Below are 70335 nucleotides of genomic sequence, written 5' to 3'. Positions count from 1 at the left end.
AAGTTTGATAAAAGTCAAATGTATGATCTGACAATCACCTGGCCATGTTCATCACGTTTAGAGTTCTCCATAGTATCATTAAAAGGATTCATTGTATTTGCTCTGCATTCTCCAAAACCCCCAGAATTGTGTAATATCCCAGTCATTTACTTGTGCAACTTAAACCTTCAGAAAGGAAATGTTTGTTGGTTAACCGGTTTTTGGTACTTCCTTGTATCAACTGACAAAGAAATGGAAGAACTGTTACCTGAACGTCCGGACAATGAGGAAACTGAAGATGTGATTCTGTTTCCCTTAACAAAGATGCTTTTGATTTTTGACATCCACCACTCAACACCTGTTGTCATTATTTTATTGATATGGAACATTAAACACGAGTATCTGATTGCTTTGATAACGGCTTTTATGAATTTACTTAAGTCTATTTCTCGGCAGGTTATCACTCAACAAAAGGAAATTGGGTAAACAGAGCACTGGGTTTTTGATTGTGAAATATAACAACGAACATCATGTGTGTTCGATCAAGATAACCGTGTGTTCCAGCATGAACAAAATGGCATTTGTGATTTAACCCACTTAGGGAAGTAACTATGCTTTTGAGAATTGTGGGATTTCTAAACATGTCCCTTACAATACTTGAACCACTATGCTGCAACTAACAGTTTCACAAATGTGCTTTATTTTTATTTTTATAATTGCACTAGAGTGTGAAAATATATATATAAGTGATATCATGTTAAGAGATTAACATTATATTTTCATGCGTGGTTCTAATACCAAAATATGTGAGGTTTTGAACATTTGTAAATAATTGCTTGTTAAATGTATCCATTTGAATGCCTTTTCAGAAATGACCGTTAATGTCAAACTAAAACCAAGTGTGCGGTTTCCTGAATGTAGCAACACATGCATGTGCACGATTTGGGATCTAAATAATCGTATTTTTCCTGTGATGTTTTATTTAAAGTACATATATTCTCCTCTCCCCAGGCACCCCACATCCTGCTGCAGTGCAGCAGAGCTCATGTCTGTGCTCTTCTTCAACACCATGCGCTATAAAGCCGAAGACCCTCGTAACCAGTGCAACGACCGCTTTGTGCTCTCAAAGGTTGGTTATTTTTTCTTCTTATGAGTGACTGATATTCTTAACTTGGTCAGAACAAATTATCTTTGGTATTGCTATTGTCTTCACAGACTATCCTCTCCGTTTCTAGGGCCATGCTGCACCCATCCTGTACGCTGCCTGGGCCGAGGCCGGCTACTTGAAGGAGTCTGATCTGCTCAACCTGCGCAAGATCGACTCTGACCTGGAGGGCCACCCCACCCCAGTAAGTCACCAATCCGGTTATTTTATAGTATTCATGTTTAATTGGGGAAACAGAATATAGTCTAGAAGTTAATTTTATATATAAAGTATAACTTTCTCCCCCTTTACTATTCACCAGAAACTGGCCTTTGTGGACGTGGCTACAGGATCTCTGGGACAGGGTCTCGGGGCTTCCTGCGGGATGGCCTACACTGGCAAATACTTTGACAAATCAAGGTATATATTTATTAACATCAAAGGTTTAAACGACTTGCAATAATTCTTATCCTGCTTTTTAAACTGGTTTATAGGGATCTGAAACAGTCAGTCTTCAGCATTAGTCAAACTGCATCCTTTTTATTACCGTAAAGGTGGGGTAGGTAATTTGAGAAACCAGCTCGAGTGCGCTAGAAGTTTAAAATACACAACCGAAAAAAATCTGCCCCTTCTTACAGAGCCCCTCCTCCAACACACATGAACGCGCACATGACCAATGAGGGCACGAGATAAGTTTGTGCACGAGATGGAAGGCTGACACAAATATTTGTATATATTTATTGTCAAAGCATTTCATTTATTCATTGCTATCGGGATGTTAAGAGAATTCCATGGAATATAACAAAGTGTTTCTGAAGAGAATTACCTACCCTACCTTTAAGTTCGAGGTGGATGTGCAGGGGTTCTCTAGTACTTTATACTGCAACTAGACTCTTTCTGGAATTTTTTAAATGCCATACATGTGCCAAGACTTGCAGGCAGGTATCGTTTCCTTTTAAGTTGTGCCTGTGCTGCTCTGAAATCAGGTTAACAGAGCAAACCTGCAGTAGTGACAGGAGCCTGCAGTTAAGCCATCAGTATTATACTCTAAATTAGCAAGCAATTGTGTGATTTATGTCTCTGAGACTAATGCCTTATTTATCTTATTTGCTCCAAATGTAAGGGCTCCAGTTCAATAGTTTCTTATTTTAATTCATTGGTGAAAATCAAGATTCAAGATTGTCTGGGTTTTGGTAGATAATAGGATGCAACTGTTACTTTTCAACTTTAGTGTAAAGATGGTATGAATTGCTTCTTCCATTTAAGTTTGTCTGACTTGTATCTTATGTAATATCACTCACTCAAGGCCACTTTTATTCTGAACTGGGTTAGAACTTCTGCAGCCCTGTGTTCTGTCATTTAACTTCCCTTTGGTAATCTAACTCGACAGACCTTTTCAGTAGCTTCCGTGTTATGGGTAACTGTTACATTTGTTAAATCACACTAATATTCCGGTTTATACATTGTGTTGCAGTTACCGCGTATACTGCATGATGGGAGATGGAGAGTGCTCAGAGGGCTCAGTGTGGGAGGCCATGGCCTTCGCCTCATACTACAAGCTGGACAACCTGGTGGCCATCATGGATGTCAACCGTCTCGGTCAGAGCGAGGCCGCTCCCCTGAAGCACGACATGGAGGTCTACCGCAAGCGCTGCGAAGCCTTCGGGTCAGTGCCAAAACTCCACTTTATCTAAGTTCATAGGAAACATTATGATATGAAAGCCTTTATTTAAAAATGCCTCTTAATATACTATCAAATGTAACCGTTGTCATATTTGTATAGTGTATCCATCTGTGTGGAAGTTGTTTTTTTTTATATTGATTTGTGAAACTTCTATATCTCTGAAATTGCGTTTTCACATGCTTGCTGGATTTTCTACACCCTCCTTTGTCCTCTACGCCTCTTTTTTATGTGTCCATTTTAAATCTCTGCTTACCAGTTAATAAGCACTCAACAAGCATGTTCCAAAGTTCATACATCCCTGTTTTTTGGGTTAATAATTGCTAGGGTGATTTTAAAGCTATGCCCTGTTTTTGCAGATGGAACACGTATGTTGTGGATGGACACGATGTGGAGGAGCTGTGCAAAGCTTTCTGGCAGGCTAAGCAGGTCAAAGACAAACCTACCTGCATTGTTGCCAAAACATTCAAGGGCAAAGGACTCAAAAGTAAGTGTGGCTTTCATATGAGAATTATTTTACTATTTTATTTTAGTCTCCGACATACATTTGAGGCTTGTTCATTCCTTTGCTGTAGATATTGAGGATCTTGACAACTGGCATGGAAAGCCCATCCCTAAGGACAAGGTGGACGGCCTCCTGAAGGAGCTGAAGGCTCAGATCCAGGTCCCCAACAAGACCCTGTGCCCTGAGCTGCCCAAAGAAGACACTGAACCCGCAGACCTCAGCCCCATCGCCCTGCTTTCACCCCCGGCATACAAGAAGGGAGAAAAGGTACCTAAACACTGGTCAATTGTGTTCCTTTTTGTTAAGCTGGCTAGTGTGAGCAGACTAGATTGTTTCTGAAACACCTGAAGTGCATATGGTAATGGTTTTTGTCTATCTGTCTTTGTTTCCACTCATTTCCTTCCTTCTCCGTCAGATGGCAACAAGGCGTGCATATGGCGTGGCACTTGCCAAACTGGGCGAGGCAAGCAAGAGAGTGGTGGCCCTGGATGGAGACACTAAAAACTCCACCTTCTCAGAAACCTTCAAGAAGGCCTTCCCTGACCGCTACATTGAGTGCTTCATCGCTGAGCAGAACATGGTACGCAATGTTTACGTCTTCACGGGGGATTTTTAAAGGCGTTTTTGCATTTGATTAACTCCAATTATGAAAAAGGATAAATATAGTTCAGATTTAACTCTTCACTCCCATACTCTGCTAAACTAGTCTAATCTGTTTCTATTCATTCTCTAGCATGATAATCCCATCCTCTCACTTCCGTTATCAAGTGTAACGCTAACTGATGTCTTAACTTGCTGCTGCAGGTGGGAGTGGCCATTGGCTGCGCCACCCGGGACCGCACGGTTGCATTTGCCAGCACGTTTGCCGCCTTCTTCTCCAGAGGCTATGACCAGATCCGTATGGGAGCCATCTCCCAGTCCAATGTGAACCTGGTCGGCTCCCACTGCGGAGTCTCCATCGGTAAGCTGAAGAGTCATTTGATTTGTCACAGGGCAAAGTGAGTGTTCCCTGTACCTGACTGATCTTCTCTGCCTTCAGGGGAGGACGGTCCTTCCCAGATGGCCCTGGAGGACTTGGCCATTTTCCGTGCTATCCCAACATGCACTGTGTTTTACCCCAGTGATGCAGTTTCCACAGAGAGAGCTGTTGAGCTCTCAGCCAACACAAAGGTGGGTAGGCCACCTTGTGGAAGAACATGGTGTCCAATATGTTGTCTTAACATTGCTGGAGTATCATTCTTATCATCTCTCTACATTTCCAGGGTATCTGTTTCATCCGTACCAGCAGACCAGACAATGAAGTCATCTACTCTCCAGATGAGAAGTTTGAAGTGGGCATAGCCAAGGTGATGATCAATACAATTATTTTTTATTATTATATGTAGCTTTTAGCAACAAAAAAGCAATTGGAATGGACACCAGAGCATTAATGTATATGTTTAAATGTTTGCCTAACAGGTGGTGCGCCAGTCTGACAGTGATTGCGTTACTGTGATTGGAGCTGGTGTGACTCTGCATGAGGCCCTTGTTGCTGCAGACATGCTGGCCAGTGAAGGTGAACACACACTGCCCTCTGATGGATAGATGTAGACATTAAGCCTGACATTTATAAGCACCACACCTAACTGTCATGTTTATTATACTATACCAGCTAACCACACAGCTGATGTCCTGCATCCCCTTAATAACAAAGTATCGATTTGCTCATCAACTTTTTAGGGAAGAACATCCGTGTGATCGACCCGTTCACCATTAAGCCTCTGGATGCCGCTACTATTGTGGCAAGTGCCAGAGCAACAAAGGGACAGATCATCACTGTGGAGGACCACTACAAGGAGGGTGGGTTGATTTCTGTTTCTATAGGCCCTTTTTACATTGAAATAATTCAATATAATATGTATCAGTGATGGTGTTTTGTGCAAAGTTATTCCTCAATCTACCAGGGTCCATTAGTAGTTGTCCCTTGTTGTGATGGTATGTCTCCTCTGTCCAGGTGGTCTTGGTGAAGCCGTTCTGTCAGCTGTGGGCGGGGAGCCCGGCATTGTTGTGACCCGGCTTGCAGTTTCCGGTGTTCCCCGCAGCGGGAAGTCCACAGAGCTGCTCGACATGTTCGGCATCAGCGCCAAGCACATTGCTAACGCCGTGCGTCAGACCTTTGCTAACTAAGGACTGCACCTCGTCTCCTGCACTGTAACCTCACAACAAAACGTATGCCTCATCTTGCAGCTACCCAAGTGCTATCGTTGTGGCTTGAGCGAAGTGTGTGCTAAAGCTGTATTGTTATTACCGTCACAGATGGAGAGTAATGGGAATAGGAGGGCAGTGTTATCGAAGCCTGTAGTGTAATATTACTCCCTCTTAAGCATCATCTAAAACCCCTTTCTCCCATTAGCTCTCGCAACATTCCTTTTAGTTGTATTATGTTTTCAAAACGGTGTCTTCACTGTAGCTCTGACATCACTTAATACTGTAAACCCGGTATCGTTACAGATTTAAAAACCTGATCCATTGTGAACCGTCATGGCTTCTGTTCTGTGTTACCATTCACATTCCTTACAACCATGCATCATGTCTTTTCTCTTGACTGGCCTCCTTTTTTCTTAAGAAGCACTGTTACTGTTTGTCTTAAATCTAATGTTCTAGACCAGTTTTGCGGTTGTTTTCGTTGACAGCTTTTGAAGCTTAGCTGTGTTGGAGAACACTTCTTTCAGATCCAGTGTGAAATTGTTAAACAATTTTTAGTTTTGAACCGTTTGAGCATTCCTCTAAAGATTCCTGGCTTCATGGGCCCACACAAAGTTACTGGCGTTACAGGTCACTGGTGTCATTCTGTTATACATGTGTTGTGCTGAATAAAAAATAATTAACCCAATGCCATTGTGTTAGTATTTTTTACCGCCCTCTAGCGAAGTGGTTCAATGGGTGGCGAAGTGAAAGTCCACCACATTGGGCCAGACTCGTGTATCAACTATTGCAGTGCAATTTTGCACAGATATTCCATTAGTTTGGAGAATATCACTTAAAGGTCCATCAATGTTATAGGTCTCGGATATATACAAAATATAATGTATTTTATTTCTATAGCGCTTTTCTTGAACCCAAAGACGCTTTACATTTGGGCAAAAACAAAGCCAAAAAGAAACAAAACAAAAGCAGTCAGGAGGAAGTTGGTTGAGAGGGGGGGGGGGCTTATGGATACAGAGTTGAAGAGGTGGGTTTTGAGGCGGGACTGGAACAGGGTGAGGGACTCAGACTCACGGAGGTATTGGGGGAGGGAGTTCCATAGCTTCGGGGCTGCCACAGAGAAGGCTCTTTTCCCGAAGCTCCGGAGTTTGGCCTTGGGGATGGAAAGCAAACCGGCTGAGGTGGATCTGAGGGACCGGGGTGTCTCTATATACGTCATATATATCTATATATGTCACATATCATATGTGTTTGGCTCCAAATACCAAACAGATCATCAATCATTGTAGCATCCCATAAACCCCTCCGTTTCAGCCCTGTTTCAAAAGTGCTGATTCTGTGTCTGTTACTTTAGATGAAAATAAGGAGCCACTCCCCATGCCCCTGAGATATTTGGTTAAAAAGAACACAATGGTGCTCTAGGAGGAGATTCAGGTGATAAGGTGGGGGAAGGGGGGTTACCTTGGTTGGTTATTGGCTAATGGTTACACAAGCCAAAGAATCATGACCTCAAGTGGCCTAAATCTGATCGGCTCATTTTCAGATAGGTTTTTATATAAATGGATCAGGACGAAAAGTGAGCGAATCTTTTTTCCTGAAACTTTCAGAATCTCTTTACACAGAAGGGACATATGTGAAAAAGGGGATTTTGCATAAGAGGTCCCCTTTAAGTGATCAGTTGACTTTGCAGGTTGTATCGTTCACGTATACTGTGAAATATGTCAAACTACTGGATTGGCACCGCATCTTGTAACCAGATCATCTATTCATATGATATTCTGCTAACAAATGTTAGCATGCTAAGGTGCTGAACTTTTATGTTGACCATCGTTAATTAACCTGTTAGGCCCCAAGCCTGTTTTTCAGGTTTCAGCCTCGAAAATGACATTCCCAGAACAAATGACCATATCTTCCCTTCTAAAAGGGTTAAATTAATAATCTTTTTTCTCAAAGTAATGATAAACCTGTGAGTTGGATGTAGACAAGTCAGAATCAATATAGATGTTTTTTATTTTAAAGAAAATTCAGATTGAACATGGTAAAAAACTGTAAATTATAGTGTCCGTCCAAAAAACATGTTGTACTTATTATAGTGAAAACTAACCTTGGATGATGGGTTAGTAGACTAAAAGCTTTAGGAATCCAAAGTACAACATATAAGTACCCTGTATCAAGATTGATGCAAAACAAGTGATATTTGACCTTTTTAGACAGATTTAGCAAAAAAAACCTCTTCTGGGGCCATTTGGGTGGATTTTTCATATCTCTGGCCCCCCTTGTTCGATTTTGACATGTGACATCTCTTTCTAACCGTTAGAGGTGGGGAACCTCCGGCCCCCGGGCCGTATACGGCCCGCGAGACCATTTGGGCCCTCGAGGTAATTTAAAAAAAAAAAAATTAAAGAAATCTAGACCGCAAAATAATTAAACAAGCGAGTGCCTGTTTTTCCTGGCAACGGTCATGGTCCTTGAACACAACACGAGCCTAACGTGGTCATCACGTGGTATATGTCTCGTCTGACAGGGTTGTAGTTCTGCCGGAGAGCACCAGAACGCGGCTCCGGCACTTCACAAATTGCAGTAACCATAAGGAGCCGTACACATGCCGCAGTTTTTGCATGGCTGTGTCTTTAGTTGAAAGCCCAGTGGTGATCTGTTCATCTTTCATACTGATCATACAGTCAATAACTTTGTTGTTATTAGCATCTGGTTAGCTAGCTATGCTAACGAATATAAGAAGCTTCTTCTCCAACCAGTGAGGTAAAGGCACATCTTTATATGATCATTTTAGTTATCAAAAACAAGAGAATAAAGTAAACGGGTATAAAATACTAAATGACAGTAAAAAAAGGTTGTGATTAATAAACAAGAATACAGTTTAAAAGGAGAGTGATTTGTAAAATATCGATAAAGAAAAAGTAAATCTGCTTACAGTTCTGTTTCATATGCAGTGTTGGAATTGGGCCGGTGTTGTGTCACATTATGCCTCCCCGTCATGAAATGCCCCCCTTGTCACGGGAACGCGCATTTCTAAATGACACGTTTCACCTCTAAATGACACGTTAACACCATAGGTTTACACCTTAAAACGATGTTTAAAACGAAAAGTAAACGTTCAGGGTTTTTATTAATGGTAATTTTCAGACTGTGAGTTGTTTAGTGGTAGCTCATAGTCTTGATTCTTCTGGTTTAACTTTTCGCTCCGTATTTGAGGTGTCGAAATTCGTTCGTCACTTCCTTTTCAGTTTGTTTTTTTAAATGTTTTTTTTTTTATCATTATTGTTACGTCCTGTCTGTATAAACGTGCTTTAAAATGTATTGTTTAATTTTACATAGTTGTCATCTAATAATCAAAATATGTTTACAAATGTTACATAGTCTTTGTCAGCATATATGCTATGCGTACAAAATAAAAGTGTGACATTCATGAAACTTGCTCCATTTATTGGTACCAGTCCTAGAACCATACCCTGAAAAATGCTTGAGGGTGGGATTCATAGAAACCTCTTTTGGTGGGGGGGGGGCATTATATGACAGGCCTGGCCATCACAATATGCCCCCCCTTGCTATCTTACAAAATAAAAGTGTCACATTCATGAAACTTGCTCCATTTATTGGTACCAGTCCTAGAACCATACCCTGAAAAATGCTTGAGGGTGGGATTCATAGAAACCTCTTTTGGTGGGGGGGGGAATTATATGACAGGCCTGGCCATCACAATATGCCCCCCCTTGCTATCTTACAAAATAAAAGTGTCACATTCATGAAACTTGCTCCATTTATTGGTACCAGTCCTAGAACCATACCCTGAAAAATGCTTGAGGGTGGGATTCACAGAAACCTCTTTTGGTGGGGGGGGGCATTTTATGACAGGCCTGGCCATCACAATATGCCCCCCCTTGCTATCTTACAAAAATAAAAGTGTCACATTCATGAAACTTGCTCCATTTATTGGTACCAGTCCTAGAACCATACCCTGAAAAATGCTTGACGGTGGGATTCATAGAAACCTCTTTTGGTGGGGGGGCATTTTATGACAGGCCTGGCCATCACAATATGCCCCCCCCTTGCTATCTTACAACATAAAAGTGTCACATTCATGAAACTTGCTCCATTTATTGGTACCAGTCCTAGAACCATACCCTGAAAAATGCTTGAGGGTGGGATTCATAGAAACCTCTTTTGGTGGGGGGGAATTTTATGACAGGCCTGGCCATCACAATATGCCCCCCCTTGCTATCTTACAAAATAAAAGTGTCACATTCATGAAACTTGCTCCATTTATTGGTACCAGTCCTAGAACCATACCCTGAAAAATGCTTGAGGGTGGGATTCATAGAAACCTCTTTTGGTGGGGGGGCATTTTATGACAGGCCTGGCCATCACAATATGCCCCCCCTTGCTATCTTACAACATAAAAGTGTCACATTCATGAAACTTGCTCCATTTATTGGTACCAGTCCTAGAACCATACCCTGAAAAATGCTTGACGGTGGGATTCATAGAAACCTCTTTTGGGGTGGGGTGCATTTTATGACAGGCCAAACAATAGTTGCATTGGTTGAAATGACAGTGGACAGTTAATGATGGTTCCTTCGGGGCATTATGTGCATCCAGGGCACAAGTACGGTTGATCAACTGGCGGCCTTTGTACACATTGGTGGTGGTACCACTGCTGACAAATGTCACAGCAAATCTGAGAAAACAATAAATACTTGTTATGTAAGGTATGCATTATGGGATTTTGTTATGATAATAGAATATCTCTAATGTATTTCCCACTAACATTCTAACCATTCCTTCAATAATCGAAATCTTTCAAAAACATAAATGTTGTGTTATGAGAAAGAAATACATTTTCAACAAAAATGTATGGAAAAACAAGCAAAACATTAATCCTTTATCAGTTAATGCTGAAGATGCCAAATATAGTAGCAATTACCAACGCAAATGTTATGTTGATAAAGTCTGGAAACATATTTCTGCTAATTTTCTTTATTTGTAATGTGCAATAGGAAATTACCCAATGTTCTTCATCCTGCTCCTCCATCCCGCAGTAAAAGCAAAGCCTGCTTAGATCATCTGTTGAGACAAAACGTAATCAATATCTTCAGATAAACCACATTACAGATTTGGGGTCAAGGTGACCCATTCCAATTTTTGACTAAAAGGTCAATTATATAAGGACACATTTGTTGTGGTCTTTTATTATTTTGTGTGAAGAAAAGGCAAAACACACACATAGATGTTCTAAATGATTAAATCTGAGCACAGAGGAGCCATCTGCTCCTTCTTTCACTCTCTCCGTACCCTCTGTAGAATGGGAACCTGCACAATGTCATTACAAAACATCCAAAAACTTCTTTCGCACTGTACGCATCAATTTAAGTTTGGTTCTCATGGTTCTTTTGTTGTTCATCACATTAGCTTTACAGCTTAGATTATAATAAATTCAAGGTAAAAATTAACTGAGGATATCAGTTAAAAGTAATACACACCAATGAGCACATTGAAAGGAGGAAGATGGGGAAATCTCACATCTTAAATAAACCGCAGAATTGAAAGGGTGTGTTAGAGTGTGACGTGTGTAGCCTATATGAAATTGCAGTTGAAGATGCCTGCCTGCGATGCTTCATATGTTATCTGTTTGGAGTTGAGATACACAATATACTGTATGTAGTGACTATTTACCCTAATCTATACTTAAGCCACTGTGTTGCTTTTAAAACCCTGATAATGTCCCTGGTCAACAGTACCAATGGTCCAAGCAGTGATACAATACAACAATTTGCATGGCACATTATTAATATACTAGGTTATTGATGCATACTTATGAGATACAATTAATAAAAGTAACTACATGAAGTCATTGACAATGTTGAGAAAAGGTAACAAACCAGATTCTCTGAGGAGAGAAGTAGCAATGTCCAGCCTCAGCTCGTGCACTGCCTTCTGTGAGCTTTCAAACTCAATTGACTCCCCCAGTAAAATCTTCTCTGCAAACTGAAGAGAACCTTGATTAGTATATGGACTGCATGGTCTATGATTTTACCCTCAAATGGAATACAGACAAATTACCCAACAGATTTAAAGAATGACATGTTGTATATGTGTAGTTTGACACAATTCAATACATCTTTGATCAAGATCTATAAAAGCAAGTCAAGATATTCAGTCTAATTGCTACTGAATTTGAGTTTGAGAGTAATGTTTGGCTAAATGCATTTCACACTCACTTTTAAGGCCAGGACACCACAGGATGTGCTGTCTTGTTGGCGATTATGGGGGAGGGTGCTGCATGTCCATCTTGACACCTTGCAGCCTTTCATCCTCATAAAGGCTCTACAGTATGTATACATGTGTCAAGATGCAGCACATCATTGTCAAAATACTCATAAAACACCGGAACTAGTACACTGTATCAAATGTACCTTGTAGACTGCAGGCACACCTTCGTTTTGCCTTTCCCTTCTCCAAGTGGATCCAAGAAGAGGGTTTTCTTCTCATGGGGGTACATTACCTTTTATTATTCACATGGAAACACAACATGCATTAGGCAGGAACCATACATTACGCAGGTACGATGTAGGGTATTGTTTAGATTTGATCAATAATAAGTGACAGCATGTATGTGTGGCCCGGTTATCTTGCAAATCACTAATTATATATGGTGTATACAGCACTATAGATACAGATTGGAGCTTAAAATATGCTCCTATTCTCACCACCAACATCCAATGATGGTTCTCGTTCACAATTCCCACGATGACTGTGTGCCATTGGATCAACCTGAGAGTAGTTGCACAAGTATTACATTCCTGTTGAAAAATGCACATTTGCAACATTTACAAAAGCAAAGTTATTCCAATCATGTACATACCCGGATTCTTCCAAATGTGTGTTTCCAGATGGCGGTCATAGCGTAGCTGTCAATAACAGCTGCTTGACCGTCATTGCGCTGGTTGATTTTTCTGGGTATGGTTCTAGGACTGGTACCAATAAATGGAGCAAGTTTCATGAATGTGACACTTTTATTTTGTAAGATAGCAAGGGGGGGGCATATTGTGATGGCCAGGCCTGTCATATAATGCCCCCCCCCACCAAAAGAGGTTTCTATGAATCCCACCCTCAAGCATTTTTCAGGGTATGGTTCTAGGACTGGTACCAATAAATGGAGCAAGTTTCATGAATGTGACACTTTTATTTTGTAAGATAGCAAGGGGGGGCATATTGTGATGGCCAGGCCTGTCATAAAATGCCCCCCCCCCCCCCACCAAAAGAGGTTTTTATGAATCCCACCCTCAAGCATTTTTCAGGGTATGGTTCTAGGACTGGTACCAATAAATGGAGCAAGTTTCATGAATGTGACACTTTTATTTTGTAAGATAGCAAGGGGGGGCATATTGTGATGGCCAGGCCTGTCATAAAATGCCCCCCCCCCCCCCCCCAAAAGAGGTTTTTATGAATCCCACCCTCAAGCATTTTTCAGGGTATGGTTCTAGGACTGGTACCAATAAATGGAGCAAGTTTCATGAATGTGACACTTTTATTTTGTAAGATAGCAAGGGGGGGAATATTGTGATGGCTAGGCCTGTCATATAATGCCCCCCCCCCCACCAAAAGAGGTTTATATGAATCCCACCCTCAAGCATTTTTCAGGGTATGGTTCTAGACTGGTACCAATAAATGGAGCAAGTTTCATGAATGTGACACTTTTATTTTGTAAGATAGCAAGGGGGGGAATATTGTGATGGCTAGGCCTGTCATAAAATGCCCCCCCCCCAAAAAAAGAGGTTTCTATGAATCCCACCCTCAAGCATTTTTCAGGGTATGGTTCTAGGACTGGTACCAATAAATGGAGCAAGTTTCATGAATGTGACACTTTTATTTTGTAAGATAGCAAGGGGGGGCATATTGTGATGGCCAGGCCTGTCATATAATTCCCCCCCCCCACCAAAAGAGGTTTCTATGAATCCCACCCTCAAGCATTTTTCAGGGTATGGTTCTAGGACTGGTACCAATAAATGGAGCAAGTTTCATGAATGTGACACTTTTATTTTGTAAGATAGCAAGGGGGGGCATATTGTGATGGCCAGGCCTGTCATATAATTCCCCCCCCCCACCAAAAGAGGTTTCTATGAATCCCACCCTCAAGCATTTTTCAGGGTATGGTTCTAGGACTGGTACCAATAAATGGAGCAAGTTTCATGAATGTGACACTTTTATTTTGTAAGATAGCAAGGGGGGGGGCATATTGTGATGGCCAGGCCTGTCATATAATGCCCCCCCCCACCAAAAGAGGTTTCTATGAATCCCACCCTCAAGCATTTTTCAGGGTATGGTTCTAGGACTGATACCAATAAATGGAGCAAGTTTCATGAATGTCACACTTTTATTTTGTACGCATAGCATATATGCTGACAAAGACTATGTAACATTTGTAAACATATTTAGATTATTAGATGACAACTATGTAAAATTAAACAATACATTTTAAAGCACGTTTATACAGACAGGACGTAACAATAATGATAAAAAAAACCATTTAAAAAAACAAACTGAAAAGGAAGTGACGAACGAATTTCGACACCTCAAATACGGAGCGAAAAGTTAAACCAGAAGAATCAAGACTATGAGCTACCACTAAACAACTCACAGTCTGAAAATTACCATTAATAAAAACCCTGAACGTTTACTTTTCGTTTTAAACATCGTTTTAAGGTGTAAACCTATGGTGTTAACGTGTCATTTAGAGGTGTAAACGTGTCATTTAGAAATGCGCGTTCCCGTGACAAGGGGGGCATTTCATGACGGGGAGGCATAATGTGACACAACACCGGCTCTACCCCACAGTTTGCCGCTTGGTGCAAATGTATTTAGTTTCCTATCCATGTGGACATGATTTAAGTGGGGGGGGACCTAACCTCCTCTAGGGGGGTCCGGGGGGGCATGCTCCGGGAAGTTGAAAGCATCAATCTGGTGCACTTTGAGAGCAAAATTAATAGATCTATGGATACATCTCTCAACATCCATATGAACAGTGCTTGAATTGGAATGAAAAAGGTGCCAGTACTCTAAAATCAGCAACTTTTTCAAGTCAATTTTATATATACAGCCCACAAACAAGAATTTGGCTACTATAATGCTGGTGGGTTTGTCTCTTTACTACTGTATATTTTAGAAAGGTTCACTGTACTTAACATTTTTTATGATTGGCAGCGGATATGGCTAAAGCTCAGTAAGGTCAATATTAACTGAAAATATAGCAATCAAAGTCTAGATCTTCTGCTGAAGACACATGAAGCAGAGACCTTTCAGGTGAGAGCCCCTCTGGTGGTGTTCAACATTAATGACAAGGAAACAAAGCTCTGGTCAGAAGCATTTTTTATAAAAAGCTTTAACAAAATTAAGTATTTCTGTACATTTTGAATGCAATCTAACTTTCCAACTCAGAAAACGAAAAAGGAAAAAGTGCCAAAAGTCTTCTCACATGGCTGAGCTGCTTTGCAATATACTTCACCACTGAAGAATACAAATATGTATAAAGTAAACTATGATGCAATCTAACTTTCCAACTCAGAAAAATTATAAAGAGCATGAACAAAGAACATGTAAAAACAAATGCAAAATTTGCACAATCTAAAATGAGAAACTGTAACTGCAAGTAACAAAGTCTGAGCTATGGTAAAGAGTTACATTGAACACCAAGCTGATCAGATAACTCCCTGGTTGGTCTGAAGTCCTTCTATCTCCAGGATCTGTACAAATCGGCACATTATGCCAAAAGTCTTCTCACTGGGTGAGCTGCTTTGCAATATACTTCACATTGTTAGAAAAGGCTCCAGAAGGCCTTGGGGACATCAGTATCAGGGGCTGGAGCTGGACAGGCTCTTTCATCAGCACTTCTCCTTCCCTTTGCCAGCCAGGACCTCACATACTGTTCCGGATTGAACTGTCCTAGTGATGGTCCATTACATTTAATGAAAACCAGGCTGGACAGTCGGCTGACAGAGAGAGCATTCCTTTTTGCAGTAAGGATATCGTTCATGCAGCTGAATGCCCGCTCACACTCACTAGTGGAGACAGCGATGGTTCGGACTGCTTTCAGTAGAGGCTCCATGGCAGCAGGTGTACGGGATGCCCTGGTTTCCTTGTATTCGCGAAAGCCCTGAACAGTCTCTCTTCTGTCCACTTTCAGCACTTCGCACAAACGTAGCACCTCTACGTCCCCATACTGTACGTCTAACTCCTCTTCAGGCCAACTTCCAGGATGGATAACTTTCATGTCCTGGATTAGCTGATTGTCCCGGGCCTCCCGGCCATGTAATGGGATTTCTCTTGTGCTGACATGAGAGGAGGTTGTGGAAGTCATTCTGTGTCTCAGATTCTCTACCATACTGCGGAAAAACTGACCTAAAAAGTCCTCGTTAAAATCTCTTCCAAGACACTCCATTAACGCCTTTGTGATGTCATCAGCCGTTGTTCCATCCAACTCGATCAGCTCCCAAAAAAACGTTTCGGGCTCAGCATCAGCTAATGCTGAGCGTAGACACACAACAAGCACCGTTTTACCAATAATAGTGGTAGATTCATCGACCAAAACACAGAGTTTTCTTTGCTTTTCTGTAATGTCTTTTGCCATTTTTTTCTTCAGCTCATGAGCTATGTGGTCGATGATTTCGCCACAGGTTTTATTGGAGTGCAAAACCCTGCCCACGTTCAGCCCATTCAGTTTCTGTACATTCAAATCAATTGGCATGTCTGTGAATGGCCGGCTATGTTTGCCAATTTTATATGCCGTTCGAAAAACTCTGATAGTGGTGTCTAATTCAGATTTATGCATAGACTGCACTTGATGTTGAATAGTTTCACGTGAAGCAGATGTAAGGATGTCAGCAGCTTTTACATGGGCTTGTGATTCTTTATGTTCTTTGATTTTTTTTCTCAGGCTAGCTTGTTGTTTGCCCTTGTCAACACCGAAATGAGACACTGCACACTCACCCCATTCAGTTGACAGTTTCAGTCCTTGTCCAGTGTGTATTCCCAAAGATTTGACATCTCTGCATATCCGACATCCTAGCTTCTTATCTTTAAGAAGGAGCCATGCATTGGTCTTGCAAAAATATTGCACCTGGTCCGTTGTCCAGCAGTCAGGTGCATCGCTTTGCCCGGTGTTGGTGGTGGCAGTTGCGCCAGCAGCAGCTAACGTTAGAGGCTCTGGAGGAGGCGGCGGAGCTAGTGCTAATGCTAATGCACTAGAACTTGGAGCAGGAGGATCAACCAAAGAAAGCTCCCCATCAGACACAATTTCCAACACAGGCACAGCATTCTCTGTATTTGAAGTTTTCTTCCGGCGACAACCGCTGTCTTTTTGCACTTTTATTAATCCACGCTAACATTTTAGAAATGCTAATTTGTGACGTGACTTGCTTTCCTTCTCTCGGGGGCGTGCCTGCTCTGTTCTATCACTCTACATAGCCACCCACTGGGTGGGAGTTGCACTGCATAAACACAACACACGTGCATCTAGGTATGTAAATTGTAAAGCATTAAAACATGGTTTTACTAACAGTTTTCAGTATGTTGTTACTTCGGCATTATTATTATTATTATTTTGAAACGTGTATTACTATTAAATCACGGTCAAATAGGTTAATTTTGACATAGTCGTTTCCACCACAGTATTTACATGGAGAAGATAAGCCCCGCCCCCTCTCCAGCACGTTCTGTTTGAATGACAGGAGTAAACAGCTGACAGCCGCTGTGAAACTCCAGCGGTTAGAGCGATGAGAATGTCCGTTCGGCACCTCATGACGCATCTACTGAGTACCGGGCGGCTGTATATATATATATATGGATGTATAATAAGAACGGCGGGAGAGTGTTGAGTACTGGCACGGTGCATGAGTACCGGAGTACCGCCAGCATGCCGGTACTGAGCAAGAAGTGCCGGTACTCCATGGGTCAGAACCAGAAGTGCCGGTGTTGTGTCACATTATGCCTCCCCGTCATGAAATGCCCCCCTTGTCACGGGAACGCGCATTTCTAAATGACACGTTTACACCTCTAAATGACACGTTAACACCATAGGTTTACACCTTAAAACGATGTTTAAAACGAAAAGTAAACGTTCAGGGTTTTTATTAATGGTAATTTTCAGACTGTGAGTTGTTTAGTGGTAGCTCATAGTCTTGATTCTTCTGGTTTAACTTTTCGCTCCGTATTTGAGGTGTCGAAATTCGTTCGTCACTTCCTTTTCAGTTTGTTTTTTTAAAAGGTTTTTTTATCATTATTGTTACGTCCTGTCTGTATAAACGTGCTTTAAAATGTATTGTTTAATTTTACATAGTTGTCATCTAATAATCTAAATATGTTTACAAATGTTACATAGTCTTTGTCAGCATATATGCTATGCGTACAAAATAAAAGTGTGACATTCATGAAACTTGCTCCATTTATTGGTATCAGTCCTAGAACCATACCCTGAAAAATGCTTGAGGGTGGGATTCATAGAAACCTCTTTTGGTGGGGGGGGGGGGCATTATATGACAGGCCTGGCCATCACAATATGCCCCCCCCTTGCTATCTTACAAAATAAAAGTGTCACATTCATGAAACTTGCTCCATTTATTGGTACCAGTCCTAGAACCATACCCTGAAAAATGCTTGAGGGTGGGATTCATAGAAACCTCTTTTGGTGGGGGGGGGGAATTATATGACAGGCCTGGCCATCACAATATGCCCCCCCTTGCTATCTTACAAAATAAAAGTGTCACATTCATGAAACTTGCTCCATTTATTGGTACCAGTCCTAGAACCATACCCTGAAAAATGCTTGAGGGTGGGATTCATAGAAACCTCTTTTGGTGGGGGGGGGCATTATATGACAGGCCTGGCCATCACAATATGCCCCCCCTTGCTATCTTACAAAATAAAAGTGTCACATTCATGAAACTTGCTCCATTTATTGGTACCAGTCCTAGAACCATACCCTGAAAAATGCTTGAGGGTGGGATTCATAGAAACCTCTTTTGGTGGGGGGGGCATTATATGACAGGCCTGGCCATCACAATATGCCCCCCCTTGCTATCTTACAAAATAAAAGTGTCACATTCATGAAACTTGCTCCATTTATTGGTACCAGTCCTAGAACCATACCCTGAAAAAATGCTTGAGGGTGGGATTCATATAAACCTCTTTTGGTGGGGGGGGGCATTATATGACAGGCCTGGCCATCACAATATGCCCCCCCTTGCTATCTTACAAAATAAAAGTGTCACATTCATGAAACTTGCTCCATTTATTGGTACCAGTCCTAGAACCATACCCTGAAAAATGCTTGAGGGTGGGATTCATAGAAACCTCTTTTGGTGGGGGGGGCATTATATGACAGGCCTGGCCATCACAATATGCCCCCCCTTGCTATCTTACAAAATAAAAGTGTCACATTCATGAAACTTGCTCCATTTATTGGTACCAGTCCTAGAACCATACCCAGAAAAATCAACCAGCGCAATGACGGTCAAGCAGCTGTTATTGACAGCTACGCTATGACCGCCATCTGGAAACACACATTTGGAAGAATCCGGGTATGTACATGATTGGAATAACTTTGCTTTTGTAAATGTTGCAAATGTGCATTTTTCAACAGGAATGTAATACTTGTGCAACTACTCTCAGGTTGATCCAATGGCACACAGTCATCGTGGGAATTGTGAACGAGAACCATCATTGGATGTTGGTGGTGAGAATAGGAGCATATTTTAAGCTCCAATCTGTATCTATAGTGCTGTATACACCATATATAATTAGTGATTTGCAAGATAACCGGGCCACACATACATGCTGTCACTTATTATTGATCAAATCTAAACAATACCCTACATCGTACCTGCGTAATGTATGGTTCCTGCCTAATGCATGTTGTGTTTCCATGTGAATAATAAAAGGTAATGTACCCCCATGAGAAGAAAACCCTCTTCTTGGATCCACTTGGAGAAGGGAAAGGCAAAACGAAGGTGTGCCTGCAGTCTACAAGGTACATTTGATACAGTGTACTAGTTCCGGTGTTTTATGAGTATTTTGACAATGATGTGCTGCATCTTGACACATGTATACATACTGTAGAGCCTTTATGAGGATGAAAGGCTGCAAGGTGTCAAGATGGACATGCAGCACCCTCCCCCATAATCGCCAACAAGACAGCACATCCTGTGGTGTCCTGGCCTTAAAAGTGAGTGTGAAATGCATTTAGCCAAACATTACTCTCAAACTCAAATTCAGTAGCAATTAGACTGAATATCTTGACTTGCTTTTATACATCTTGATCAAAGATGTATTGAATTGTGTCAAACTACACATATACAACATGTCATTCTTTAAATCTGTTGGGTAATTTGTCTGTATTCCATTTGAGGGTAAAATCATAGACCATGCAGTCCATATACTAATCAAGGTTCTCTTCAGTTTGCAGAGAAGATTTTACTGGGGGAGTCAATTGAGTTTGAAAGCTCACAGAAGGCAGTGCACGAGCTGAGGCTGGACATTGCTACTTCTCTCCTCAGAGAATCTGGTTTGTTACCTTTTCTCAACATTGTCAATGACTTCATGTAGTTACTTTTATTAATTGTATCTCATAAGTATGCATCAATAACCTAGTATATTAATAATGTGCCATGCAAATTGTTGTATTGTATCACTGCTTGGACCATTGGTACTGTTGACCAGGGACATTATCAGGGTTTTAAAAGCAACACAGTGGCTTAAGTATAGATTAGGGTAAATAGTCACTACATACAGTATATTGTGTATCTCAACTCCAAACAGATAACATATGAAGCATCGCAGGCAGGCATCTTCAACTGCAATTTCATATAGGCTACACACGTCACACTCTAACACACCCTTTCAATTCTGCGGTTTATTTAAGATGTGAGATTTCCCCATCTTCCTCCTTTCAATGTGCTCATTGGTGTGTATTACTTTTAACTGATATCCTCAGTTAATTTTTACCTTGAATTTATTATAATCTAAGCTGTAAAGCTAATGTGATGAACAACAAAAGAACCATGAGAACCAAACTTAAATTGATGCGTACAGTGCGAAAGAAGTTTTTGGATGTTTTGTAATGACATTGTGCAGGTTCCCATTCTAAAGAGGGTAAGGAGAGAGTGAAAGAAGGAGCAGATGGCTCCTCTGTGCTCAGATTTAATCATTTAGAAAATCTATGTGTTTGTGTGTGTTTTGCCTTTTCTTCACACAAAATAATAAAAGACCACAACAAATGTGTCCTTATATAATTGACCTTTTAGTCAAAAATTGGAATGGGTCACCTTGACCCCAAATCTGTAATGTGGTTTATCTGAAGATATTGATTACGTTTTGTCTCAACAGATGATCTAAGCAGGCTTTGCTTTTACTGCGGGATGGAGGAGCAGGATGAAGAACATTGGGTAATTTCCTATTGCACATTACAAATAAAGAAAATTAGCAGAAATATGTTTCCAGACTTTATCAACATAACATTTGCGTTGGTAATTGCTACTATATTTGGCATCTTCAGCATTAACTGATAAAGGATTAATGTTTTGCTTGTTTTTCCATACATTTTTGTTGAAAATGTATTTCTTTCTCATAACACAACATTTATGTTTTTGAAAGATTTCGATTATTGAAGGAATGGTTAGAATGTTAGTGGGAAATACATTAGAGATATTCTATTATCATAACAAAATCCCATAATGCATACCTTACATAACAAGTATTTATTGTTTTCTCAGATTTGCTGTGACATTTGTCAGCAGTGGTACCACCACCAATGTGTACAAAGGCCGCCAGTTGATCAACCGTACTTGTGCCCTGGATGCACATAATGCCCCGAAGGAACCATCATTAACTGTCCACTGTCATTTCAACCAATGCAACTATTGTTTGGCCTGTCATAAAATGCACCCCACCCCAAAAGAGGTTTCTATGAATCCCACCGTCAAGCATTTTTCAGGGTATGGTTCTAGGACTGGTACCAATAAATGGAGCAAGTTTCATGAATGTGACACTTTTATGTTGTAAGATAGCAAGGGGGGGCATATTGTGATGGCCAGGCCTGTCATAAAATTCCCCCCCACCAAAAGAGGTTTCTATGAATCCCACCCTCAAGCATTTTTCAGGGTATGGTTCTAGGACTGGTACCAATAAATGGAGCAAGTTTCATGAATGTGACACTTTTATGTTGTAAGATAGCAAGGGGGGGCATATTGTGATGGCCAGGCCTGTCATAAAATGCCCCCCCACCAAAAGAGGTTTCTATGAATCCCACCGTCAAGCATTTTTCAGGGTATGGTTCTAGGACTGGTACCAATAAATGGAGCAAGTTTCATGAATGTGACACTTTTATGTTGTAAGATAGCAAGGGGGGGCATATTGTGATGGCCAGGCCTGTCATAAAATGCCCCCCCACCAAAAGAGGTTTCTATGAATCCCACCCTCAAGCATTTTTCAGGGTATGGTTCTAGGACTAGTACCAATAAATGGAGCAAGTTTCATGAATGTGACACTTTTATTTTTGTAAGATAGCAAGGGGGGGCATATTGTGATGGCCAGGCCTGTCATAAAATGCCCCCCCCCACCAAAAGAGGTTTCTGTGAATCCCACCCTCAAGCATTTTTCAGGGTATGGTTCTAGGACTGGTACCAATAAATGGAGCAAGTTTCATGAATGTGACACTTTTATTTTGTAAGATAGCAAGGGGGGGCATATTGTGATGGCCAGGCCTGTCATATAATTCCCCCCCCCACCAAAAGAGGTTTCTATGAATCCCACCCTCAAGCATTTTTCAGGGTATGGTTCTAGGACTGGTACCAATAAATGGAGCAAGTTTCATGAATGTGACACTTTTATTTTGTAAGATAGCAAGGGGGGGCATATTGTGATGGCCAGGCCTGTCATATAATGCCCCCCCCCACCAAAAGAGGTTTCTATGAATCCCACCCTCAAGCATTTTTCAGGGTATGGTTCTAGGACTGGTACCAATAAATGGAGCAAGTTTCATGAATGTCACACTTTTATTTTGTACGCATAGCATATATGCTGACAAAGACTATGTAACATTTGTAAACATATTTTGATTATTAGATGACAACTATGTAAAATTAAACAATACATTTTAAAGCACGTTTATACAGACAGGACGTAACAATAATGATAAAAAAAAACATTTAAAAAAACAAACTGAAAAGGAAGTGACGAACGAATTTCGACACCTCAAATACGGAGCGAAAAGTTAAACCAGAAGAATCAAGACTATGAGCTACCACTAAACAACTCACAGTCTGAAAATTACCATTAATAAAAACCCTGAACGTTTACTTTTCGTTTTAAACAACGTTTTAAGGTGTAAACCTATGGTGTTAACGTGTCATTTAGAGGTGAAACGTGTCATTTAGAAATGCGCGTTCCCGTGACAAGGGGGGCATTTCATGACGGGGAGGCATAATGTGACACAACACCGGGAAGCCAATACGGAAGTGCCACACACTGCAGTTCATATATTGGCCGATAGGCGATGGCTGCAGAAAGGAGCAATTTCCATAGACCCCCATGTTAAAATGCCCGATTTTACAGCAGAAAAAAACATGTTTCTACCCCTGGCTCCATACATTTTATTATCGATATAGTTAGATTCCACCTTCATGATTATGGATCTGTGAGTGAATTGTTTTCTAACGCGACCCTTTATATTTATATTAGGTCTTAAAGTTTGTGCATACATTAGGGCGTGGTCACTTTGATTGACAGATACGTGCCTCACTGTCAGCTAACAGCAACTTGTCCAATCTGCTAGGCTACAACCATAGAGGCTACAACGTTAGTTAGTTGTAGTTACTGTACTTGATCCTTTAGCTGTGTTCGTGGTGATCGTGCCTGTTAGGGAATATTGTTACAAATACCAGATCATTAAAATGTCGTGCTGTGCGCTTGAATGTACTAACAGATCTTCCAAGAAGTCTACTTTCAGCTTTTTTCGGTGAGTAAAATGATAATATTATACATGTTAACCCCGTTAGCAGGTGTAGCTTATTAGCCAGCTAAGGACGTAACCCTTTATACATATAAACAGTTTAGTTTATGATTCAGCCTTGGGTAAGACTTTTATACTATATGGCTATGACGCCCATAATGCTAAACGGGAGCAAATGTTAAAAGGGGTGGGCCGCCGGAGTCCACGCCGCCGAAGCTAACGGGGCTGCAGGGTGCTAGCTCGCTAGCGCGTCCCGGCGGCCGTAGCTAGCACCCTGGGGCTCCGTTAGCTTCGGCCAGCGGCGGAGTCCGGCGTTATAACTGGAGATCAAGGAATGCATCGTAACGCGGACTTGGTTCGCCTGCAGCCCGCTGTAGTATTAGCTAAATAAATGATGTTGAGCAAGGCTTATTAAGCTGAACACCGCCACAATTATTCTGCTATGTATCGGTACTTATTTTATTTTATTAACGTGTGAATGACAAGCATTAAGAATAATACCAAATAGCTAATTATCTTGCAGATTGTCTCGTTTGATTATGAATGTAACGTTTATATAGTGGAACTACACTGTTTTATCAAAACCAAAGTGCCACGCAGTGACTTGGTATGCATGTATTTCAGTCGGAAATGTGCAACCTAGATGACATTTACCAACACAGACTATATAGAAATATTTGTAAAAGTTGTTCATGCGTTACTAAGTGAATATGGCATTAACCCTCCTGTTGTCTTCGGGTCAAATCTGACCGATTTACTACTTTCATCAATCATGTTTTACATTCGATTGATACTGAGAGCATGTTAGCTTAGCTTCTTAGCCTGAGCTAGGACTCGAACGTCACGCTCGTTGGCAGCAGGTCCCGCCTCAGCTCCGCCTCAGCTCCAGCTCCGCCTCTTTGCCCTTATTTGGAGAAGGCGGGAGTTAGACTCTGACGACACCGTTGAGCCTAGTGGCCGACTCCGCCTACTAAGGGCTTCACGGCAACTCTGCAGAATCCTATGGGTGACGTCACGGACCCTACGTCCATTTATATATACAGTCTATGATTTGCACACATCTTGTGTCCATATCTTTCTGTTTTGGTGGTCACGCCACACCGTGCACGAATGTCTTTCACACACACATACGGGTTTTGGGCCGAGGGCGACACCGTACTTCCGGTATCTGCCATTTCACGCGAGGTGCAAGCAGAATATCATAGTCTATTGCCTTAATCAATATCTAGTCAACTCTAAAATACCACATATATGCATTGGCATGATAATATTATTGTGACAAGTGGGGTATTCACCTGGTGTTTGCAGAAGATAGACGTAGATGCTGCCAAAATCGACCGAAGGCCACTTTCGAGAGTCGTTTTTCCATACATCTGCAGGCAGTCTGTAAGGGCAATCGGACAACCCACACAGCTCTAGTTTACGCTGGTAACGACCTAGAGCACACCCCTCAAGTCCAGAGATGTAATCCGAAGACATGCAGCGATTTCTTCGGTCGTTAATTCAGAAAAAAAACCTAGTGCGCTCTGCCTGGATACTTTACCTAGCTGTTTATATTAGCACCTCCAGGATATTATCACCTCCAGGAAAATGGCGTATTTATATATATATATATATGGCGCGCGTTGCATTGTGAGTAGCTCGTGACGTCACTGTGTGTGAAAGAATACGCGAGTCATGGCAAGATATCTGGATTAAGAGGTTGCTTTTTCTTTGCACAGCATGAAAGAAAGGCCAAATGAATGGGCTGTGATTTTTAAGCAGAGGTCAATAATTTGTACGGCCCTCGGAGGATGTTGAAAAAATTGAAATGGCCCTTGAGAGGAAAAAGGTTCCCCACCCCTGGTTAGAGCCAATAGATTCTAAGGGAAATCGTCCCGCACACACTCATGTTAAAAAAAAGGTGGCATCTCTGCGCATGCTAGCTTTCAGCAGAGGGGAGAACGCATGCTAGCTTTCAGCAGAGGGGAGAAATATCCCTGCTCTGATATCAAGCAACGGAAAAGCTGTTTTATTGCTTATGGATTATCAGAACATTTCAAAGGGGACGCAGTCACATTGGATATTAACCTATGGATTAACTACAGCATCGTTTTTATCGTTTTAATGCCATTGAAGACCAGTTTAGACCAGACAAAACCAAGGTAAGACATGTTAGCGTTGTGGGCTACCTAGCGCCACTTGTTTTGATGTACGTTTTTGTTGATATCTTTCAGTGTTGAGGTGGGCACCGTTAGATTCTGTGTCTCCTTGCGATCATAAACGATGTGTTGGATGTGCACCTAGGAAAAGTAATAAGGGAGCTAGGAGTGATTATCGGTGCAGTAATAGGTTAGCATTTTTCGCTCAGGGGTCATTTAGATGCTTCTTATGAGACTTGTCTTTTGTTTTGGTAAAAATGGTTTGTATCGTCAGTTAGCTGAGATTATTCCCGTTAATCTGGTATAACACATTAATAGGTACTTAAATATTAAGATCCCCTGAGACACAGTGTCGTGAAAAAAAAAAAAAAAGTACCCGCCGGCAGGGACCTTGGGGCTTAGCAGGTTTAATATACAACAAAAAAAACTCAGTGTGATGGACAGCCAACTTTGGTAATGATCTTAAAGCACAACTGTCCAGAAGTACAATCTCAGAGCTTTGAGGCTGTAAACTACTTTGTTTTACTACTATCACTGTTTTTTTTTTTTTTATACATGTGGCGTATTCAGATACCTGTCATACATGTTTTAAGGACTTGCACAGGTCAGACTTTTAAAGACACTTTAGAAACAACAACAAGGTAGTAGGTGTGTGTTCTGATTGTAGAGAATGGAAAATTCCTAAAACAGACACTAAATAAGATGATGTATGTAAATGTCAATGGTAGGCCTCTGCGACATTCTCTGTTATGGAAACTATTAATCCTGGGTGTTGTCAGACTGAGGTTAAGCGAGGGGTTGACTGTGGTCAGTGGTTACTGCACTCTCCTGTCAAGAGCCAAATGAATAGTCTTTGGAGGCATCACTGTTTACCTTGGAAGAGCAGGTTGTGTTCTGAGAGTTTCACCGTGTACTGTTAACTTGTCCAATGTACTATTTGGAATATTTTGGGATTCTACTGTCATGAATAAATACACATGATAAACCCCTAATAAAATGACTAGACATCATCTCGACTCGAACATGAAAACGCACACACATTTTGAAAGATTTAGTGTGTATTCGTGTTGTAACTGACCACATAGAGAGGGTATGTCTGCAGGTTTCACCCCACAGTGAAAATCCCAGTTTGGTTTAACACTCAGCCAGTGGCACCTGCTTTGCTAAGCTGTGAGTGTGAAGATGTACACATTGCAGACAATATGTGTAAGCAATGCATCACAGTTAATGTGCGTACAAACAGTATTGTTTGTACAGGGTGTAAAACGGGTTCATTGTCCACTTCTCAGAGTTCATGTTTGTTTTCATACATAGATGCTAGTGGAGCTTCGCCAAACATGGTTGGCTCCGGCATGAACTGTCTACCAACCCTGTCTCTTGTTTGGAAATGACCCAAGGAAAGTCTGATTCGGGTCAGGAGAAGACTTAGAGCTGACAGTGGATCACAAATGCATGTGTCAACCCACATGACTAGAATCTATCACATGTGTATGAAACTGTATTCCAGTATCTGTTTTTTGCCACCTGTCTATCTTCCATCTCCTCCACAAATATCTGTTTTCCACCTGATGTTAGCAGACAGTTATGAAAGGGTGAGGTGACAAGATGGAGCAGGGCGGGTCTGTGTTTTTCATGGTGCTAAGAAACGAGGACCTCTGTTAACAATGTGAGATTTTTTTTTTTTTACCTCTCCGCCTCTTAGATATTCCTTTTCCTCCTGCTCTCTCTTCATATAAGCATTCACTCTGAGTTGGGGGCAAGTGAAATGTGGTTAAAGAAACTGCACTACAGCTTTTGCTACATGTGGTTATAGGGATAAATCGTCTCTGTTAAACAATTTCTTCCACAGTTTCTTTCCTTTGGCAATACCGTCTCTCCTTTCTCTGGACTTCAGTCTTGAAGATTTTAAAGTTTTGGACTTATTTCTACAAGAGCTCAAACTGAGTAAACTTTTAACAATGCAGATGCCAGCGATATGGATCACGTTCATTTGTCTGTGTGGCACAGTTTTTTGTGGACACAACTCTTTACACAACATGGATTTATACTTGGAAACCTCTTCTGAGTCACATGAATTAGAAACGGCAGCCGTTCAACAAACAGAAGTTGATAGAGTGACCTCACTAGATACATATGCTTCGAGTCGAACTCTCCCGGCAGGTACGTTTATTTTTGATTCTTTCAAGAGCTGCCTGTTTATGTCTGCATGATCTGACTAATACATGTTTTAAAAACTAAAATAGCTTGACATTATTTACCATAGATTGTAGAGTGAATTTATTTTTCTTATGTCTTGAATTTGTTTGTTTGGTCTGCTTTATGACTGGTGAAGAGGAGAATGGGATTGAGCATCTCCAGATGGAGGCAGGGCAGCAGAGGGAGCATCAAGGAGCCGATTTTAGGACGCTGGAGGCCAGACAAAGGAGAGGTGTCTGGTGGATGAGGAAGCATGCAAACGCAGTGGAAGCCAGTGCCTATAGAATAGTATGAAACTTTACTAGTATTGACACATTATTATCCTGGTTAAATAAAGGTAAAATAAAAAATAATGTATATCTTCCATGTGGGCAGTTTGTTTAAACATATTACACCTCTATTGTATGCTGCTTTGCTCCTTTGTTGAATCATTTGAGTGACTTGAGTAATTGCAGGCAGGGCTGGGGGAGCCTCTGACGGGCTGGAAGAAGCGCGGGAAAGGAGAGAAGGAGACCAGCACCCTCATGACTGAACTGAAGGAGCTCCATGATGAGAAGCAACGACTGATGGATCAAGGGAATGCAGGAGAGGGAGAGGAGGAGGAGGAGGAGGAGGAAGAAGAAGAGGAGGAAGAAGAAGATGATGACGATGATGATGATGATGACGATGATGACGATGATGACGATGATGATGAGGAGGTTTGATTTTGTATTAATTATATTGTTTTGCTTTTTCCCTTTGAATAATCCATGAAAATAGTTTTCTTGCTGTAATTTCTTTCTTAAATCTTCTGCATCAGGAAGAAGAAGAAGAGGAGGAGGAGGAGGAAGAAGAAGAGGAGGAGGAAGAAGAGGAGGAGGAGGAAGAAGAAGAGGCAACGGAGATCCCCAGCAATCAAACAGAAACATACTCCACTTTTACAGAGTCTCCTCTTAGAGAGTGTCAGACTGCTGACAGAGAAATCAGCTGCAGGGGCGTCGGCATGACTCACCTGCCAATCATCCACAACCTGCTGGCCACCAATCTGGACATGGCAGGTGTGTGTGTGGGTGTGTGTGTCTGTGTGTGTCTGTGTGTGTATGTGTTTTTGATGGATGGTACAGAATAGAAGAGCTGTGATATTGATCACATATGAAATGGTTAATTATTAAGTAATATTATTTATTAAGTAGTCCAGTTGCTCTAAGTACAACGTTGATGCCATTAGCCATTTTATTTTATCTTTTGAAAAATCACTTGTCCAATCAGTAATACAAATGATTTAGCAAGAAACAAATAATTAAGTTTAAAATAAAAGCTATAAAAGTTATTTAAAATACATCAAAACAAAAGTTTGTGCACAGATTAATCTACATGACATGACCTGTGAGAGAATTGAGTGTGAGATGCTATGTCGTATACAACCACTACATGTGCCACATCATATATCTTACTATGTGATTTGTCTTTAAAGAGAACAACATCAGAATCATCACCCCACAAGATTTCTCTGGCGTGCCAAACCTGGACACGCTGGACCTGAGTAAAAACAAACTGGATGATGAGTCGTTGAGCAGTAACCCGCTGTCTGTGAGTAACACCTCTCTTATTCACTGTCATTTTCCACAATCCAGTCTTATACTCATCTGCCAACACATCTATAAAGCGTGTATGTCTAATCATGCTTGAATACAAAAATCTCACTTGCTACATTATGGTGCTACTGGGCGATACCTGCTCTTGCTTAACAGCTATTTTCTGAATTGTATGAGTTATAGTTTTGTGTCAAATTGATGCCGCCACAACCAGATCCATCCATCAAACTTTAATACTTCTGCAGTGCTATCAGTCTCAGACCTGAAGCACCAGTCCAGCCTGCTTTACCTTCTGCTATGTGAGTGTTACAACTGTAGTTTTTCCATTGAATGAACATACTTACTGTCTTCAACTAAGGGAGTGTTACACATTTAAAAAATAGGAGCGGCATAGCCTATGGGCATAGCCAACCAGTCATGTTCAATGTAGGTACTCAGTTCGTGTTTTAGTTTTCTTCATGAAGCAATATATCAAATCAATCAACACTTTTCTGATTGCCAAGTGCCTGAAAAAGTTTATTTTATGCCAAGATAGGGAAAATAAATGTCACATTTGTATTTACAAATAGCTTTAATTATATTTTAAAAGCTATATTTTAAGCGGAACTGCAGTTTTTACTTTTTGACATTTCCACTAGGGGTTAGATTCACAGATTAAATCAACATTATTTTAGACACAGAAGTGAACATGTATTTAATGTGAACCACCAACATGGATATAAAGCAGAAAAACACAGTATTAAAAGAATGGCCGCTGCAGTAAAGCTCTGCAGCAATTATTTTCCTTTCACAGGTGGTAAAGGTAGAATTGTTCTGATAATGACACAAAAAGCTCCCTCTTGTGGACAATCTGCATTTTGCTAAACGTGAATGAATGACTTTCTGAGTAACAAAACAGTTAAAAACGTAACTTTGCATCTAATTAAAATAAAAAGCAGGCTGTATCCTGTATCCTGTATCATTACAGTAATAAAAGAGCACGGAAAATGGCATTAATCCTTTTCTAAGAATAACCTCGGGTCTAACCTCTAAATGACCACAGGCCGAGCTCAGATCCTGACCACACCGAGGCAGCCCACCACACTCTGACCAATCATCTCACGCTAACATCAGCGCACTCTCACAGCATTGGCTGGACAGACCTGTTGGGAAATAGCTGCAGCCAATAATGTGGAGAATAAAAGCAAATTATTTTTGGATGCAATCTTTTTTTCTTCTTGATTTTTCTGCTCACGTAACAGTAATGACAGAGGACTGATGGACTGGCTTGAGGGATGCTGCAAAAAGATTCAGTCCACTGCTTTTAGTTGACACACATCTACCACAGTGGCTTTCACTGAGGAACCGCAGAGAGCGGCTTTACTAAAAATACAACATGATAGATGACATAAAAGAGACTCACAGATTTGGTCTGTTTCTGTGAACTCTGGGATTGTGTCCTTCTCGGCAAATCGGGATAGAAAATTATGGATTTTGAAGACAAATATATATTTTGTTTGTTGTATCTTTCTGACCCCTTTTTTGTTGTTGCTGCGTGTCATGCAGGACTTGACCTTTCTGAAGAAGCTGAACCTAGATGGCAACAAGCTAACCAGGATCCCAGTGCTGCCTCCATCTCTGGAGCAGCTCAGGATCAACAACAACCAGCTCAGTACACTCACCCCTCACTGTTTCAAAGGTATAGGATTGGTTTTTGTGTCTCTTTTAATGGAACAGGAACATATTTGATGACAATAATATAACTTAATATTCCTCTCTAGGTTTGACAAACCTGTTGATTCTGGAGCTGGAGGAAAACATCCTCCATGAAGGCAGTGTGTCGCCGCTTACTTTCCGGCCACTACAGAGACTTCTGGACCTCCAGTTGGACAACAACCGCTTCCGTTCCCTTCCTCTGGGCCTTCCTCCCTCTCTGCAGGTGCAATAATATCACTTAACTGTAAATCCTCCTTAAAATATGTTAAGATTAGCCAAACGAGGCACCTGGGATTAAGACTTGTGCTCATGGTAGAAACTGACACAGGAATAACTGTCCCAAATGACACATCCTTGTCATTATGTGTGTTCTTTATTGTAGGAGCTGGAGATAAATGCAAATCAGATTGAGGAGGTGACAAAGGAGGCACTGAGAGGCTGTGTCCATCTGAGAGTGCTGGACATGAGTCACAACCTGCTGCATGAGCAAGGCATCGCTACCAAGGCCTGGTCCCGTCTCAAGTACGTCTGTCCATCCTGAGCTTTTGATTTTTAACAATAATGCTCTGCAGTTTCTCCATCAGCCACAAGAGGGTGGACTGGTGTTGTTTGGGATTCACTTCATAACTCTTTTGTTATCAATGTTGTTGTCTAAGCAGTTATCAGTGAATGGGTTTATTATTTAAAAGATTTAAAATAACCATTTCCATCACATTTTTATACACGTTTTAACACGTGTACAGGAGACATCTACAATAATTCCCCTGCCCCTCCCTCTCCACCCCACACTCAGAGATCATCTAGATATATATATATAATTAAACAAATAAAGTAGATTACACACTGCTACATCAAAGAGAAAACAACGCTACACAAAAAACAGGTAATGACAATAAGTAGTCTGCAAGACTGTGGAAAACCGACAAACAAACAGCTTCAGCATTGTACTATTGTCCTACAATAAAATACAAAATAGGCTACAACAGATTTAAGCCAAGGGGTATCTGCGTTTTTTACACTGGTTAGATCATTAAAGTATATCAGTTATTTAAATTCCTACAACTTGGGATGTAAAAATGATCATGATCAGTACTTATGATTTATGTGGCTGAGGTTTTGACTGGGTTCACACACACACACACACACACACACACACACACACACACACACACACACACACACACACACACACACACACACACACACACACACACACACATCACAGAAGTTATGATAGCTGACCTTGTGTACTCGGATGAGCAGGCGTGTGAGGGAGAGCTTGAGGGCAACTGTGTGTCTGTTTGTGTATGTATGTCTCAATGTGTGTCTATGGTGGTGTGTGTGTCTGTTGTTTAAATATAGTGAATTCCTGTGGGCTTTTCTCCTTGCTCCCTGGGATCCTTGTGAACCACAGTGGGAGCTTCAGGGAAAAGTGAGTGAAAAAAGAAAATTGTTAAAGAAAGACAGGAACTGGAGAGACTTGTGCAGACTGGAAGATTTATTTAAGAGAGAAAATGTGAAATTGGGAGAATATATTTAGAGGAAGTTTAGCTGAAGAAAGAACGAGATCTGGAACACAAATGGATACAGTAAAAAACCATACCAGAGAGATGACGTGACTAGGCAGCACTCTGAACCTTCGCTTGACTTGTGACTCGAATGTATTTGACATCTGACATTTGACCTCATTAGTCCTACCATTGGCTCTGCAGGCTTAAGAGCTGGTCATTAATTTAAAAAGCTTCCCTGAGCAGAGACAAGTGAGTTGGAACACATGTAACTTGACCTGAACTCCAATGACACAGCAGGAGCAGAAACTTTAAAGGGCAACGGTCATTACCTGAGTGGCATTAAACCATATTCCTCCCGTGGTTGGATACTATTTCATTATGTACACATAATGATTACAAAAGCTTGTGGAGAATATATTCAGCTCTGTAGAAGTGCGAAGATAAATATACAGAGAGCGATAAAGACGCAATGAGAAGTAAATTGTTAAAGATAAAATAAACTGCAGTGTGCTGGTTCTGGTTAGTGGGGCGCCTCTGTTCCATGTCACACACTCACTGAGTGTTATTGTTGCCTCCTGATGAGGTTCAGGGATTGGACCCGTGCAGCCTCGGAGGTACCCGTGGAGGTTGCCTGATGTTGATCTGGAGAGTGCAGTTTGTACCTGGGATTAGTTTCAGGCAGGATGGGCTGACTGTCAGCATCTCTGCTCATTATCTGCCTATTAAACATATCTCATCTATGGTCAGTACTGGGTTTGAATGCATTTATTAAAGCAGAAGTGTTCCGATTTTCTATTTCTGAGATCCCTTTTTTTAAACTCAGTAAATGAATCCCAGTTCTGTCTTAATTTTGTGTTCCTCTGTGTGTTTACAAAGGCTTCCAGTGTGTGACCATTGTGTAAGAATATGCACTTGCTTTTTTTTTAAAAATTAAAAAATGTGTGAACAGATTGAATATCAAATCAATATGTTTGCAGATATAATATATAATAGTGCATAGACACTCGATAGACTACAACATGGAAATATTAATTACATATCAAAAAGTTATTAATAATCATTACATCTCACAATATACGTTAATTTAGCTCTCGCGGACCATTTTGATAGTAAGAAGAGTACTTTCGGTTTTAATACTTTAAGTACGTTTTGCTGATAATATATCTGTACTCTATGATGCCACCTTTAGGGAACAACTAGCACATGTAAAAACACACACACAGACGCAGACACAGATAAGGCTGTTTGCCACCTTCTCCCGGCTCTTTATGAACCTGTCGGCTCAAATCACAGTCTCAAATGCCTCCATATCTTCTCCTCAAGTCAATCAAAATGTACCAGTCATCACCTCCCTGCTGCCAGGTGACAGCCTCACTCCAACTCCACATCTTCACTGACAGAACCAAAGCATGTTTTCAATTTCTTCCTCTCATGAAAGCTGCACAACATTTTTCCAAAAAGGTTACGTCATGGGTAATATGTTTTCAATTGCAGTTTTTATTAACGCTGTCAAACATTTTTATTGGTAAGATTTTCACAATGTTGATTGTCTGCTTAAATGACGTAATACTTTATGATGTTCTATAGCTCAATATAATAGACTTGTAAATGTGTCATCAGCTTTAAAGTTATCTAGTAAAACTTGACCACAGTATTAATTAAAAAGTGACACAGAGGTGATGTCTTATCTAATTTTATTTTGAGTTAAAACAGATTGTGTTGCTGGCTGATCAGATGATAACTTCAACTGTTAGTTATGTTTCTATTAGTTCTGTGATTTTGACTGCGAAGACCTTTGCGCACATGTATCATCGCTGATGATACATGTAAGCACAGGTTCTGGCCACAAAGATGCTTGTTATGTTATAAACTTGACAGGACTCGTAACCAAAGCTATTTTATCTTCGCACCATCACAAATTGGATTCTTAAAAAGGTTGGACAAATAGAGAAACAATAAGCTCACAATCACACACAACCACTAAAAACAAGAAAACTATCTAAAGTGAAAACCTTTTGAGTTTGATTTAGGTTTTGTATTACTTTAAATTGGTTCTTCTTTGGTTACAAACAACATGGCAGAGTTTTCAGTCTGAAAAAGTAAGTAGACCACATACAAATACTGTTGGATGGGCAGTCCTCATTGTGTTCCAATGCAGTAAATCATTAAGGTAGTTTTCTGTTTAAATAAATCCATATGTTCTTTTTGGTGTACTGTATGTATCAGTTTACCAGTATGTTCATAATTAGGTGCACACAGAAGCCTGCGCTATAATGACTTGATGTAGCTGAAGGCATGTCGGCTATCATCCATCCATCAATTCTTTATTTTCAAAGCCTTGTTCTCTTTATCCTGCATGGCACAGTTACTCTGCCGGATACATTACCTTCTCTAGATAGGTTGCCAAAGTGCGTAATCCGGCTTGTGTAGTGCTGGCAGGTTGGACTCAGATGGAAGTGTGTAAATAAGTAGTGTACTCCTGCTTCTTTATTGTGCTGGTTCCCATTAGAACCCAATAACCTGAGGAGGAGCAGAGGACAGCTTGATTACTCCTGGCCATGCTTTTCAGAAAAACATTGATCCACAACCATTTGGTTATGTGTAATTGGTTCGTGCCTCTCTGTAAATGTTTTAGAAGTGAAGTCATGTTGTATTCTTGTAGACAGAGTGCATGTGTGTCCCTATTTGCTAGTATATAATATATACTAGCAAACAGGGACACACTTATTTGCTAGTATATAATAGCAAATAGGGACACGTATTGTTTTTGAATTAGCCTTTTTAAATTGACACATTTTATAAACATAATATTGGCGTATCGCTGTGTCTGGAAGCATTAGGGTTATTTTCTTCAATTATTTTGCATGCGCAAGGAGGTGTGTGTGTGTATGTATGTTGGTGTGTGTGTGTGCGTACATAGGTGCCAGTGGGTGGTGTGTGTCCCTCTGCTCATTAATACCATGTGGAGCTAAGTAGCAGTATACTGCTGTTGAGCTTCCTGGCTAGATTTAGAAAATAAATCGGCAGCACACAGCTGGTCTGAACTGGTACTGAGAAGCTTGTATAGTGATATATCTTCAGGGTTCAAATATCAAGCAGAAACCACATTTTACAGCAATCCATGAGTGACAAAATGCGTATAGGTTAATCAGAAAGCCTCCCAGGTGTTCAGTGAGCGTTGGCTTGTGTATTTTGAGTTAAATCTGTCACTTTGCTCCCTGTTTGTTTTCAGTAAAACATTTATAGTGGTTTTAACGTGACTCCTTATTACACCGCTGTTAAGCAGAAAACCATGTAAACACGGTCAGGTTTCATAAGGTCTATGGTTGTTTGACTACTGAGGGCCTCATGCTAACCATGACCTTTCCTGTGATACTGACAAATGATCAGAAGTTGCTTCATGTACCAACATTTTGATTGATTTAGGGATTTTAACCCCCTTCTCATTGACACACGCCATCCATCTCATGAAAATAAAATCCCCACAAAAACAGCAGTGATTAATGTAACTTGGGAGCTGTAAAGTTCAAGGGAGCCAAGTTAATGCAAGGGTCTTACTGTAAGTCACCTTTACGAGGAGCAGAAATGCTGAGGCACCAAAATATCAGACAGATGCCAGTCCAAGCGTCTTCCTCATCCATTACCCTTCACTCTCTCTCTCCTCATTGGTCCCCATTTCATTTCTCTGTGTAGTCATTGGCTGGCCACCTCAGAGTGTTCTGAGACCATTGGCTGTTCAGTGTGGTCTATGAATGGCAGAAGAACAGGAAATGAGGTTCCTATCCTGCAGTGAGCCGTGCTGTAAACTCACAACAGCTGTGTTGGATCTTTCTGCAAAAACACTGAACCCCTGTACTGCATCTTCCCCTCGAAATCTGGTCCTGTTTTAATACAGTCTTTCATTCTCTTTCCCGCAAACCAACATTTTCATACCCCTTCTGCACCTCTCAGCCACAAATTCCCCCTCAAATGACCACATTCTCTCACATTGTACCCCCCAGAGCCCATTATTTCCCCCCCTGTTGCCCCCCAGGATTCCCCGGCAGCCTTGCCTCCCACTCTGCAATCCTGACTCCCTTTCTCCCCCCTACAGCGCTATGCAGGAGTCCTGTAACTATACAATGTGAAGCCTGCAGTTAAACGCCGTGGAATAAGAGTGGAAGTGGGCCTCCATTATCATATCAAGTCTAGAGTCTTGTAAAACATGCTCCTGATGTTAAGCAGGTGAAATGATACCCATGATCACAATCTTAGTTTAGCGTTTCGGCATGTGAAAATGTGTTGCTCAGCACTTAACACAATGTAAAGCAGAGGTTGATGTGAATGTTGGACACATTTAAATGTTTATTTGTATATCACTTTTTCTTAATGATATAACAAAGTGCTTCACAAAAATGGCATGGCAATCCCTTCACAAATGTCTACATCATGGTGGCTCTGAAAGAAAACTTGGGGATCAACAAAGTCTACAGGATACATCATCAGGGGACCATGAATGAACCACATGTTTGGTCAATCCAAAGCTGGGACCTAACTTCTGCGAAACATGAATATCTAGTATGTCAACAATTTCAAGATAACCCAGTTGTTGAGATATTTCAGTCGAGACCTAAGAAGTGGACTAAGCAAAAGTCCAACAGACTGACATTATAATTATCATTTTAATGTGACGGTCTTCTTGTAGATATCTCACAGAAATTCATGATCCTTGTGTTTTTCTCTCAGCACCCTGGAGTCCTTGGACCTGTCCTACAACCGGTTCACCTCTGTCCCGATGAATCTGCCACGCCGTCTCCAGAAACTGTCCCTCCAACACAACAACATCAGTCACATCACCGCCTTCACCTTCCGTCACATGCGGTCGAGCCTACAGTCCCTCCGTCTATCTCACAATGCCTTGAGCAATGAGGGCTTAGAGCGGGTCTCTCTTGTTGGAGCGTACCGCTCACTGGGTGAGCTCCTGCTGGACAACAACCATCTGAGTCAAATCCCTCGCTGCATTCGCCAGTTTAAGAACCTGAAGTTGCTGAAACTAGACAACAACCAAATCAGGTAGAGTCACATTTTGTATACATTTGAATGAGTCTAATGTGTTTGTCACAATGCAGGGATAAGCCAAATGCTTGTTTGTTCCCCAATCCTGTCCTAACAACATTAGCTCTGCTTATGCAGCTCCCTTTGGAAAAGACTCTAAGGAGCTTGGCAAAAAGCAAAGAAAGATATCATGGCACATTCAGTGTCATTTATTCAAGCCAACAGTTTGACATCTTCATCAGCATAAAGATGAAGACAATGACTATTGTTGCCAAAAATATTTCTTTCTGTCTGCTAACTTTACAAGACCCTGTGTCCCCTTTGATCTAATGTAGTAACACAAAGGCTCTTGTAGAACTCAAAAGACTTATTGTGCATTTTATATGGGGAGACTAACAAAATCACCAAGCGTGGAAGGAAAGTCCTATGTAAAAACTTTAAAGTACGTATGTTGTGGTTGCAGGCTGGTGAGGAAGTGGGGAGTGTGCCACCCTGGTAATGCTGGCTCCACCTTGGCTTCCATCCACTTGGAAAACAATCTGCTGGAGGTGGAGAAGATCCCCCCAAATGCCTTCTCCTGTCTCTCGGATGCTCAGGGACTGGTCCTCTATCCACAAAAGGGGCACTCGTATCACAAATAGGCTGCAAAGTTGGACAAACTAAGATGGACAGATTCCCAAATACATGTACATGCATAATCATGGCATACAGCCACTCAATATTTCTGTAGGCAGGGTCTACAGAAAAATATCTCTATCATGTAGTTTACTTCAGTCAGTGCTATCATGTTATTGTCCCAAAACCTGTCTTTCTCTTTCACTTCTCACCTTTGATTAGGAGAATAACAGTGATGTGTTTGTATGTAATTTATACAGTAATGGAAAGAATCATTATGTAAAAGGTCAATACATGACGGTTGTTTCCAGATCTGCTCCAAACACCGGCCTATATCTGTCAATTCATTCAAGTAAGTGACACCTTTGAGGAAATGGAGAAAAGCTTAACCTAGTCTCAGTCTGGGGCTTGCAGGTGGAGCCTTTAGTCAGGTAATGTAGAAACAATGTGAGTGTGTTTTGATTTGGGACACAGAGGGGTCAAATCTTGGGACTGCAGCACGGGGGTCACTGAGAGAAAGTTAAAATATCTGGTGACACAGTGTGAACCTAAGGGGCCCATTAGGAAAGAAAATATAAACATCACGCAGGTTTCCTATCACCAGATGATTTCCAACATAAACATCCACCACCAGCCGCTCAGCAAAAACACATAAAGTCACTCTGACTGTGGGGGGGTGCGGGGGGGGGCCTCAGTTGGGGCCTACAAATGTGTAGGAGTGTGTACAGTAATTGGGGGGTGAACATATGTGTTCATGAGAAGACTGGGGCTGCACCTTATTTGGGTTAGCAGTAGGGTAGATGGTAAAAAAAGGGGAGGAACATGCTTATCTAAGGCACAGAGTAAAACAAGCTCACTTTGAGGCACAATAAAGCGATTGTTCTTAGAAAGTCTTTAAGCCGATCAGTTAAACATGAGAAAAGGAGCAGTTCACGTGTATTTAGGTCCAATAGGATGTGGCTGGAAGACAGAAACAGAGAGCTGGAGCACATCGACAGATCTTTTGGGAACTAAAGCCACTGAAGCTGTCGTCCTGCCAACCTTGTTGACAAAGTGACTTCCCGGACCACAATGTTCTCTCCTTCTCCAACTTGGTGTCTATCGCCACATATCTCACTTTCCATCTTCTCCTGTTTATCCCTCATCCTCTTGCACAGTAAAGTACAATGCCCCATTCTTCTGTCTCAGCTATGATCTCGGCTCCTTGAGTCTTGCGGTGTGAATGAGAGCCATGTCTGTTACATTTCTGTATTTTAGATTGCCTTAACATAACAGAACATAAGAGCCAAAAGAAAAAGACAAACCCTGTTGCACTCTCCGTTATTTTTTTTATGACATTAAGATGCCCGTTATTCACAATGTAGTGAGCTGCTTTACACCAAATCCTGATAAAACAAACAAATCTGTATTTGTGGTCTCACCCGCAGATACAGAATATCTTTTATGAAGGCTGATGGAAGTGCACTAGTGTCTTTCATTTTTTAATCCACTCGTGCAAAGACACACTTAACAGTATGTCACTTAGAGTAATGGATATAATTAAAATTATAAAATGTTGTACTCTGTGTACAAAGTCGTAATTTACAGGCTGCGTTGACTATCTGGCTCCAGGTATACGTTTTCAGCAGAGAGCAAGGCCTCTGAGGCTCTAAATGAAGAACAGAAGGTCCCCTGCAGACGCTAGAGTTACACACTCAGAGGAAGAAAGGGAGGGCAGGAGGGAGGGAGAGATCAACAGTTAATAAACAAGAGAGAAAACAAAGCTGGGTTATTGAGAGGCAAACAGCTGACAGTCATCAAGGTTATGAGAGCACATGCATGGTTTGAATGTGTAATATAAACACACACAGAAACACTTTTATACTTTTCACTCTCAGCCTGGGCGTGTAATCACATGTTAGATTTCTGCTTTCAGTCTTGTGCATGTGGTGCAGTCTCCATTCTCCATAATTGTACAGTCATTTAGCAAACAGCACATTACTGTCTAAGAAACTACACATTCGCATTTATACTGCAGTTCCAGCAGAGACGATCAAAACTGCATCACTTGTCTTTCTGCAGTTTCCCGTCTTTGTAGTCCTGAACAGATGAATGATCCAGCCTTGATCCTAAATCTTTAAACCTCCTCTCCACAGCTATTTCAGATGGGGTGTTTTGTCAAATTTGACAAGCTTGCCACTTCAGCACAATCCATCATAGCACATGTGACACGACTAAACTGTTCAACTGACGTCTCATCACACCCAAAGGATGTTTCGAGTCCGGTGAAGCTGAGGCCAGAGCCTGAGAGGTTGACTGTACTGCAGTGTTTAGCTTTTTCTTCTCCCATTCTCTGTCTGTCCAACCAGGACACAGCAGCTTCCTCTGTTATTGGAGGATGTCTGGCTGATTTAATCAAAAGTACACACACAGTGAAAAGCAACAAAAAAGGTATTTTCCTGACTTAGGTCGGCGTCAGACATTAGCAGAGAAAGTGAGGAAAGGAGAAAGCTGGAGGGTGGAAGAGTGAGGACAGTCTCTTTGCTATAGCATGAGATTGGGTTCCAGTGTTAAGGGTCAACTATTTGGGGTCAACAAGAATGTGCTTACTGCAGTGCAAGAGAACGAACCGCTCGGCCATCAGCCTGATGTGCTCATCCTTGATAGCCAGCAACATTAATGACTATGAAGTACACTTTTATTGGGCTTATATCCAAAACCCCAGAAACAACACTATGGAGCATTTGGTTTCTTGCCTCTCTCTTGCACTCACTCTGAAGCAGCACCTAACCAAGAGCTCACAAGTGGGTGTGCTAGAGACACGTTAGCTGAACACTTGTAGGACTAAAAAGAGTTTAATTTAGATGCCAAGCCCTCCAGCTATAGACCAACACCATAATCAAGTGAACCACAGCGAGAGAGAGAGAGAGACGGGCAGACAGAGAAATGAAGAGTGAGAAATGGAGGGAAAGACTAAATCTACTAAATGAGGGCGAGAGGAAGCAGACTCAGTGAGAGGAGGAATGTTATCTGCAAAGGCCTTTATCAAAACTCTGTCTCCTGCCAACACCCCTGCAGGGCGTTGATCTGGTGGGCATGCCTTTTCCGCCACTGTGGATACTGCACTCTTTGAGAGAAAGAATGGCATATAACCGAACAAAACAACATGCAGGATTTCCAGTGGTCTCTTGTATTTATATAAATAATGAGGAAAAATATTAGGATTTGATGCTCAAGGTACTGAAGCAGCAGAGCTTCAGCAGAGTATAACTGTTCAAGTCTGTGAGGCAGACTTTGTGCAGGGTCGGAAAAGTTCCCAGATGGTGAGGCTTGCCAACCTTGCTCCCTCACTCTGGGTGTTGGCAATATGGAGAGGAAATCAGAGAGTTAGTGAGAAAGAAACACTTTATCCTGCCAAAACAACATTTAATAGAAAACCGTGAGAAGATGCAAAAATGATGTTTTATAATCACAGTATTTTTGGTGGAGCTGGGTGGTGTTCCCCCTCTGTGTTGTGACATTAAATAGTGGCTGGTTAAAAAAAACTTACTCTGCAAACAGAATAATACAACATCCAGCAATATGAGCCAGAAATATCCAGTTTGAGCTTCCACAGAAGTATAAAAGCTAAAACTTCCCAGAAAGCATGACATGGGATTTCCCTGGAATATCTTCACAGACCAACAATGTAATACAATTACGATGAATATATGAAATATAAGATAGAAAGAAATAGTGAAAGATAGATAGAAAACCGGTTTTCCTCTTCACAAACATACATGTCTGTTGCTCTTTACAGGGCCACAGTAACGTTGCTCTGCGTCTCCATGGTGCCATGTGTTAGCACATGTTTTGCTACAATTACTTAAGGGCTAAAATTACGATGTCTTTCATCTAAATTGCCTTCAAAAGCAATTTGTCTTCAAAAGCAATTAAACATGGCAGTTACTCAGACACACAGTTGAAATACAGTGCACTCTCTGTCCTTATTTCCTTACTAGACACCACCATGTTATCACTGGACATGTTTTTTTATATAGTTATCCAGACTGTGTACAGAAATAACAGGAACCCCAAGGAATCTAAAATTGTTATAGTTGTAATAATATATCTTACCTAAAATCAATCACATCATATTTGCATGATTTTACTTTAATAATAAAATCATAAAAATCGAATTAATGATTATAGGAGTAATATTGAATAACACAATTCGTCCTGTACCACTGTATAGAAGTGCTGCACTCAGGAATCTTTCCCTCCACACACCCCCCTCCCTCCTCCTCCCCCGTCTCTTTCCTCAATCCAAAAAAGGGGAGAAAGGAGGCTGGCTCCTTAACTTTATGGGCTTGACCCCCCCTGCTCCCAGTCATTTCCTCGGTTGGGACCGGAGCGAGCACACACGGTGACGGTCCTTAGTGACGGAGGAGCTGCGGCTGGATGCACGAGGACCACAGAGAGACACAGCAAATATCCCTCAATGTGATGAGAATATAAGACTCTAGGATAAACTGACGCACAGAAGGAGACACCTTGATTTTTTGGGGGACTTAATATCGTGTTTTTGATTCACAAGGTAGGGGTGATGGGACTTTTAAAATTATGTAATGTGTTATTCAGTCTATTAATATGCCACTTTTTTCTCCAGAGACTGAATTTCACTTGACAATATAATAATAATAGGACAAGTAGCCTATGCCTACTGTGCCTTCATGTTAGTTTATTTTAATACACAGCACTTTGAAGTATTAGATTTAACCTTACCTAATGCATGTTGTTATGTGTTCACATTTTGTATACTTTGCTAAGATTCATGTCGCCAACTTTTATACTTTCAGTTAAAGTTCTCACAGTGTTTGTAGTGTGTAGCTACTTGGGTAGGTTATTTTATTTATTTTCCTCCTCACGATTATTATATTTCAAATACTATCCACATCATATAATACAACCTGTTGCATAGGGCTTTTGATGCTGTAGTTATCCGATCAGCTGTTACTCCTGAGTTACAGCAGATGGCGCAGCCAGTCTCAGCAGAGCGCTCACGGTGAGCGGTCATTAGTGGCAGCAGAGAGGATAATGAAGCAACACTTTTTCTTTCCACTCACTTTATCCTCTAATCAACGCGACCCTATTCTCTCTTATCAGACTGTAGATTTATGGGCTCTATAAAGTCCATCCCTGCATCATCATTTAAGGAGAATAATTATAGTGAAACGTGCCAATCAAGTAAATAGCTCCTTCTGGTTCTCATCTGCGCTACCCTAATATTTAGGCTCTGTGTACACAGCATTCCGATTTTGAATTATGTCTGGGAATTTGAGAAACGTTATTTGCCAGGGAGATAATTACAGCTGCTGTGTTTTTGTGTTCACTAATATAAGGCAAACAAACAAGCATGTTATTGACTCTCTCTTTTCCCATTACTCTCCTGTGCTGATGAGTTCATGAGCAGCATTTGTCAACTACCGTTAGAGTGCATAACTGAGTCACCTTACTGTAAAAAGACATAGCAAACAATGTCTGACTGTCGAGTGAAAATGATGGTGTACATCTGTCTGTTTCCGGACTTTCCATCCTGCCTGCCTATTAGCCAGGCTGTGGGTTGACCACCTACACCTGCCTGTCTGTCTGTCTACAGTAACTACCTGTGTGTCATCACAGTTTGGTCCAAGTTTAAACTTAATTATTTCTCTGTATCTTCATTGATCAGTTTTCCTTCACTTCTATAATGTTATATTGTGTCCTATTTGAGCTCTGCCTCTGTTTTGACAATAAAATGTGTGTGCTTTTTGGTAAGTTAAAACATAATGTTTACAGTGTCTATTCAAAGCCCACTTATAACTTGCACACACTTAAAAATGCTGCACATTATTTCAATGGGACTCATCTGTCCATATGGCATGGATCCTCAGGTCAATTGTCTTATTTGGCAATTTTTTCGCTTGCCTCTCTGTTCTGCTCTGGGTTGGACTTGTCTCTGCGGTGTTGAGCAGCTAGCTACCACATCCAAGCATGGCGGCATCAGAGAAGCTGCCAAACAGTTCCTTTTTTAGGCAAAGCAGTCACCAAATTACAGCCGCTGGGGCAGTTAACTCCACCCGAACGCTCCTATGGACCCGCCTAGCACCAACAGCCTGTGTGTGTGTGTGTGTGTGTGTGTGTGTGTGTGTGTGTGTGTGTGTGTGTGTGTCATGAGCAAGTGAGGGAGTTCATCCAAATGACCAGATCACTTTCGAGATGGACTTAAATTCTGTGACCAAAATACAATAATAGTTTTCATGTATGGGAAGGTCTATGTGTGTGTGTGTGTGTGTGTGTGTGTGTGTGTGTGTGTGTGTGTGTGTGTGTGTGTGTGTGTGTGTGTGTGTGTGTGTGTGTGTGTCATGAGCAAGTGAGGGAGTTCATCCAAATGACCAGATCACTTTCGAGATGGATTTAAATTCTGTGACCAAAATACAATAATAGTTTTCATGTATGGGAAGGTCTATGTGTGTGTGTGTGTGTGTGTGTGTGTGTGTGTGTGTGTGTGTGTGTGTGTGTGTGTGTGTGTCATGAGCAAGTGAGGGAGTTCATCCAAATGACCAGATCACTTTCGAGATGGACTTAAATTCTGTGACCAAAATACAATAATAGTTTTCATGTATGGGAAGGTCTATGTGTGTGTGTGTGTGTGTGTGTGTGTGTGTGTGTGTGTGTGTGTGTGTGTGTGTGTGTGTGTGTGTGTGTGTGTGTGTGTGTGTGGGCAGGCAGAAACTTGCAATTTTCATAAGCAAACATTTTTGTGATTTTCTTTTTCTTTGTATTGTGTTTTCTTAGTTTATTTCAGCTTGGATCAAGTTCAGAAGAACATGATGGGTGAGGACAAAAATAGTAAACACTTGAAAACAAATAAACATCCCATGGAGTGACCCCATCACCACCAATATAAGATTGTATTTTATGCAACACAATACGAAGACTTTTCAAATGTAGTTGTGCTCAGTCAGCACTGGGATCACTTTGTGCTTCCTGTGATGTTAAACTGCACTGAGTGTTGACGTGGCGGCTGCCAATATACCACTGTTGTTGTGCCAGCTGGCACTTTTGTCGTGCTCTCTGCCCCACCTTAACTCTTCTCTGCCAATGCAGTCGAAGGAGCAGAACTAATGTGTTCCTGAGTATGAATACACGGATAGAACGAGCCAGCATTTTATGTCTTGATCGATATTGTAAGGCTTAATGGATTTTGGCCTCTGTGGCTCATGGAGTTACCAAATGGTTTGACATTTGCTTCAGACAGCAGCTGTGAATAAAACGTGCCGTGATAAAAGGGCTTTTAATGATTTTACAGTAAAAAAACTTTCTCTGGAGAGAAAAAGGTGGCAGCTCTTCATGTGAGGCAAAATAAAGTCGGGTTGTGTTTATGACTGTGTGGGAGGTTATAGTGAGTTCATGGGAGACCAAACACAGTGTGTTTTATCTTTAGATGATTGTTCTTGGCAACACAAAGAGCATAGTTTAAATATATGTTTGTTTAGCTTGACATGGGCAAAGGCTGCCTTGTGGGAACTCTAGTGTCATTGTGCTGCATGCGAGGGCTGACAGGTACCCAGCACTTGATGGATAGTGCATATAGGAAATGTAAAGCTAATGTCAGTCGCGGGTTGTGGGAAACTCAAACAAGAGATACATTTGTTGGGGGCGGATTGTTCCCCAGATGGTGCTGTCACTGACACCGCTGCGTTTTATTGTAAAGCGGGATTCTTCCACCCAAGCATCTATCCTTGAATCCTGTCTCATATCTGGCCTGTTTCTCTTTCCCTCCCATAAATCCTACATGTACCTTGTTGAATCCGAGAGTAAGCCACTGGCATTCATATCTTCATAAAAGTGTCTGCCTTCTGTTGCCTGTTATAACAGCTTTAACCACCTTTAGAGGCTCAGACAGTCAGGCAGTGTGTGTGTGTGTGTGTGTGTGTGTGTGTGTGTGTGTGTGTGTGTGTGTGTGTGTGTGAGAGAGAGAGAGAGAGAGAGAGCTTAAACACCTTTTGCACAGATGGGGAACTTCCTCCTTCTTTTCTTCGCTTTATTGAAAAAAAAAATCATTGCTGCACAGGAGCGAGAAGCGGCCACCTCGTTAAATGTTAACATAAATAGGACAAGTTAGACTGTATGGCCTATAGTATGTAGACACCGAAGCATTATAACCACATGTCATTATGGAACAAAACGTGAAGGCATTTATTGGCTGCAATAACAGCCTTAACTTGTCTAGGGAGGACTTAAAGAAGACATTTGAATCTGGCTGCAGGGATTTGCTCTCATTCAACAGCAGTCTGGCAGTTGAAAGGCCTAGATTCTGACAACCTAGACCCCAAAGAAAGTATACATTGGCAGTAGTTTATCCATCTTTCTTTGGCCATATAGTTTAGAAAAAACAGTCTTGAGTTTATGTACCTCTACACCTCCTTGTATCTTTTGCAGCTTCCTTTCCTACATCTCACAACCAGCGAATTACAGCTCACTCTTTCTTTCTTTCTGTCAGCCTCATGGTTTTCATTTTTATTCTTGCCTGTCCCCAAACTCACTTGCAGCACCTAGAAGACAAACAAAGTGAGCGAGACAATAATAGCAGTCCATCCATCCATCCATTAAACCACTCTTGGCCTCTGGATGGGATAAGAGCCAGGGCAGTAACAATTAAGTTGAAGCCTTTGGTTTGCTTTCGTCTCAGACCGGATGTTTGCAGCTTTACTGGAGGCAGATGAGAGGAATTGATATGTACACAGACCAGGGCCAGATGAAAATGGTTATTACAGCCAGTGAGGCTCAAGATTGTGGGATGTAGTTTAGTCTTGTTGTCATGTTTATAGTGTTTATAGTATCCTTAGACATAATTCCTGGATGATGATAGTCTTTTCTTGTTCCTGTCTCCTTTTTCTCTCATCCATCATCCTCAACACCTCTGTCTACACATCTACTTCCATATCTAGATAGAGCAAAGGTGCTACACCTTTAGCTGAACAATGATCTTAGCAAATCTGAGCAAAGCACAAGTTACAGGAATTGTAGGTGTATAAATACATCTAGTGGTGCCTTTCGTATATTCCAGCTCTGTTGTGTGTCTTTATGCGGTGACTATCTTTGCTGCGTCCTTATTGCTGCATTCTTCTGGCCAAGCTAAGGCCAGTGGTGTTTTTTATTTTCTGCATAATGGTATAATTTCGCTGCTATTTTTATTGCAGGGAGCAGACTGCAGGGGCCAGTTATTCATGCTTCCAGACCAGGACCACTTCATGCACAGGCTCTTTATTTTACTGATTGTTTCAGTGATACTTTTATTACTTTGAATGTAGCAAAAAAACCTTAAAGGTGCTGCGGAAAAACATTCAATTAAATCCTATGTGATTCAGGATTCAAACGGATCGAAATAGTGAGTAAGAGTGGAAGCTAATTTGATAAGCATGTGTAAGTTCATCACCCACATACTGTGATGCATGTACCCTGACCACACTCTTTTTTGTGGATTTGTATTGTCATTTAAAGGATTAGTTGAGACAACATTTTTGTACGACATGAGGAATGTGAAGCATTTCCCCAACTGTAAAAGTCCTTGAAAAACACCCTCACAAACTTTATTATTGCAGTCGCTCCCTTTTTGGCCATTGAAAGTCTTGTAAACAGTCAGTGCTGCTAGAAATACCCCACGACATTGGGTGAAATAGGCAGGACAAAAATCCACCAAGTGTGTGTAGCATTTAGTAGACAAAAGGCTTCCGGAAAAGTAAGTAACACACCCTGGGAAAAGATGCAATGGGTCTCACATTGTTCTGATGCAATTTAAGTGAATTACAAACTTCCAAGCACACTATCCAAGAGTTGAACCTTATCATTCCTCCCTGGTTTTTCTCTCCCCTGCTACTTCTTATCCTGCATCTGTTGGTCCAGAGAATTCTGAAATCCTGATCCTGCTTCCAAAGAAAACGCGATCATGTAGCGACGGGATCTTTGAACTTCCTTGGAAAGTCCAATCGCATGCTAACCATTTGCATCAACACTCCTCAGCTGTAGGATGATGCAGCTGGGGAAGGGAATTAACACCACAAGGTTGGAGTTTATTAGGTTTTAAGTCACCCAAGGGTCCAGTGTTGGACTGCAACATATAGGATTAGCCTGATTTTAAGAGTCAGAACTTCCAATTGAATAGACCAATTGGCCTTATAATAATGAGTTTTTCTAAGAATTATATTTTAGGTTAAGTGGGAGGAGGTGGCTTTGCTGAGTTGTACATTAGGCCAGTGTGTGCGGGGCAGGATAAACAAAGCAAACAAATGGACAAACACACATGCACTTACACACACGTGCTCAGATGTCTGGTGACCTAAATCATCAGTGTGAATGTGTCCGCAGCTATGACATCATGGAGTGTGTGTGTCATGACATGCAAACACATGTGCATGCACACAGACACTCTCACACTTGCCAACCCAGTTTTCCTTTTAGTGAATGGTGGCTTTGTTTAACTTCTCGGTTGCAGGAATAAAGTTTTCCACAGCTGAGGTGATGTCCTCCACACTAGCCGATTGGTCAGTGGGAAATGACTTACTCTCTTGGGAATGGTCTCGGTGAGCAGGAAGCAGACAGTGACATTTTGTCGGAGTGGTTTAAGAGACTTTCATTCCCAGAGTCAATTCTTGGAGAGATTCCCCGGGGAAATGAGTCCATTTCTCCTCACCAGCCTCCAGCTCATGGTCTGCCTGTTAGGTGTGGTATAAACAGTAAGGCTTTATAATTGAGGTTAAGCAGACCATTTCATAATATGTCAATGTCCATTTATCACTGACCACTCTCCTTAGCTTTGAAGTTGAAGACCTCATCCACATGGCTGGATTGACAGCACCTCCTACTCTTTGTGCATTGTGTATGAACTCTGTCACACTCATACTACCTTATACTCACTGAAGATTACATGAAGCCAATCGGGATTTCAATTTTTTGCTGAAATAAATCTATTTGGTCCCAGGTTTTCTGTCCATCTGCTAGTATTTGGATTTCTAGATTAAACACTTTCCAACATTTAAGGCCCCTTGGTGTCTGGAGTTCAGGCCAGTCCCCTGTTTTCTCTATCAGATATCCAGCCTTGGTCAGGTTCTTTTCTATGATTTGTTTCTTCATGTTATGACATCCAAGACATTTCAATGCAATACGCATATCTTTGTCTACTATCATGATGAAACATAACAATTATAAAAAGGAATGCAATACAGTTGAAGCCTCCAATGACAATGGAGCTGAATGAAAACCTCTTAATAAACTGGCAACTAAAAGAGTATGCAACAAAGTTGAGTTAAACTGATGTAGTTCTTCTTTCTTCTTGTGTCTCCTCAGGTAGTAGAAGATGTTGCCACACTGCTCCCTCCTGCTGTTGCTATGCGTGGCTCGGCTGCTCTCCACCACCTCGGCCCTGCCCTTTGAGCAGAAAGGCTTCTGGGACTTTGCAATGGACAGCATGGACAGCGGCGGTATGATGACGATGATGAGGGATGAGGAAGAAGGCTCAGCCGTAGAGGAGATCCTCCCCCCCGACATATCCATGTGCCCCTTCGGCTGCCACTGTCGTCTCAGGGTCGTCCAGTGCTCTGACCTCGGTCAGTGAGAGTGTGTGTGAGAGAGAGAGATCATGTCTGTGATGTTTTGACATCATTTCTAAGTGTGTGTGTGTCAACAGAGTTCAGGCAGAGAAGCAATGAGTTGAAAGACAGAGTGAGTGAGCATGACCCGAGCCTTGCATGACTCTCATAGCTCCAGAGAGTAAAGTCCCCCTTTGGTGTGTTATCTCAGAGAGGAATTTTTCCCTCGGGATAATGCTGGTGTATTTTGACAAGGAAAGGCATGTCTTTGAGGGATTTTGTGTTCCAGACTTTGTGTGTAGATAGGCTACTGGGTGAGAGACGAGTTGAGAGATGGTTTGAGCAGGAAAGGGGAAAATACTGAGGCTAGAGAAGGAAGGAGGAAGAGAATTTAAGAGAGTTGGAAAGGGATCAAGAGAGCAACGTAAAGAGACAAACTAAAAAAGTACTCTTTGATCAGAGGAGATGAACGTTTATAATCCTTTCACTCTCTTAAAGGAGTTTTTAGTTTTTTAGTTTTAGGGTCGTAGACAGGATGTTTAATGGAAAACCCAAAACAGGAGGGGCGGAAGGATGGGGTTTAACGATGGAAGAATAATAAAGATAAAAGTTGTGTTAATGTGTCAGGATAACAAACAGGGTTATAATATTCACATTGAGGAGTTCCACTGAAAAACATGAAACTATTTTGTTGTTGAAACTAATACAAAGAAATTGAAGTTCCGTCAAATCAAGCTCAAAATGTTATTTTCATAATGAGTACGTCTGTGACTCAATTTTAGTCATGTTTCCATATAAGTCAATCCAACGATTTCCTGCCTGTGGATATTATAAGTGCATGCTATTCCTACTCTGTCTATTCTTACAGGACCAAATAAACTACCTCTAGTCTTATTTAGGGATATAAAGATTCCTCACATTATACTGGCTATATAACTCTAATAGGCTGTCTGTGTTTGGACATAATGGTTTTGTCGAATCATCATTTAACAAGCTCTATATATTTACTGTCCCTGGTCTCTCTGCTGCGGGTAAATGTGGAAGCGTATAATTTCCGCGATGTCAAGTGCTTATTTAGAACAGATGTATTTTAGCGGTGGCGTCTCCTCTCAGCGTGCATCGAAGGATGATGTCGGGTATTTGTGTTGGGGGACGCTGGGGTTTAGGAGGGTGCTAGTTTTGTCAGTTTGTGGTCAAGGCTTTGAGATTGTGGTAGATACGGGTGACATGCTGTGGTTTGGTTTTGTGGGTTAAAGGGATTCAGTTAATCAGGGTGTGTGTAAGATTTGTTCAGGTTTGTTGATCATGTCTGTTGTGCGGGTATTCAAATGTGAAGGTTTCCAACTGGCAGGACGCATTTCCACACCTGATGGTGTTGGCTGGAAGGTAAATATTTCCTACCACATGAATCCACCTGGTAACATTGAACATCTTTAGAGTCCTGTTGCTAGCACAGCTGCTGAAACAACTGTATTACACTTAGGAAAATCATAATCTGGTTTATAATTTTTAAACAGATTACCCAGTTTGGAACTGGAAGTGTCTTCTACATCTTTGATGAATTTATCTCTGCTCCCTGAAGGCAACATCTTGCTTTATTTCCTGGATAATATAAAGTTTCCAGCCTCCTCATCCACCAACAGATCTCTCTCAGCGCTGCGTTGACGTGGTTTGTACAGATTTTCAGAGGGAACTGTTGAGGGTTTGATCATATAGGGTGTGGCACAGTAAAAGCCAAAGCCATATATCTAAACTTAACTCTAGATGGACAGCTCTGGGCAGAGTCCTGTGGGACCCGTGTGGTTGGTGGCAAACTGGATCCCAGTGGGACAGCTGGCGTCCTTTCTCACTGGCAGGTCTGGTTGCATCATGGTCGCCGTCCAGATGAGGTCGGCCCTGTTCGGGATTTGCTTTACAGTTGCCTGTCTGCGCCACTGACCACATCTGATACACCCATCCACGTGTCCCTGTGATGTGGTGTTGCTAATGATCACTGGTTGCTGTGGTTGTGCGTGTGCTGAGTCATTTTTCCAGAGAGATCCCAGAATTAATGCAGGTGTATTTCTTAACGCTGTCCGCTTTTCTTAGCCTTTTCTTAGCCTTTATGAATGTATTGCTTGGTAAACACTATTCACAAGCAACCCTAACCATAACAGCTCTGGGTGTTTATGATTGTCACTGATGTCGTTAAACTGAACAATTCTTCATTACTTCTTAGCAGGTGTTTCTGTCACAAAGAAACCAAAATGAAGACGCTCTGCATGGAGGTTTCACCACTCACACATTAACACACAGCTTGTGTTTCTCGGTTTTAAAGTGTCAGGGATGTCTCCCATTTATTTCATGTGTTACTTTGCTGATGGTATTTAAGTCACATCCTTTGTGAGAACGTCTGTCGTGTAGTAACCAGATGGAGAACATCTGGCGTCCCCATCTGGTATGTCTCTATAAGTGACATACCAGTAATGTGCCGCTTTGACGTCGCTGTGTGACCTCCATGGTTGTGTCTATGTCCACCTGTCATTAAAATAATAGATGAGGAGGCCCAAAGTGCTCATTTGAGATTGTGTGGGAGAGTGTGTTTGGGTTCATGTTTATGCCTGATGAAGGTTTGAAACACACAGAGACTATTTATTTTTCTCAGAGTCTGTGTCTGACTAAGTTATCTTAAGAGCTTGCCTATTCAAAGAACTTTGGTTTTAGGGTGTTGGTTCTCCCATGGAAGCATTTAATAGAGTATGTTTCCCTTCTGTGTTTTTATTGGTCTCGTGTTTAGGTCTGACTGAAGTACCACAGAATATTCCCCGGGACACCAAGTTCCTGGACCTGCAGAACAACCATATCACCGAGCTGAAGGAGAATGACTTCAAAGGCCTCACAAACCTATATGTAAGAAACACTTAAGAAGTCACTTTCATAAAATCCTTCTCAGCATTAGCTCATCGACACTTCTCAAACATGTGTAAACAACTCAGCTTCTATTGGCGTCAATAGTGTGAGATATCCTTATAACCCTCTATTTCCTTGAGTATTTAAATGTTTCGTTTCCTTTCTGTTTTGCACTCCACCACCCTTCTCTCTGAGAGCTTTACTTGTATGAAGTTTGAGCCTGAAGCCAAATGGGAGTATTCAAGCTCACATCCTTGCCTCTCTTAGCAGAAAGCTTTTGCTGACTCCTGACCCAAATTTAAGAGCGCTGACCAAGAGCAATATTAAGTCTGGCAGCGAGCAGGAAACTCACATCATGACATTATACAATAACATCTTTATTAAGGTCTGTTTACCTTAGCCTCATCTGTCTCCATATTGCAGCCAGTGCAGGTGGCGAGACAGTCTGCTGGGTGATGGACTGTCGCTGGATCTTTATTAATTCACTAAAAAACATTCAGTAGAGACAGAGGATGAAAAACAAGCCCTTGTTTCATATTTGTTTCTAATTTCCTGACTGTCTGGGTGCTACAGTGGGTGTTTAATTTGGTTTATCCATGGTTTCTGTTTTTCTAGGGCCTATCTTTGAGGAATAACCTGATTTCCAAAGTCCACCCCAGAACATTTGTGCCTCTGAAGCACATGCAGAAGCTGTACTTCTCCAAGAATCTGCTGACCACTGTCCCAAAGAACTTGCCCGCCTCTCTGGTTGAGATCAGGATCCATGAGAACCGCATCAAGAAGGTGGCAGCTGGTGCCTTCGCAGGACTGGGAAACATGAACTGCATAGGTCAGAAATGACTTCAACAAATCTAGGCATAACTCTGGGGTTCTCACCACTGCCTTTGCCACTCTATAGAAGATTAAAGAGTCTGTATTTTATTTCGTGCCTCAAATATTCCTTTTATCTTTCAGAAATGGGCGCAAACCCCATCCACAACAGCGGTTTTGAGCCAGGAGCCTTCAAGGGACTGAAACTGAATTATCTGCGCATATCAGAGGCTAAACTGACTGGGGTGCCAAAAGGTAACCATTTATCTGTGTGGCTAACATGCTAACATAATTATGTACAATGGATAGTTCCCCAATTTGGGAGATATGCTTATTGGTAGCACTCTCATGCCTGTACGCTAAACATAACAATATATATTATTCAGAGTTTGCTGATCAATCTCAATCATTTTCAAGATAAAAGCTTTGACATTCATGATACAGAATTAACTGGATTACTTGCAATTAAGTGATTTGAATACATTATAATCTACAAACAGAAACACTAGAATAACTGCCATGTGGCGTTTGCTCTGCCTTAAACTACAGTGTTACTGCTATTAACTTTTTTTTAAATAGTTTTGAGCATCACAAGCACAGTAAAATGACTTGTTTCACGGAATGTGTCATATTTTTGATCAATTTGGTTTGATAATGTCAAACGTTTTTCTAGAAGCTCTGGTAGGCAGATCTTTTTTTTAACATTCAGACCGAGCCAGGCTAGCTATTTATCCTGTTTTCAGTCCTTATGCTAAGCTAGGCTAATCAATGGCTAGTTGTGGCTTCATGTTTAACTGACATTTAAATGGTATCATTATTCTGATATCTACTCTAACTAGCTACTTATATCTATATATAATATATCTTATTAGTGTTATAAAATAAATGTATAGCTATGGGAAATATCAAATCTTACCCTTAAGTCTTACAGGTATAGTGTCTCTCTTTCAGATCTCCCAGACAGTCTCCATGAGCTTCATCTAGATCACAACCAGATCCAGGCTGTGGAACTGGAGGACCTGAGCCGCTACAAAAACCTGTTCAGGTATCTTTTGCACTTAATCACCACTTAATTTCTAACCATAACTTTCTTGTGCCCTCAGGTATTTACTTGCATATCTTGGAAGAATTATCCTGTGGTTTGAAATGAAGAAGAACATTCCAGGCAGCAGTATCCCTCAGGGGGAGTTGTATGAATTACATTGAGATGCCACTAAAAGTAGCAGGAAAACTGCGACCTTATGCTTGTGTGGACTTTCCCCCCTCAGTATTCTCTTAAAGGGGACCTATCATGCAAAATGCACTTTTTGATGTCTTTTATACATAAATATGTGTCCCCGGTGTGTCGGGGAACTCACGCAGCGTCAGCAAATAAAACCATCCCTCTTTTCCTCTGTACCCAAATCTCTAAAAACGGGGGTACAACGGAGCTGATCTAGATTTGTGTCCGATATGACGTAATATCGGAAATGTGGACCCACGGCACTATCAGAAAGTTGCTATCAGAAACAATGCCCGACTGTTTTGGACGTAATATGGTCGGTGTTTACATTAGCATCGCTAACACTCAGAGCTAACCTGTACTGGAGAGCATGTGTGTGAAGAAGCTGGATATAAAAAGGAACTCACCTTGTGGTATAACCGGCAAGAGAGAAAGCCTTTGAGCTCCATACTGTTTCAGAGATAATCCTTGATAATCCATGATATGGCGTTTCATCACTGCAGTATTTAGTTTAGACAGTAGCTGCCGGGTCCCGCATGACCTCAGCCCCCTCCTTTTTAATTTTGTATCAATGTCTTTCTTTTTTAAAAGCTTTATACCCAAAATCAGCACTTTTGAAACAGGAAGTGAAATAGAGGGATATGAGGCATGGCTAGAATGGGTGATCTGTTTGGTATTTTGAGCAAAACACTTCATAGACATGTTTTTTTATATATTTGTATATATCTGAGACCTATGCTATTGTCTAAAAATAGCATGATAGGTGACCTTTAATAAACCTTTTTGCAGCAATAAGTTGCCAAAATAGGAAAGCACAGGCATTCCTCTCTACACTGTTGCTTTATCACAGTCCAGTTGTATTTAACTTCCTTTAAACACACATCTAATCTCTAATGTGATAAATAGTGGTCACAGGAGCCAGGCTGCCGTGGAATGAATTCTCACCTGGCTTCACATCCATTTCTTACAATGATACATATCAGGGAACTGGAGATACTCAGGCTAACATTAGTAAAACAGTTTAGCTAAATGTATCGTGCATTGGCCTATTTTCTGCCTATTTCAGGTTTTTCCCCTTGTCTCACTTTTTCCAGGTTGGGTCTTGGCTATAACCATATCCGTAACATAGAGAATGGCAGCCTGTCCTTCCTCCCCCGACTGAGAGAGCTGCATCTGGACAACAACCGCCTCACTCATGTTCCCAAAGGCCTCCCAGATATGAAATACCTACATGTGAGTCTTCCATGGACACATTTTGTTTGCCATCTGACTTTGAATATTTCACAGGGCGCTCCACTCACCCTACATTTTGCTGCTTTTTAGGTGGTGTACCTCCATTCCAACAACATCGCCCAGGTGGGCATGGATGACTTCTGCCCTCGAGGATTTGGGATGAAGAGGACTTTCTATAACGGCATCAGCTTGTTTGGTAACCCTGTCAACTACTGGGAGGTGCAGCCTGCTACGTTCCGCTGTGTCAGCGACCGGTTGGCTGTTCAGTTTGGCAACTACAAAAAGTAAAGACAGGGGGATGCAGAGAGATGGAGAGAGTAAAGGCAAGGTTATGGCGGAGGAGAAGATCATTTAAACAATTAAAGAAACTTGAGAGATGGAGGAAGGGAGTTCATATTTCAGATTATTATCTTTATTATTATGGTTGTTTTTAGGTGATGGCAAGGATGGGCAACAAACTGATGAAAGTCTAAAAAGCAATCACATAACTTGAAGGGAGTGGAAAGTGAAGCGCTTGCATTATTTCACCTGAGTTTTCAAATGTTTTAATTTAAGGTTTTTAATGTTTTGCCATTTGAAATGGATGAAACAGAGGAGAATGTCTGAGAATAATGTTTTCCCACCTGCCTTAATCGATGAAAATGAAAACTTGTGAAGCATTTTATTCCTTTTTTTCCCACACAATATTCCTTATTGTGATAAAAGATATTTTTAATTAAAATTAAAAAAAATAGATAAGCAATGCATTTTAGATGTTTTATATATACATATAAAAAGGTTCTCTATATGACTGTATGTGTGTGCTATTTTGGGAGATATATCATATTGTCCTTTTTTCACAGGTCTGAAGCCATTTGGCCCATTATTAAATTATAATAATCATCTATCAACTAAACATTTCACAGATTAAGGGCTATTTCCTGACAGTTAGTTAAACGGTACAACATGTAAAAAACATTATTCAAGTTTATATCATGGCCTTAATAAAAAGGGCAATAAGTACATTTTGAGGTTCCCCTTATCAGTGTTAAACTCTTTTTTCTTTGAACTGATTTAACTGAACCACCAGAATAGCCTTTTTAAGGCGTTTATTCTGTACCTTCTGTACCTACTAAATATGCTGTCTGTTTCCTATATAATACAGTACTCCTTAAGGGGACACTAGAGGTAGTGGGGGTTTTGCCCCATTTAGAGAAAACACACATCTGCTTTGCTTTGAGACAATGTAGGCAGTGTGTTCACATAGTGCTACAAACAATGGTAGTGTTGATGCATTGTTTTGCACAGATTTTCTATTATGCTTTATCTGCTTCAGGGTATTTAAAGGGTTGGCCTATTTACATTGGTAGACCTATGTGGAACTACTCTAGCCGTTAGTATTCTGTTCTGTCTCTGTTCTGTAATCTGAGAAGCTACTGCTGCATGTGAATAAAGACATTATTAACCTGCTGCATAAAGTTAGAAAACAACTGTTGCCCCAGGGTTGGATACTGTTTGAGAAATAAAGAATAAGTATGGAAAACATTTGATGAATGGATCTAAAAGCCTCAGCCGAGGAAATTCGAAGTCTTGACATATGTACAACACGGTAACATTATTATTAAGCACATTTTTTATTTGACATACATGGGACTTGTTTCTAAACTTTAAAGAGAGTTAATGAAATGTGTAATGTTGTGGACTGAATAAAGGAAGCCACTATAAACATTCAGATAATTTAAATACATTTGACAAAATGTTGCACACCGAGTGACATCGTATACAAAGTAAAAATGCATATGTATTATCATAATTCTGATTATTATTCAGCTGATGCTCTATGTTAGATACTTCATGTTTAAACAGCTTGGGTGATATTTGGAAGTTATAGGCCTACTGTAGCCAAATTATGTCGTTTTCTATTGAACGAAAATACATTTTTGCTGTGTAGCCTAGTGGGCGAACCAATTCTATTTTACGCTGATAATCATAATTCATTTTATATGAGCAAATATGTTTAGATTAATCCATGAATCATCATCAGTGATACGATATCATTTTCAAATGTGGCGCTCAGCACGTCACCGCGGAGCCCCTTCTCCCCCTGATGGAAGGATCCGGTGATCAGCCGTCTTTCGGTGAGGCTGCAGCGCGCACTTGCCTGTGTTGACACCGGACGGATATGCGGCGATGCTCTTGCGTGTGAACGCGTTTGCAGCGCTCTCTAGGAAGCAGCTACGGAGAGATTTCGCCTCAGATGAGAGATTAGGAGGACGAGCCATCAGCATCCCAGGAAAAGGTTATCTTTTAGTCAATCTGCTCGGTGTCAGCGGCCCATCGCCTGTCAGAGGAAGCCGGGGGTTGGATTTGAAATGTCGCAGGGATATGCTGGTGAGTCGGCTGGTGCGCAGAGCTTCGGTGCAACCTATCATTTAATTCAGAAGCATCCTTTGTGGCCGACTGGAGAAATAATGCAGACAGTGATCCTGTAGAACAAATGTTATTGTCATATTTGGTGACGTAAATATTGTACGTGAGAGCCTGAACAGGCCTGGCTATATGTTGATAGGCTAATCACCTGTTTTGAAGGCTATCTGCTCTGATAATCATGGCGCTGTATTTGCTCCTCTGTGATCTATTTTTAAATAGCAAATGGATTCTTGTTTCCTGTCATGATATTCAACATCAGCTCCAGTAATGAAGCCACAAGGCTTGCTATAGCATGTAATTGTTTGGACAAACAGAGACATGTTATGTTGGATTAATTTAATCTGCAGCTATCAGCGTCCCTTCCGTATAGAAGCAACATGGAAATGTCACTGCTGAAAATAAACCATTCTAAATTAAGAAGCCAACATGACATTTGTTTGTAGCTGCTTGTCATTCTGCAGCTTATAATAACCCACAGTAGATAACATACTGAGACAAATCTGCTCCTGCATTGTTAATCACTTTTCTCTTCTTTTTTTTACAGAAAGCTTAAAGATGAAAGGAGGCAGAGGTGGAGTGAGCCCCTCCTGGTCCAGGACAGGTTTTCATTAGACCTTTGTGAAAGCAGGTACCCAGCATATTTTATTGTTATAAAATAATGAACTCATACAATAAATATCATAACATATAGATATTATTTTTTCCTTCTCAGGGACGGCTGTCCAGGAGGTGATGGAAGTGCAGACTGTGCTTCATCACTACCCATTCCTACAGATGGACACTCACCTCCTGCACACCTGAGCCCACACTCAGTGCTGTCTCCTTCCCCTTCTCTCCTTCTGCCTCCCCTTGCTCATCCCACCTCTCCCTCCACCCTCCTCATCCCGTTACTTGCTTCCCCCTCCCCACCACTTCTTACAACCCTCCATCCAATTTCCCCCGCGTTTAAATTTCACCCTTCCTCTATGACTTTATGATGGCGTGCTACGGACGCTCTCTGGACTCTCCGTGCACACTAGCCTTGCTGGTGGGCTTCCAGTTTGCCTTTGTTCTCTATTTCTCTCTCGGGGGCTTCAAAGGCTTGGTGTCGGTCCTGGTGCATACCACAGACCCGGAGTTTGATTACTCTCGACCTCACGACGTCTATACCAACCTCAGTCATCTGGGAGTACCGCCTCCCCCGCCTCGCAACTCGGGCACTGGACCCCCTGCCACAGGCCCCCCACTGAGAGACTGCCAGATCCCTTCACCACTGCTTGGTGAGAGAGTGAGAGGTGTTAAATATGTGCTGTTAAATGTAACACGTGCACAGGGAAGCGATGTGTGTCATTTTGAGCAGGCAATCAATATGCCGGAAACTCTTGAAAAAAATATTTGTTCCTGCAAGCCTCCACAAAACATCAGTTCACAAACATTCACACAACTATAGTATATTCCAAGTCTTATTTGTTCTGTCATAGGCTCTTTACCTCTGAAACACTTTATGTTATTTACTCTAAAACCTTACTGTTTAAAATCTTCCGCTTGAACAGTGTATTTCATTTTAGTAAAAATGCATGAGTTTGGAAAGTAGTGAACATAACAAAATATTGAGACTCCGATTATACTGCACAAGTTGTGTGTTTGTAAATAGATGTTTTGATATAGTTTTGTGGTTGTTAAAGGAGACCCTTATTTACTTATATTCACTTTTGAATTCTTCGTTCACCGGGGAGGCATGCAAGTAAAAATAAATGTTTCTTTAAGAATTCAAGGTAACGCAGGATGAGTAACTGATATACAAACTACAATTGTATGGGTCAAGTATTCACACTTATCCTTTCCTCCTGCAGTCGGACCTGTGTCTGTCAAGCTTTCCTCTCCTCTGTCTCTGGAGGAGATCAAACAGAGGAACCCGTTAGTGTTGCCAGGCGGACACTATCGGCCACCAGACTGTGAGCCTCGCCACCACACGGCCATAGTGGTGCCGTACCGGAACCGGCAGATCCACCTCCGTGCTCTCCTCTACCATCTCCACCCTTTCCTGCAAAGACAGCAGATCCACTACAGCATCTATATAGTGCAGCAGGTCAGGTTATGCATGCGTTTGTGTTGTGTGTGAATGCTGGTTCCAAAGTTTAGTATCAGTATATTTTTCAGAGTGAATAGGTTGCATCTTATTAGAGTCTTGTGGTACCTATCTTTATTCAATTCAATTCAAAACCTTTATTTATCCAGGTGAAATCCCATTGAGATCATTGATCTCTTTTTCAAGGGAGACCTGCAGATAGACATATTTATATACATATAGGTTTGGTTTAGTTTTGAGATATACACTCCAAATGTGTCTTAAATCTCAAACAGCCATTCCATTCCAGTGCCTGTTTTTACTCAAACACATACCTATAAATAGTCAAACCAGATAAACTGATAATGCTGCACTGGTCTCTTAATTTGTCCCAGAGCTGTATGTCTCTAATATTCCCTATATACAATGGATGAAAATTGGATTTATTTTAGGGTGCTTCTTGTGTTTCTTTCAAAAATGTCAAAAGGCCCACTGTGTCTTAGGTGTCCTGGTTACTCTGGATAATTCACTGTTAAGAAAAATAACTGCTTTTCCCTGAAGCTACTCCTATTTAAGAAACACTGAATCTCACAGGCAGGTGTCTTTAAACCTTAGCAAAATAAAAGCAAAAGGATGTGCATGGCTAGATATATATTTTTTATGTCGGCTAAGTTGGATTGACTGAAAATCCGAAATAACTTCACTGTAGATAAACTGTAACCATAGCAGCACAGTGTGAGATTATTTACTCACACAATGTGTTCTCTCATCCTGTATTTGTTTTAGATTTATTCATTTATTTGTGGCTGTGTCTCTCCCTCTGTCTGCTTCAGTGGGGGAACAGTACTTTTAACCGAGCCAAGCTGCTGAATGTTGGGGTGCGAGAGGCGCTCAGAGATGAAGACTGGAGCTGCATCTTCCTGCACGATGTCGACCTGCTGCCCGAAAACGACCACAACACCTACACCTGCCACAAACAGTTCCCCACACACCTCTCTGTGGCCATGGACAAGTTCAGATACAGGTAGCAGCAGCACAGTGTGTGTGGATGGACTTTAATATTCAAGGTCACCTATTATGCAAAATCCACTTTTTCATGTATTTTATGCTAGAAAAAAACATGTGTAAAGAGATTCTGAAAGTTTCAGGAAAAAAAGATTTGCTCACTTTTTGTCCTGATCCATTTCTATAAAAACCTGTCTGAAAATGAGCTGATCAGATTTTGGCCACTTTATGATGTCATAATAATTGTTTGGCTTGTGTAACCTTTAGCCAATCACCAACCAAGGTAACCCCCACCCCACCTTATCACCTGAATCTCCTCCTAGAGCACCATTGTGTTCTTTTTAACTACATATCTCTCAGAGGGGCGTGGGGAGTGGCTCCTTATTTTCATTTAAAGTAACAGACAGAGAATCAGCACTTTTGAAACAGGGCTGAAACAGAGGGGATTATGGGATGCTACAATGCATGATCTGTTTGGTATTTCGAGGCAAACACTTCAGAGACATGTTTTTTATATATCCGACACCTATAATATATTGATGAAAAAGAGTATAATAGGAGACCTTTAATGTTTTGTGCAGAAATAGTCGTTTTTAAGATTGTTCATTGGTAATGTGACCCTCCCAGGCTGCCGTACACACAGTATTTTGGTGGAGTGTCAGCAGTGACCCCAGACCAGTACATGAAGATGAACGGCTTCCCTAACCAGTACTGGGGCTGGGGCGGAGAGGACGATGACATTGCTGCCAGGTAAGGAGGGTGGAGATGTCCACATCCTGCATGGTGACAACACTAAACTGCATGTTGACATGTGAGATGTGCACGGGGGTTTAGCATCAGAAATACACGCGCAGCTATTTCATCTCCTTCGCTTCTTATATTTACTTTGCTTAACTCATTCTGTTGTTTCTCATGTTTACAGTTTATGTACCACATGTTTTCCTTTTCTTTGACTTTTCTTTATGTGTCCTAACATCGTCTTTCATCTTCACGTCCCCTCCCACTGCTGTGGCTTTGCTGTGTGTCTCTTGGAGTGGGCTCAGTGAGTATGTTTGCATGGACTAGCTCACAGATTTGGGCTGGGCTGCATACTTTAAGAGTTTTTTAGGCAGTTTTGATCTCATTTCTATGCTGCGGTCCCCTCTCTTCACTCTCTGGCTCTTCTACCATTTGCTACTCTGTTTTGAGAGTCATTCAATGAAACAAGGAAACAACATTTATAAAGCTTGCACTAATTATTACATGAAACAAAACTTGTACATTTATCCCATACCTGTTGTAAAACATTGCCTTTTGTGCATGCTGTTTGCAACTTAAACAACATTAGTCACCCCATGTTTTCATTGACTTAGATAACTGGGGTGTACACAAGAACCAGAGATGGGAAAAGGGAACCACAGTGTTTTCCCCGCCTTTTGGCCATAAAAGTATGTTTTCCTAATACATCAATTTTTACTGCTTTTAAGTGTATCCCTTAGAGCAGTGGTTCCCAACCTTTTTTCCCAAGAGCCCCCACAAATGACTCCTGTTGGAAGCTGCGCCCCCCTCCCACACACACACACACAAGGGGGGGGGGTGCAACCGCGGTAATTAAAGTTTAAAAGTCTCAAAAATGCTACAACTACTGTCACAAACTAGATGAATGTGAAATGTGAAGTATTTTGTTAAAGGAGGATGAAAGCGTAATTAAGGAGCACTATTGGAGTGACTTTGATGGTTATTGGACTCAGGATGAATTCATTTGGATTCCCGCTGAATGAAGAAATGAAAGGACGGCGCGGAAGTGGAAACAATTCACAAAGGGATTAAACTGTTTAAAACACGTGCTCAAAGTAAGCCGGATTTTGCCGATGTGTTTATGTGGATTCAAAAGTCGTAAATAATCTACAAAATGGAGGAGATCGATCTGATTGGAGCAACTGTGACAAATAATCCAACTGAAACCGGCATGGACAATGACTATGTTTTTAAAAATGCGCTTATCCAGAAAAGCCCGGTTTGGACACTTTACGGGCAGAAGAAACATTTCTATTAAAGAAAGAATTATACATTTCTGTCTTTTTATGCCTTTAATAGCTACTAACTTGAATTGTTATTCAAATTAATTAATCAATTATTTTTTATATTTTATTGTAACGTAGACACAAGGCTTTTAGTGACAATCATGTATTGCTTTACAATTATATGTAAAAAAAAAAAAAAAAAGTCTAAATATGATATTTGGCCTCAAATCATCTGAGGCCTGGCGCCCCCCCTGCGATCTTTGGTTGCAGGTTGGGAACCACTGCCTTAGAGCAATGGTTCCCAACCTGGGTGTCACAGTTGCTCCGATCAGATCGGTCTCCTCCATTTTGTAGATTATTTATGACTTTTGAATCCACATAAACACATCGGCAAAATCCGGCTTACTTTGAGCATGTGTTTTAAACAGTTTAATCCCTTTGTGAATTGTTTCCACTTCCGCGCCATCCTTTAATTTCTTCATACAGCGGGAATCCAAATGAATTAATCCTGAGTCCAATAACCATCAAAGTCACTCCAATAGTGCTCCTTAATTACGCTTTCATCCTCGTTTAACAAAATACTTCACATTCATCCAGTTTGTGACAGTAGTAGTAGCATTTTTGAGCCTCTTAAACTTTAATTATCACTGTTGCGCCCCCCCCCCTGTGTGTGTGTGTGGGGGGCGCAACTTCCAACAGGAGTCATTTGCGGGGGCTCTTGGGAAAAAGGGTTGGGAACCACTGCCTTAGAGGCTAGAGTTACTAAGGTTGAGTATTGCTTTGTATTATAGAACATATCATAAATAGTAAGGTGCCAGGCTTTGTTGATATTATCCAGACACAGTTTCTATGCCTGTGAAGGGGAATCTTGTGTTCCTGTTGACTCTTGTTTTGTGCTGCCGATCCAGAGTTCGTCTGTCAGGCATGAAGATCATGCGCCCTCCAGTGGCCATTGGTCATTACAAGATGATCAAGCATAAAGGAGATCGGGGCAATGAACAAAACCCACGCAGGTACATATGTACACACTCGCAGATGCACTCACACATATTATGTAAAGATATTGACATATTATATGTATTATAATTATTTGGTCAACTTGTTTTTGGTCAAAACTTTTACAATAATGTTTTTTCTTTCCTCGGGCAGCATGCTTATTTGTTGATTGTTGGTTTTTGACTTAATGGGAATTACGCTTGCAGTTACAATTAGATCAGAAGATCAGGTCACTTTCATGTCAGTCCATTAAATATGAAGCTAGAAACTGTTAGCTTAATTTAGCAATAAGACTGAAAACAGATGGAGACTGTTAGCCTGCCTCGGTCCAAAGGTAACAACATGAGCTAACCAGCACTTCTAGAATTCAATAGTTAACACATTATATCTCTTCTGTTTAATTGCAATAGAAACAGACTTTTGTTTAAAAGCCAGGCTGGCTGTTTTCCCCTGTCTTCATGCTAGTTAACCATTTCCTGGCTGCAGTTTCATTTAGCACACAGACATGAGAGTGGTATCGACCTCCTCATCTTATTATATGCAACTTAACATAATTCCCATTATGTAAAACTATTCCTTTAAAGCAGTGTTTCTCAAACTTTTTCACACCAAGGACCACTTAACCAATAAAAAAACACTCGCGGACCACCTAACTCCACAAATATCCAAAATCACATCGTTTTTCTTGAACAGATTACAAATCGCCTGGAAATGGTACAAACAAGTGGCAACATGTGTGATGAAGGTGTTGCGCTGGGCTATATCATGCAATTGAAAGTTAAACTTAAGCTCGCTCCATTGCGGAGATATTCCCACGAGAGTGCGGAAAACTTAAATTTATTTATTTATTTAAAATGTGCAATGTTACCAATATACTCACGGACCACTAGGGGGCGCTCACGGACCACCGGTGGTCTGCGGACCACACTTTGAGAAGCACTGCTTTAAAGTTTGCCCCTGAAACACAACCTGTGGTACTTTGTTTATCTTTCTAGATTTGACCTTCTGAAAAGGACCAGACTCAACTGGCGCTCTGACGGCCTCAACTCTCTGACCTACGAGCTCCTTTCCAGAGAGCTGGAGCCTCTCTACACCAACCTCACCGTGGACATTGGAGAAGACCCCCGCGTGCCCCAGGGGAAAGCACCCATCCCTGTGAAAACAACAACTTCCATTCATCAAAATAGCAATAGCAATTCTGGGGACGCAGCCAAACAGGAGAAGAGGCAAGAGAGCAAAGGGGCAAACGTGACTGTGGCCAAACCTGCTGCTGAGAAAACACAATCTGCCAAGTCAAAGGCGGCAAATCAAACATCAGTAGGGCAGACAGGTGTGGTGAAATAGGACGAGCTGTATAAGAAATGGTCTGCATCACATCTGTAGCATAAAGTGGCTTCTTCCTTGATTTTGATCTGAAAAACAAAAAGCAGTGTAGATCTGTTCTGTTGAGGAGGAAGAGGAAACCAGCTTTCTGTACTCAGTGCAGGTTAGGGATGGTTGTAAAAGGATCAAATGAAAAAGCCCTTGTTTTTTCTTCAGGGGTGCCTTTAAGAACACGCCGGAGTCACCTCTCGGTTTATCATCCACTGAATGTTACTCTGGCTATCGTGAATGACACACACCTGTGGCTCATGACTTGTATGCGGCCAGGAGACAAATGGTGAATAACTCAGTCTTACCCATGTAGAGGTCCAAAACAAACTAAATGAAAATGAGACAGCAACTATATCAATCTCTGCTCTTTTCCAGACATTGCAAGTCGTAAGCAACCCATCTGCTGCCAGCAGCTTCACACAGTTTGCTCCTGAAAAACTGCTGCTGTCAGTGCACTCCACACACTGGTGGGTTTGTGTTTCTGTGCCTTCTCACTTTTATGCGCGTTTTATAGACTGGTATAGTTGCTTCTAGACTCTGACCTGGAGTTAATTTGACCTTTCCTGCCCTACAGGAAAATGTAAGACAGCAGGGAGGCTAAAGCTGATCCTAGATCGGGACAAACGATTTGTTCCAGGACTGCCGTTTTATATTTGTGTGCATAGATCAAGCGCTGACAAATTCCATAATTATCAGACAATTCTAGAGTTTATATTTATATAGAGAGACTTTATTATTTGTTTACCGATTTGTTTTCCTTAGTCTGGTACCTCTCTCTCTCTCTGACATTTAGTTTATAGACAATCAAATCATATGGCAAGATAAGTCTGTATCTAACCACACAACATAGTGAGGAAATATTATCATGACTATCTGTACACCTGTCAGATAAACATAGACTTGGCATGATAGTTGTTGTCTAGTTTGACTATACTCTTGATACATGGATATCTGTGCTTCTGATATTACCTGTGATTTTTATTATTTTTATTATAGATTAGTCAAGTTTGGAAAAAAAGCAAACTTGCAGACAATACTCTAGGCAGGAGACTACACATTTGCCAGTTTCAGATTGTATTTTATTAATAAAAAAAGGTAATAGTTACAATAAAGCACTGTGTATAGATGTAGGTCAGCCCTAAACCGGAAGGCGTGATGTCTTCGCAGAGGGTCTCAGTATATTATGAAAGACCCTGGTGCTTTTAAAAGCTATAAATGAGTGTCCGTCTTTATTCACTTGAGTGAAGCGAGTGAAGCTTTTGTATCTGGAAGGAAAGGAGACGAGGAAGAGGGAAACATGTATGAAATGAAATATTTCATAATTATATTCTGAGGGCTGACAAATTAGGACATGCATGTAGGTAATTTATGTTGACAGATCATTATCATCTACTTTTTATATCTCAGATATTCACCCCCCCATAATATTCATATGGAATGTATTATTGAGTTTAGCTTTAGTGAAGGGAGAGCTAAGTCTGTGGATGTGGACTTAGATCTGATCACTCATAGGAATTGTCTTGCTGCTATTAGACAGGGGAAATGGTTACCTGTATGATTAATCAGCTTGAAAAATGACATATTGTGATACTAATGTTCTGGTGTGGAGTTGTGTTTTATCATAGTTGCAATGTATTACTACTTCTAATTTGAATGTATTTTATTCATTTATTAAGTCACTGATAGAGATTAATGCACAAACGTGTTTGTGTATCTGTTTTAGTGTTTGAAACACCCCATTACATTGTATATCTGATTATTTATCCCTTTAAACAATGTCTCCACGTCTTTTATGTTAACATAGTGCCTCATACAATTAGTCCATGTTACTGAAGGGCTGAAGGCATACTGCTGGGTTATGTGTGAGCGCCCTCCAGTGGCACAACATTGCATAGCGCCCACCAAATGGAACCAAGAACTGAATGAAACTGCAGTGTTGTGACATGAATGTTAATCATTAATGTTTGCCATTCACAGGTTTCAGCCAATCAAATCTTTGCATTGCTCTGTGTGGGGGGGGGGGGGTTCTCGTGTGCGTAGTATCACATGATTGATCCTTAAAGGAGTAGAGCAACTCTCTGATTGCACTGGCTTACACAACCAAAATCTACATGTTTATGAATGGATATAATAGTTTTATAGAGGAAATCTGTCTAGTTTAGGATAAAATGATACTGTAGGGTTTTACAAACCAATACAATGAGAGATAAGGCCTGATTTGTAAGCTTTATATACATAATAGTTTAGTTGCATATCAATAGATAATATATTCTCCATATTTCATATTGCCTGGGACAATGCCTGTATGACATGAAGCAGCGACACACTGAAAGCTTTTAAGGACGTAATGTTATCTCGGCAGAATAATCAGCATACTGCGTGCTTATCTGGAGATTGTTCTATATTTAATAAATTGGCTAGTTTTTATAAAGATTGTTTTCGCATAAGTGTTGGAAATCTATACTGTGTAGTTATATGCAAGTTCAGTAAAGAGCATTGGGAGTTCATAACACGTTTTTTTTAAAGCGTTCATTTGATCACAAGGTTATTCCCTCATTAGACACATGTTTGAGAAGTGTAATTACAGAGAACCGTCTGACAAGGATGGGATGTTTTAGTATTCATGGCAAATGAGACGTAGTTAATACACCACATTACTTATGATTAAGCACCGTGATATTTGCATCATGCAATGATACTTGTCGTCATCTTAAGTTGCCTTATTTACTGACCTTGTCTTGAAGATGAAAGTGTGTGTGTGTGCTTGTGTAATGAGCAAGGTCATAAAAAAGGCAACCAAAGCAGTGATTTATGATGGACAGTGTTGTGACAGAAAGCAAATATGTATACCAATAAAAACACATAATCAAAAAATGTGTTTCTCCCCATATTTTGTTACTGAATCTATTTATGCGATGTGAGATTACACACACTTAAATACACACTACATTATAAATACACAGAGTGATGCACTTATCCTCCCACAACACTCAATGATACGCTCTTCACGAATACAGATGTTACTATTTTGATGAATGCCTCCACAGCTTTACAGCAGAGATCATAGTCAGGCTTGTTGGTAGATTAGAGTTCATATACTTATCTTCAACATATCGAAAACTGCACTAACCTGTTACATCACCCTGTATATTGCGGGCCCCTGTGTCATACAGCATGTGGGCATAAGGAGCAGGATTAAAAAGTTGCATATGAGATCATACCTATAAATAGACACTAACCTCCAGCTCTCTACGTTCGATCTGTTTCATAATCTAAAAAGCTCTATGAGTCATGGATACAGGGTAAAACACAAAACTGGACAAAAGAGCACTTTACAATCAATCCCAATGCAAGTACTACAAGCTTCAGGAAGGTAGTACACTGTTGGCACTGCTGGTCTTTTATACTTGATATTACTAACAGGTTTTACAGATATGTTGTTTGCCTGTGATAGCTGGCGTGCATCACCCACACAAAGGTGAAGAAAAACACCCACTGGCACTCTAATTATGTAAAAATAACAAAACAGTCAAATACAGGATGTCCATGTTTGTTATATTGTGCTTTTATTTTGGCATCTCTTACTAATCAATCGCTCTTTAAGGGTATTTTCATAGAGTGCACACACCTGAGAATGCAGCCACACGACTCCAGCTGATGCCAATGACCTCTTTAGACTGAACCAAGTAGTCAAGGAAGCGAGGGGGTAGAAGGTTTGTTTGTTAAACTGGCTTTGGTTTGGCATATCTTAAGTTTGTATTCTGTATTAGGCAATATTCCTTTGTATTTTGTATATGGGAATATGAGTAAGACTACATTAATATATTGATTGAATGTATTGTGGGAATGTGCCCTTCCCTGTGTAATGGTGCTGGTAGAGGCCATAGTATATGCCAGGTGGGAAAGCAATGTAAAGAAAGGTGCTGCTGCTGGAATTAGCTGCACCTGTGAAACAGTGTTTGTTGTCCATCAGCCTGCTACATGTTGGTGAGAGTGTGGAACTTTTTGTAACTTGTGTAAGATCCTAAGTGAAAATCTGAACTCTGGGAAAAATCCCTGCCTGACGGTTAAAGTTAGTCTATCACAGCAGCTTATTGTATCATTATTTATCAACCCAACTTTTATTTGCAGATGAAAGTTAGCCTCTATGACTAAATCTGGCACATTAACATGAAGTGCTCATGTTGATTAATGTGCATTGTCCCTTCTTAAATTAAAAATAAATAAGAGTAAACTCAACTTAAAATGACCAACTGTGTATACAAAAATGTATAGTACCATATATGCTACTAGGTATGCCATGTCGAACTGAATCAAATGCAGTGACTAAATATTCTTAAAAGGCATGTTATAAAAGAGACGTTTAAAAACAACAATATATTGAGACACTATCTATAAAAAACACCCGTTATGGATAGAAGTCTATATGTAATGTTGGATCTAATGTTATAAGACATTATGGCATAATATCAACCTCTAAATCG

The 70335-nt window shown here is 41.0% G+C and overlaps 6 protein-coding genes across 8 annotated transcripts in view; 5 read left to right on the top strand and 1 right to left on the bottom strand.

Moving 5' to 3' along the window:
* Positions 1-6181, top strand: part of LOC117545983 (transketolase-like) — a 7995-nt gene extending 1814 nt beyond the window's left edge. The window contains exons 2-14 of the mRNA XM_034216040.1: positions 991-1108; positions 1215-1328; positions 1446-1543; positions 2598-2789; positions 3164-3291; positions 3380-3576; positions 3725-3889; positions 4114-4270; positions 4349-4479; positions 4572-4655; positions 4768-4864; positions 5029-5148; positions 5303-6181. Coding sequence (XP_034071931.1) covers positions 991-1108; positions 1215-1328; positions 1446-1543; positions 2598-2789; positions 3164-3291; positions 3380-3576; positions 3725-3889; positions 4114-4270; positions 4349-4479; positions 4572-4655; positions 4768-4864; positions 5029-5148; positions 5303-5475 — 1774 coding nt within the window. The 3' untranslated portion in view covers positions 5476-6181. The remainder of the gene's footprint in view (positions 1-990; positions 1109-1214; positions 1329-1445; positions 1544-2597; positions 2790-3163; positions 3292-3379; positions 3577-3724; positions 3890-4113; positions 4271-4348; positions 4480-4571; positions 4656-4767; positions 4865-5028; positions 5149-5302) is intronic.
* Positions 6182-9907: 3726 nt separating this feature from the next.
* On the bottom strand, positions 9908-12520 carry LOC117545977 (PHD finger protein Alfin1-like). 2 transcript variants are annotated; one of them, XM_034216031.1, is made up of 7 exons: positions 12374-12520; positions 12219-12282; positions 11925-12013; positions 11730-11835; positions 11391-11496; positions 10517-10575; positions 9908-10189 (listed from the first exon to the last, which is right to left on the bottom strand). In XM_034216031.1, the coding sequence occupies exons 2-7, from the start codon at positions 12225-12227 to the stop codon at positions 10097-10099; spliced, it is 462 nt and encodes a 153-aa protein (XP_034071922.1). In that variant the 5' UTR covers positions 12228-12282; positions 12374-12520; the 3' UTR covers positions 9908-10096. The 2 variants fall into 2 exon arrangements, with proteins under 2 accessions (XP_034071922.1, XP_034071921.1); XM_034216030.1 differs by having other exon boundaries at positions 12219-12520.
* A 6410-nt stretch (positions 12521-18930) lies between these two features.
* Positions 18931-21554, top strand: LOC117545978 (PHD finger protein Alfin1-like). 2 transcript variants are annotated; one of them, XM_034216033.1, is made up of 7 exons: positions 18933-19082; positions 19174-19237; positions 19443-19531; positions 19621-19726; positions 19960-20065; positions 20887-20945; positions 21273-21554. In XM_034216033.1, the coding sequence occupies exons 2-7, from the start codon at positions 19229-19231 to the stop codon at positions 21363-21365; spliced, it is 462 nt and encodes a 153-aa protein (XP_034071924.1). In that variant the 5' UTR covers positions 18933-19082; positions 19174-19228; the 3' UTR covers positions 21366-21554. The 2 variants fall into 2 exon arrangements, with proteins under 2 accessions (XP_034071923.1, XP_034071924.1); XM_034216032.1 differs by having other exon boundaries at positions 18931-19237.
* Positions 21555-26142: 4588 nt separating this feature from the next.
* On the top strand, positions 26143-38927 carry si:dkey-32e6.6 (extracellular matrix protein 2). The gene is made up of 10 exons (XM_034216039.1): positions 26143-27810; positions 27983-28134; positions 28302-28544; positions 28646-28883; positions 29300-29415; positions 30966-31098; positions 31181-31338; positions 31498-31637; positions 37352-37678; positions 38124-38927. The coding sequence occupies exons 1-10, from the start codon at positions 27609-27611 to the stop codon at positions 38299-38301; spliced, it is 1887 nt and encodes a 628-aa protein (XP_034071930.1). The 5' UTR covers positions 26143-27608; the 3' UTR covers positions 38302-38927.
* Positions 38928-42644: 3717 nt separating this feature from the next.
* On the top strand, positions 42645-57541 carry bgnb (biglycan b). The gene is made up of 8 exons (XM_034216047.1): positions 42645-42830; positions 49622-49881; positions 52640-52752; positions 53368-53581; positions 53707-53817; positions 54514-54607; positions 55879-56017; positions 56108-57541. Exons 2-8 carry the CDS (start codon positions 49632-49634, stop codon positions 56303-56305), a joined length of 1119 nt encoding a protein of 372 aa, XP_034071938.1. The 5' UTR covers positions 42645-42830; positions 49622-49631; the 3' UTR covers positions 56306-57541.
* A 565-nt stretch (positions 57542-58106) lies between these two features.
* On the top strand, positions 58107-68725 carry b4galt3 (UDP-Gal:betaGlcNAc beta 1,4- galactosyltransferase, polypeptide 3). Its single transcript, XM_034216044.1, has 8 exons — positions 58107-58387; positions 58971-59054; positions 59139-59685; positions 60259-60494; positions 61307-61497; positions 62106-62228; positions 64390-64494; positions 65473-68725. The coding sequence occupies exons 3-8, from the start codon at positions 59400-59402 to the stop codon at positions 65819-65821; spliced, it is 1290 nt and encodes a 429-aa protein (XP_034071935.1). The 5' UTR covers positions 58107-58387; positions 58971-59054; positions 59139-59399; the 3' UTR covers positions 65822-68725.
* The last annotated feature ends 1610 nt before the right edge of the window (positions 68726-70335 follow it).

The sequence above is a fragment of the Gymnodraco acuticeps genome, unplaced genomic scaffold (assembly GCF_902827175.1).
Source record: "Gymnodraco acuticeps unplaced genomic scaffold, fGymAcu1.1, whole genome shotgun sequence".
In the NCBI taxonomy this organism is placed as follows: Eukaryota; Metazoa; Chordata; class Actinopteri; order Perciformes; family Bathydraconidae; genus Gymnodraco; species Gymnodraco acuticeps.
Note: the sequence above shows the minus strand (reverse complement) of the source record. Positions and strands in the feature narration are given on the sequence as shown.

Coding starts and splice junctions, on each gene's coding strand:
- LOC117545977 (XM_034216030.1), bottom strand. CDS start 12,338: ATGTTGCAAATGTGCATTTTTCAACAGGAATGTAATACTTGTGCAACT. Junction 10,576..11,390: donor TTCTCTCCTCAGAGAATCTG/GTTTGTTACCTT, acceptor TTGTCTCAACAG/ATGATCTAAGCAGGCTTTGC. Junction 10,190..10,516: donor AGCAGGATGAAGAACATTGG/GTAATTTCCTAT, acceptor TTGTTTTCTCAG/ATTTGCTGTGACATTTGTCA.
- b4galt3 (XM_034216044.1), top strand. CDS start 59,400: ATGATGGCGTGCTACGGACGCTCTCTGGACTCTCCGTGCACACTAGCC. Junction 59,686..60,258: donor GATCCCTTCACCACTGCTTG/GTGAGAGAGTGA, acceptor TTCCTCCTGCAG/TCGGACCTGTGTCTGTCAAG. Junction 61,498..62,105: donor ATGGACAAGTTCAGATACAG/GTAGCAGCAGCA, acceptor TGACCCTCCCAG/GCTGCCGTACACACAGTATT.
- bgnb (XM_034216047.1), top strand. CDS start 49,632: ATGTTGCCACACTGCTCCCTCCTGCTGTTGCTATGCGTGGCTCGGCTG. Junction 52,753..53,367: donor AAGGCCTCACAAACCTATAT/GTAAGAAACACT, acceptor CTGTTTTTCTAG/GGCCTATCTTTGAGGAATAA. Junction 56,018..56,107: donor CAGATATGAAATACCTACAT/GTGAGTCTTCCA, acceptor GCTGCTTTTTAG/GTGGTGTACCTCCATTCCAA.
- LOC117545978 (XM_034216032.1), top strand. CDS start 19,118: ATGTTGCAAATGTGCATTTTTCAACAGGAATGTAATACTTGTGCAACT. Junction 19,532..19,620: donor GTGTGCCTGCAGTCTACAAG/GTACATTTGATA, acceptor TACATACTGTAG/AGCCTTTATGAGGATGAAAG. Junction 20,946..21,272: donor AGCAGGATGAAGAACATTGG/GTAATTTCCTAT, acceptor TTGTTTTCTCAG/ATTTGCTGTGACATTTGTCA.
- si:dkey-32e6.6 (XM_034216039.1), top strand. CDS start 27,609: ATGCAGATGCCAGCGATATGGATCACGTTCATTTGTCTGTGTGGCACA. Junction 29,416..30,965: donor TGAGCAGTAACCCGCTGTCT/GTGAGTAACACC, acceptor CGTGTCATGCAG/GACTTGACCTTTCTGAAGAA. Junction 31,638..37,351: donor AAGGCCTGGTCCCGTCTCAA/GTACGTCTGTCC, acceptor TTTTTCTCTCAG/CACCCTGGAGTCCTTGGACC.